Source organism: Vulpes lagopus, chromosome 6, assembly GCF_018345385.1.
Source record: "Vulpes lagopus strain Blue_001 chromosome 6, ASM1834538v1, whole genome shotgun sequence".
Taxonomy (NCBI): domain Eukaryota; kingdom Metazoa; phylum Chordata; class Mammalia; order Carnivora; family Canidae; genus Vulpes; species Vulpes lagopus.
In genome coordinates, this window is record NC_054829.1 from 131,825,354 (window position 1) to 131,886,301 (window position 60,948).

Sequence of the window (60,948 nt, forward strand, 5' to 3'; positions counted from 1 at the left end):
GACCTACTTTGCAGAGGGTTTTATCATGAATGGATGTTGTACTTGTCTGCATCTATTGAAAGGATCATATGGTTTTTATTCTTTCTCTTATTGATGTGACATATCATGCTGACTGTTTTGTGAATATTGAAAAACCCCTACATCCTGAGAATAAATCCCACTTAACTGTGGTGTATTTTTTTTAATGTATCTTTGGGTTTGATTGTGCTAATATTTTGTTGAGGATTTTTGCATTTATATTCATGAGAGATAATTGGCCTGTAGTTCTCTCTTTTTTGTGTGTGGTGTCTATCTGGTTTTGGAATTGGTGATACTGGCCTCATAGAACGATTTTGCAAGTTTTCCTTCCTCTTCTAGTTTTTAGAATTCTAAATTCAATTTTTACATTTTTTTTAATTTTATTTTTAAGTGATCTCTATACCCAACATAGAACTTGAACTCACAACCCTGAGATCCAGAGTTGGTCTACTGACTGAGCCAGCCAGGCACCCCTAGAATTTTAAATTTTAAAACATGACTAACGGTTGTGGTTAGAGTCAGAGATTTAAGAGCTGGACAAAAGCACTGTTCCTACCCTTACAATAAGAAGAAAAAACCGAATAAGCTTCAAATTAACAACTTTTCTTATACGTATCAGAGAACTAATATTGCAGGCAAATAACTAACTTAAAATGGAGAAAAAGAAAAAGGCTTACAGGAAGAAACAGGATTCAAGCATTTGCTTACTTGAGACAGATGCTGTGGAATCCCATAAAAGCTGGTAAGAAGATTAAACTAGAAATGTTTAAAGAATTGCTAAAGGCCAAGTGTGGGCTAGCATGAGAGTGCGAAGCCCCAGGGGGCTGCAGACATAGGATGCTTAATATCCTCCTGCAGATTTTTCCTCTGGGAACACCAGGTGCTCACAGGGAAGATCAGGGAAAATCCTAAGAAAATGTCCTGTAAGGTGCCAGCTGGGGAAGGAGAACAGCAGCCATTGTCCACTGCCCAAGTATCACCCTGATACATCTTTATGTTCTCGCCCCAAAACCCTTAATCTGCAGCAGGAAGAGGATCATGGTATAGACCGTGAGAGTATTGGTAGAAACTGACTCTAGCTAGAAGAGGAGAATAGGAGGGGAAAGAAGTTTCTTCACTGGGAGAGGGGCAAGAATAATTACTAGGCCAGCACTACAGCTGGAGAAGGGGCAGGAACACCTGAGACCCAGGTTTCCAGTGTCTGTCTAAGACCAAGGCTTCATGAGAACAAAAGAGGTCAACCCTTCCTCATCCACTACCACCATGCTAGTAAGAGTTGCAGTGTGTAACACAGCTGAGAGAGCTACAAGGTACAGACCTTCTCTGGGAATCAGCCTAAATGAATACCCCAAACTCTCATAGCAAAGGCCTAGCAAAAGGAAAATCTTGCTCCTCTCTGAGCACAAAAAATGTTGTTTTAGTATCTATTGTCATATACTGTATGTTCACCTTGCAACAAAAAAAAGTACACAGCATACAAAAGGGCAGGAAAAAACATAGTATGGAAAGATAAGGCAATCAATAGAACCAGAATCAGACATATGTTGAATTTATCAGACAAGGAATTTAAAATTACTATGATTCATATGTTAAAGATTCTAATGGGAAAAGTAAATAAGATGCACAGATAATTTTAGTAAAGAGATAGAAATGGTAAAAAAAAATCAAATGCAAAGCTAGAAATCAAAAACTCAGTAACAGAGATTAAGATTATCTTTGAGAGGCTCATTAGTAGACTTGACATAGTCAAGGAAAGAATCAATGAAGTTGAATATACATCAATAAAATGTACCCAAACTGAAACACAAGGAGAAAAAACTTGGAAAAAAATATAGACCAAGGTATCAGAGGTATGGGACAGTATCAGACAGTCTAACATATACATAATTTAGAATCTTGAAGGAAGAAAAAGAGAGAATGGACATAGAAAATATTCAAGAAATAATGGCTGAGAATTTTCTAAATTAGTAGCAAACACCAGACCTCAGACCCAAGAGGTTTAGAGAACCCCCAGAAAAATATGAAAACAAAACAAATAAAATAACCAAACAAAAACTCTAAGACATACCAAAAGACAAAGAAAATCTCGACAGAAGCCAGAAGGAAAAACACATTACCTACAGATGAATAAAGATAAGAATTACAGCAGACTTCTTGTAAGAAACTATAAAATAGTATGATATCTTCAATGTGATGAAGGAGGAAAAAAATGTCAATTCAGAATTCTACTTTCAGGAGAAATGTCCTAAAGTATAGAAACAATAAAGGCTTTGTGAGAGAAACAAAAATGTAAGGACCTACCGATAAGCAGCAGACCCACCTTATCAGAAATATTGAAAGCCATTCTTCAAGGTAGGAAAAAATGACATACATCAAAATATTAGATCTGCACCAAGAAATAAAGAGTATCAGAAATGGAATACATGAAGGGCTTACAAAATCATTTTTGTCTTATTTTAATTGCTCTAACAAATAACTATTTAAAGCAATAGTATTAACAAGTTGTATGTTTATAGCATATGTAAAAGTAAAATTATGAGAACAATGGCACGTGAAAGGGAGAGAAGAACTGGAAATAAACTGTTAGAGTTTTTGAACTACATGGGTATCAAGAGAGTATTATTTGAAGGTGGATTCAGATTTTGTAAAATTTTATTATATAGCCTAGGGCAATGATTAAAAAAGTTTTTAAAGGTTGAATTAAATCCAGAGAAAACAGAGAAGATAAAAAGAAATAAATAACAAGTGAAACAAAAAAACTGCCAGTAAGATGACAGAGTTTAATCCAATCATATCAATAATCATCTTTAATGTGAACAGTCTAAACACACAAGTTAAAAAGACAGAAATGATCAGAATTAAATAAAAAAAAACACCTGGATTCAACTTTTATGCAGTCTATGAGAGACCACTTTAAATAAAAAGGCTTATTTAGTTTAAAAATAAAAGGATGGAGAAAGATACATCACACAAACACTAACAAAGTATTTGCATTAGTTTTAGACAAAGCAGACTACACAAGGAATATTATCAGAGATAAAAGATGACATTACATTATGAAAAAGAAGTCAATTCTCCAAGAAAATATAATAATCTTGAATGTGTATGCACCCAACAACAAGCTTCAAAACACATGAGGCAAAATTAGGCAGACCTTAAATGAGAAATAGACAGATCTACAATTTTAGATGGAGACTTCAACACCTCTCAAAAATTGATAGAAGTAGGCAGAAAATCAGTAGAAAGAAAATCAGCAGAGCAACGCCATCAACTAACTTGTCCCACTTGACATTTATAGAGCACTAAATCCAACAGCAGCAAAATACAAATTCTTCTCAAGTGCACAGAGAATATTCTTAGCCATAAAAAAACTTTCACAATTTAAGAAAATGAAAAATATGAAGTATACTCTCAAACCTTATGGAATCGATAATAACAGATAATAATATCAAGATATCTGGTAAATATCCAAATATTTGGAAATTAAGCAATACATGTCTAAATAATGCATGGGCCAAAGATTAAGCCTTTAGGGAAATTTAAAGTATTTTGAACTAAAAGAAAATAAAAATATATCAAAAATTTGTAGGATGCAATTAAAGCATCTTTAAGTGGAAATTTATATGTAAATGCTTATATTAGAAAAGAGCAATAGAAAGATCTGAACTCAGCAACGTATTCTCCCATCTTAAGACATTAAAGGAAGCGAAATTAAGTCTAAAGCAAGCAGATGAAAAAAGGGAATACGAAAATAATATAGACCAGAGAACAATGAAATTGAACACAGAAAACCAAAAGCTGATTCTCTGATAAAGTCATAAAATCAGTAAGCCTCTGGTCCAGTTGCCCCTCAAAAAGAGAACGACAATTTACCAGTATCAGGAATGAACTGATCGCATAGGTATTAAAATATATAAGGGAATACTACAAACAAGTCCATGTTCATAAATTCATCAGCTTAGGTAAGATGGACCAATTCCTTGCAAGGCCCAAGATTCACTCAAGAATAAATACTTAAACCAAGTAGTCCCACATCTATTAAAGAAATTGAATTTGTAGTTTAAAACTTCCAAAAAGAAAACCCAAATGATTTCACTAGTGAAGTCTATAAAACATGTAAGAAAGAAATGATGATAATTATACACCATATCTTTCAGAATACAGAAGAGAAAGTAATATTTCCCAGTTCATTTTATGAAGTCAGCATTAGTTTAAGACCCAAACCAGAGTGTATATTGCAAGAAAACTATAAACCAAGATAGATCACAAATATAAAGTCAAAAAATTTCATCAAAATATTAGCAAACTGAATCTAGTGATATATATAAAAAAGATAATACATGACCAATTGAGACTTATCCCAGACTCTAGGAATACAATAATTACAAAGATACAAGGTTGGTTCAAATTTTAAAAAAAAATCAATATAATTTACCATGTTAGCAACCATATCTATCTATCTATCTATCTATCTATCTATCTATCTATCTATCTATCTCCATTCAGTAGAAGCAAAAACAAAATTTAACATCCATTCATGAAAAAACTCAACAAATTACGAATAGAAAGGAACTTTCTTAACCTTATATAGGAAATCTATTAAAAACCTTCAGCTAACACTATACTTAAGGGTAAAATAGTGAATGCTTTTCCTCCTAGTTTAGGAATAAGACAAGGAAACCGGGATCCCTGGGTGGCGCAGCGGTTTGGCGCCTGCCTTTGGCCCAGGGCGCGATCCTGGAGACCCGGGATCGAATCCCACGTCGGGCTCCCGGTGCATGGAGCCTGCTTCTCCCTCTGCCTGTGTCTCTGCCTCTCTCTCTCACTGTGTTCCTATCATAAATAAATAAAAATTAAAAAAAAAAAAAAAAGACAAGGAAACCATTCTCACTCTACCTATTCAACATCATACTGGAAGTTATAGCCAGTGAAATAAGCTAAGAAAAAGAAATAAAAGGCATATGGATTTAAAAGGAAAAAGATAAGATTGCCTTTATTTGAAGACAAGATGGTTGTCAATGTAGATAATTCCCAAAATCTAAAAAACACTCCTGAAACAAGTAAGTTTTAAAAGGTCAATACACAAAAGTCAATCATATTCCTGTCTTCTAGCAATGAATAATTAGAATGTGATATTAAGAAACGAGACCAATTACAATTGTAACAAAAAAGTTAAGTACCTAAGTATGCACTTAACAAAAGATGTAGAAAGGATGCTGAAAACTATACTGATGAAATATATTAAAGAAAATATATTGAGAAATATACAGTGTTCGGGGTTTGGAAGCATCAATATTATTAAGAGGTCATTTCTCCCCAAGTTGATCTTACAGATTCAATGCAAACTCAATAAAAGTCCCAGTAGGTTTTTTATAGATAATGACAAACCAATTCTACAATTTAGATGGAAAAGCAAAGGGCTTAGAATAGCCAAAACAACTCTGAAAAAGTGGGAGGACTCACTGACTAATGGATTGATGCATAGAACAATGGAACACAATAGAGAAATCACACATGGACCCAGAGAAATACAGACGACCGATTTTGCACAAAAGTGTCAGGGCAATGCAATGGACATACGAGAATCCTTTCAACAACTGATGCTGAAACAACTGGACATACATATAAAACACAAAACAGAATAAAACAAACAAAACCCCTCTACGTATATTTCACATCTTGAAGAAAATTTAACTAAAGATAGATCACATACCTGAATGTAAAACTGTAAATGAATACATAGCAGAAAGTTTGAATGACCTGGAGTTTGGCAATGAGTTTTTAGAAACAATTCTAAAAGCACAATCTACAAAACAAAAAACTGATGAATTGGACTTTATTGAAAACTGAAATCTTTTCTCTGCCAAAGATGAAAAGACAAGGCACGTTCTGGGAAAAAAATATTTACGAATCACATATCTGACAAAAACTTGCATCCAGAACTGATAACATCTTAAAACTCAACAATAGGAAAACAAACAGCCCATTTTTTAAATAGCAAAAGAGAAGAGCACATATTTCACCATGAAGATATTAATGGAAAATGAAAGATGCTCAACATCATTTGTTAGCAAGACAATGTAAATGAAACCATGTTGTGATAGCGCTGCAAACTTATTAGAATTTTTTTTAAGGTTTCATTCATTTATTCCTGAGAGACACAGAGAGAAGCAAAGACACAGAGGGAGAAGCAGGCTCCACGCAGGGAGCCCGATGTGGGACTCAATGCGGGACTCGATCCTAGGACTACAGGATTACGCCCTGAGCCAAAGGCAGATGCTCAACCGCTGAGCCACCCAGGTGTCCCTTTATTAGAATTGTTAAAGTGAAAAAAAACCCTGACAGTACCAAATTCTGGTAAAGAGGTAGAACAACAGGAACACTCATTCATTGCAGGTGAGAATGGAAAACAACAGTACAACCATATTGGAAGACAGTTTGGTTATTTCTCATCAAGTTAAGTATATACTTCCAACATGACCCAGAAATCCTACTACTAGATATTTCAATTCCAAATGAGTTGAAACACATTGGAATATTGATCACAACTTCATTCATAGTCATCCCAAACTGGAAACAACCAAGATATTCTTCAACAGGGCAATGGGTAAATTAACTTGATATCCATACAATGGATTATTACTCAGCAATAAAAACGAATGAGCCATTGATTCACACGCAATAACATGTTTGAATCTTAAATGAATTCTGTAGGTGAAAGAAATCAGACCCCAAAGGCTACATCTGATATGACCGTATCTTTATAAAATTTTGGAAAAGGCACATCTGCGGCGATAGAAAACAGGTCAGTGGTTGCCAGAGGTTGGGGGAACGGGGAGAGATCTTCTACAAGGGGGCCACACCAAGTAATGTTTATAGTGGTGAAATGCTCTATACGGTACTGGGGTGACAGATACATTTGTCAAACCCCATAAAACTGTGCGCCACAAAAAATGAATTTTACTGCATAACATTGAAAAAAAAATCAACCAAGATGTCAGGGAGATCCCAATAGGAAATACAGAAAAAAAATACAGAAAAAAAAACCTTATTTGCTGAATAGCAACCTTTAAAGAGTGTCAAAGAGTTTAAAAAAGAAAAAAACAACAAACAAAACCAAACACCAATAAATGTAGTATCATGACTTCAAAAAAAGTTGCCGTATGACCTTTTCACTCGGTCCACTGTGAGGAATGCTGTGTTAATGTAAACTCCAAAGAGCAAGGCCTGTGTTTGTCTCCCTCTGTAGGCCCCAGGGTTACAGTACAGAATTTCTCACACGGAGAATACACAAGACCCCCCCTTTTAAAAAGAAAAATTCCTCATCGGTTGTCCACTCATACTGTTGACATCTTTTATCATCTTGTTTTAAGAATATGTATAAACATCCAAATATGTGATTTTTATGCTTATGATTCTTAGGCAGCTATGAAACTGTAACAGCAAACTGTAACCCCAATAAAGCTCAATCTAGTCACAGTAAATTGGCGAAACCCAATCACTGCCCACAGTGTGGTTGGGTCTTTTGAGGTGCGCAGGCTGGACGACTGTAGAGACTACTCAATGTTCCTCCACTATTTTCTCTATTTTCTCTTCAGTTACACAAACCTCATTTTTTATTGCATACTTTAATGTCATATAAGATAGCCTAAAAGAGATTGGGACTCACTTCCCATGTTAACACAACCATAACTGCTACTAGACCCTGTTATAATGACTCTATTCCCATATGTACCTCGTCTGTGATAAATAAAATTCCATGTAAGTTACACTTGGTCCTTGTTGTCTGAGGAGCCTAAGTGTGAAGACATCACAGTGATGCAGGTGGACATAATCTGTCTGTGTTTGAGGAGAAAAGACTGTGTTGGCGATTATGGGGGGAGGGGGGAGGCTCAGCTATCTTTGTCAGAAGTCTTTGTCTGCTTTAGAAAATTCTGACAGGAGGAAGATGCAAACACCACTTTCAGGTGGGATTTCAAACTCTTGCACCACTACACTGATCTGTTTTGAACTATTTGGAATTCCCTAAGGTTACAATAATGCTTTTTTTTTCTTTTCTTTTTTTTTTCTTTTTTACAATAATGCTTTCTACTGTGCTTTCAAGACTGAAAAAAAAATCACTCGTAGATGGTGATAACTCAATAACATAGCGCATCAATTTAAATAGAAATCTACAAAAATTGTCTGACACCTGGTTCTGATTACCTGTGATTTGGAGAAATTCATGTCATAACAATGGATAGCCACGTGTGCGCTGGAGTAATTTTTGATGTATTTCATATGAAAAGTAAACATGCCTTTGAATTTTTACAATGATGCAGCCAGTTTTTGCTCAAGTCTGTAAGATAGGGAGCTGGGGGTTGGATGAGGGCTGTGTCAGAGGAGGACAATGATTGGCATATTTTCCTGTAGTGCTTTGCGTGATTCCTGGTTGGAGAGCCCAACAGACAGGACACTCAAAGATTTCCCTGCTCCCTTCCTTCCCTCGTGTGCCTCCAGCATCACGCTTGAGAAACAGCAGCAGGGAAACGGATGCACGTGTAGGTGATGGCACCACGTCCTGGCAGCCACACTTACCAGCTATGTTGTCCTTGGGCAAATCACCAGCCTCTCTGTGCTTTCATCACCTCATCAGTAAAGTAATGGTAATAGTGACGAGGTTCAAATGAGGAGATGTAGGTAATGTCTTGAGAGAAAAGCTTGATACCAGGACGTACTCCATAAACGTCAGCTACTATTACTGTCACACTTAACACACTGGGTTGGCATCACCCATTTCCTCCGATTCTGTGAGTTCTTAGAGGACAGGGACCACAGCTTCGTCCTCTCTGTATCCACAGGTCTGACCATACAACATCCCATTAAGGTGTTTGAACTGAAGACGGAGAATCGAATGGGAAAATCTCCGTGAGAGAGAGCAAAGAGATGGCAACCAAGCTAAAGGACGGAGATGAACAACTTCCGCTTTGGGGTGGAGGGTACTAAGACCTGTGTGCTACTTCAGAGTCAACCTCTGTACCCAACATAGTTTCATCTCGATGCATTTAACAAATTATTCCTCAAAGTGCCTTTGGGTAGGCTACTGTCAGAATTCTGCACCTAGAGTTTGTTTTCTCTGCTGCAAAATAGGCCTGAATGCTACAGAAGCAAACCAATTTTTTAAAGACCTTATTGTAAGGTGCTAGAAATGTTTTGGTCTCGATGTTGGATGTATATTACATATCTGTAATTTTCTATTTTGCAACTTAACTACATATATATATACACATATATATATTATATCTTAAAACAACACATATATATATACACACACATATATATATATTATACATATATATCTTAAATATATATATATTTATATATAAACACACACACACACATATATATATATTATATCTTAAAACAAACTTTTAAAAAGCCCATCGGTAGCAATCCCACCTGATACTTGTTTACAAGATCACCACTGCTACCCTGAGTGTCCTTCCCTTGGTACCTCGGAACCTACTGCTCCCAAAGGCATCCTGTGTATACACAGCATATAATCACGGGAAATCTCCTAGAACTCACTTTGAATAGACAAGCCCTCAGGGCTTCAATGCACCGGAGCTTTTTGTTACAAGAGCACCCAAAATTAACGTTCATGTCATCTATCCACCAGAGGGAGCCAGCACAGCCGGAATAATAACATACTGACCTTAGCAAACCACCAATCAAGCTTTTCAGACAAGGACTGCAGAGTTTCAATACATGCAAGTATGAATTTCTTAGTTCCTAGGAAAGCATGTGAAATTTTACTGAAGTCGGATTTCATTCATGGCTTTATTTCTCTCCTCAGATGTAGACATCTAATAATAAGAGGCAATTGACTCTGGAGGCACTAACGCTAATAGATGCCTATTGAGGATAAGGGTGTGTGAGTGTCAGGATAACTCATCTTTGAAAAACACGTTATGGATTATGAAGAATCTTCAGAAATGAGACATGAGTTTTGACAATTTTTCTTCTTAATACAGAAATTTATAGTTTGCGCCTCTTGGAGATGAAAAAGCAGTTTCCATTGCATTGATGTTGGGCTATCATTAGCATATATGCAAATTAGACCTGTGAGGTCCAGGGCATGGTTTTTCCAGCAGAGCATGGGATAGATTTCAGGGCCCACACACCCTACCAGACAGCTCTGTACTGGGACAGGTACATGGGCACATTTGCAGTCTCAGGTCTGGGCAATGGTGGCCCTAGGAGATGCTTTGATAAGGACAATGATATTTTCCTAAAATCATGTAAAATGCAGTTCCAAGACAAGTGGGCAACTGCCCCCTTCCAATCAAATGCTGACCTTGAGTTCTTGCTATAAAGGAATTCTGGATTCACTACTGAGCTATGGAAATGAACATTTTCCATCCTGTTCTCCTTGGCTGCAACCTGCCCTGCTGGACAGGTCTTGCTCATATTTTCCAATTTGTCTTTTTCTTTATAATTTCCATTTCCTGATCCCTCCTCATCTTCTTATTTTTGAAGCCATGAATTTTTCTCGTTGGTTGAAAATTTTTGTAGGAGGAAACTGAAACCAGGCATTCCCTTAAACATCTTATATGCGATCATTCCTCAGTCCTTAGCTTATTTGACCTGACAACAGCTCTTAACTCTGTTGATCACTCTATTCTTAGAGAACAGTCTCTCATTTGGCTTCCAGGACATAGCTCTTCGGCTTCTCCTCCTTCCACGCTGGCTGTTCTTTCTCAGCCCCTGCATGGATTACTCCTCATATTCCTGATTTCTAAGGGTTGACATTCACGAATCATTCTTTCCTCTGCTCTGTCTACACCAATGCCTAAGGGATCTTACCTGGCCTATGGTGTTACACACCATTCCTCATGAACAACTCCCAAGTTCCATCACCCCCAGCCTCTGCCCTGAACTTCACACTCCTATTCAGTTGCCTACTCAACATCTCTATCTGGATGTTTAAAGGCATCTTGAATTGACATGCCCCAAAGCAAACCCTTAATTTTCTCCCCTTACCATGTGCTTCTCTCACAGTCTTTCTTCCTGAACAAATGATACCTCCTTTTTTGCTTTTTTGGTTGCTTATGCTTGGAGTGATTCTTGGTTCATCTCTTTCTCTCACTCCCCACACCAGCAAATGCTGTTGGTTCCCAGTTTGAAATATGTCCAGCACTGGACTACTTTATTACCACCTCCACAGCTATTGCTCAGGTCTAAATCAGCACCACTTCTTGGCCTGGATTATCACAACAGTCTTCTAATTCACTTCCCTGGTTCTGCCCTTCTTCCTCTCCCCAACATTCTTTACTATGATCAGAGTGATTGTAAGTGAACTGAACAGCGATCGTGTCTCCTCTAGGTCATAATGTGTCCCACTTCAGAGAGTGAAACCCAAGAAACTTGAAGACTGTACATGGTCAATGAACCTTGGGTCACGGATCCCAAAGCTCTACATGGATAGCCCCCTGCTGTATTTTTGGTTATTGCTCAAGCGTCACTGTGCTTTGTGCACCTTCTTTGAATATGTCAAACCTGCTCCCACCTCCAGGTCTTGGTACTTGCTGGTCTGTCAGGAATGCTCTTCCTTCAGATGTTCCCTCAACTCTAGTATCTGCTCAAATATCATCTTAACAGATAGGTCTTCCCTAACACACTATATTAAATAATACCACACTCCTATCACTCTCTATCTCCCTTACCCTGCATTATTTTCTTTCCTAGCACTTCCTAACACCTCTCTTCATTGTATGGATATGTGTCTGGGTATATGTATTTGTACATACAAGCAGTATATACATTTGTATATGTATATGTGTGTGTGTTTGATCACTGTCTTCCCACCAAGAATATAAGCTCTATGATAGAAAGTATTTTGTTTCATTCATTGCTATATCTGCCAGTGCCTAGGAAAATGCTTAGCACATAGTAAGTGTTCAATAAATATTTGTTGAGGGTGCCTCGGTGGCTCAGTGGTTGTGCGTCTGCCTTTGTCTCAGGGTATGATCATGGGGTCCCGGGATCGAGTCCCGCATCTGGCCCCCTATATGGAGCCTGCTTCTCCTTCTGCCTATGTCTCTGCCTCTCTGTGTGTGTCTCATGAATGAATAAATAAAATCTTTAAAATAAATAAATAAACAATAAATAAATATTTATTGAATGAATGTTGAGTAAATCTAGGCAGTTTTTATTCTGACTAAAAGTTACATACAATATATAAAATAAAATGTGTTAAAATTTCCTTAAATTTTCCTGGGTTGCCCAAGCAGGATTGGGCATCACCAAAGGCATTTAAAGAGATGCAGTATTTACCCTTGAAGTACAATGAGGCCACATAACATTTGATGAATATTGGAGTGAAATCTGCCATCTTTATGCTCCATGAGTAGATCGTCTAAAGGTAATTGGGCAAAACAGAAGCTGTTAACTAACATTACTTGACCCTTTTTGGCCTTGTGTTGAATCACAAAGCATTATATTTATTACATGTTTGTTTCTTTTAACCACGTGCCATCAAATTCTATCACTAATCAGGATTTGCATACATGTTATACGCTCACCTAAAATGCATGTATTATGAATGTCATGGTACATTATTGCAGATGCTGAAGAATCCAGGCTGATGTCTTCTGAGGGAATATCCATCAGTGAAGTCAGGAATTGTTTCTATTTATCACTCGACCGCCAAAACCAGTTGTTATATGTAAAAATTTCTTGATGTGAGCTGTTAGCATATTCAAGTATGTTTGAAATTGAATATCTGATCTAAATGACATATATTTTAAATATACTTGTGAAAGCCAAAAGACAATCTCATTTAAAACAGGGTATAATTAACAAAAAGCTTCTATTAAAAAAAAAAAAAAGGCCCACACTAATAGCTAGTCTGATTTATAGTAGCCTAAAGAAAAAACACAAATCTAAAATCTCCTAATATTTCCTTTCTTATGTATTTTAGTGTTTGATCTTTATCTTTGAAATGAACATGTAGAGGTAAAAATACAGTATGAATCAGATAGGATATTTTAATGCTTATGCATTTTTTTAAACTTTATTTTTTTAATTTTTTTTAATTTATGATAGTCACACAGAGAGAGAGAGAGGCAGAGACACAGGCAGAGGGAGAAGCAGGCTCCATGCACCGGGAGCCTGACGTGGGATTTGATCCGGGTCTCCAGGATCGCGCCCCAGGCCAAAGGCAGGCGCCAAACCGCTGCGCCACCCAGGGATCCCTTAATGCTTATGCATTTTAAAGGCCACGCACCAGTGTGGTTGGAACATGGGCTTTAGACCTGGACTCCCTGGGTATGAATCCTGGCCCAGCTACTTCCTGACTGTGGGTCTTGGGCAAATGATCTTGTCCACACGTTTCTGCTTCCTTATAGGGTTGTTGTGAGGAATAATGAGATGCCTCCTGGTAAAACTCTTAGGCTGTCACTGAGTGTAATCACTCAATAAATTCTAGCTATTATTATCAACTATATATAATGAAAATAAAATTCTGCCTCACAAACCCCTTTGTAGCTAATGGGCTGAATTAATCCAATTTGCACTAATTTGTCAAAAATATCCAAATAGTCTCATGTGAAATTACTCCTAAAGAAAGAGAACCTTTTATACAGCAGAGGAATGCTTAGCACCTTCTTTAAAGATGCCAGTTTCTCTCCAGGAATCTGATTACATACACTTCAGATGGCATAATTGGTACTCAGGGCCCGGAGAGATGTTTCCCGAGTTATTGCTTTTAAAAAGCTCTGAGAAAGCCAATAGTAGGTACTAGCTTCTGATGTGCTTCATTATTAATATTGATATTTTGAGATTATGACAAAGGCAGTGAGAATCCTGATTAGTTAATGAATTCTCTTCATTTTATACTTTCTTTGGCTCTGTTACCCACCCCCCAAACCCATTAATGTGCATATACACATGCATTTATATCTCACACTCCCCACTTAAAAAAAAGAGAAGATGATTTGTTCCATACCCATATTTGCTTTAGTGTCTATCTTTTGAATCCTGTTTTAGGGTTGACTATTATAATAAAGATTTGTGCCCCTAACTTTTCTAGCCTTATCAATTTTGTGAGATGTGGCAGATATGATACAAGGTTTATTCTAACCCTATTAATTCTATGATAGATTGTAGACTAGTCTTCTGTTGAATTTGAAATTGTAAAGTATGTTATGATTTGGGGTACTTAACTCAGTTCTCTCATTCACATTATAGATGGACAAACCATGGATAATTTTTTTCCTAATTGGGTTTTCTCAATCTTTCTTTTTTTAAATTGAGGCAAGATTCATATAATAAGTAATTAACCATTATAAAGTATACAGTTCAGCAGCATTTAATGTGTTCCCAATATGGTTCAAGCACCACCTCTCTCTAGTTTCAAACTTTTCATCATCCCAGAAAAATACCCATACTCAAAGGCAGACGCTTAACCACTGAGCCACCCAGACATCCCCAAAATACCCATACTCATTAAATAATCACTCCACATTTCCTCCTTCCCCCATCCCACGTTTTCTGCCTCTATAGACTTTCCTATTCTGAATATATCACATAAAAGGAATCATATAAATATATTACTCTTTGTGTCTAGCTTCTTTTACTTAACATGTTTACAAGGTTCATTTAAGTCATAGCATGTATTAGCACTGTGATCCTGCTTTTTGATTAATAATATCTCATTGTGGGATCCCTGAGTGGCGCAGCAGTTTAGCACCTGCCTTTGGCCCAGGGCACGATCCTGGAGACCCGGGATCGAATCCCACGTCGGGCTCCTGGTGCATGGAGCCTGCTTCTCCCTCTGCCTGTGTCTCTGCCTCTCTCTCTCTCTGTGTGTGACTATTATAAATAAATAAAAATTAAAAAAATAATATCTCATTGTATTTGTATATCACAATATGTTTATCCATTCATCCACTGACAGACATTTGGGTTGTTTCCACCTTTTGGCTTCTATGTATAACGCTACTATAAGCATTCATATATATAACTTTCTGTGTGAACATATATTTTTGTAACTTTTGGGTATATACCACAGGAGTGGAATCTCTGGGTTATACGATAACTCTGTGTTTAGTTTTTTGAGGAACTGCCAAGATATTTTCCACTGTGGCTGCATCATTGTACATTCCCACCAGCAATGAATGAAAGTTCTTATTTCTCCATATCCTTGCCATTAGGTTCCAGTTTTGTTATTGTTGTTTTTATTAATGCCATCCTAGTAGGTGTGAGGTGGTATCTCACTGCGATTTTTTTAAAAAGATTTTTATTTATTTATTTATTCGTAGAGACAGAGAGAGAGAGAGGCAGGGACACAGGCAGAGGGAGAAGCAAGCTCCATGCAGAGAGCCCGATGTGGGACTCGATCCCAGGTCTCCGGGATCACGCCCTGGGCTGCAGGTGGCACCAAACCGCTGAGCCACTGGGGCTGCCCTCTCACTGTGGTTTTGATTTGCATTTTCTTAATGACCAATAAAATTTAACATATTTTCATGTGTTTATTTGCTATTTACATATCTTCTTTGGAGAAATATCTATTCATGTTCTTTGCTCATTTTAAAAATTAGGTTTTCTTTTTGTTGTTGAATCATAAGAGTTCTTTATATATTCTAGAAATTGAAGTCTTATCAAATATGCAATTTGTAAGTATTTTATCCCATTCTGTAGATAGCCTTCCCACATTCTGATAATGTCCTTTGATGTACATACTATTTACATTTTTATGAAGTCCAAGTTATTTTTAATTCATTGCTCATGTTTTTGCTGTCAAATCCAGGAGTACATTGCCAGATCCATGTCAATCCTCAAATTCATCTAAAATTCCAAGGGACCCCAAATAGTCAAAACATTATTTAAAAACAAAGTTGTTGGAGTACTCATACTTCCTGATTTCAAAGCTTACCACAAAGCCACAGTAATCAAAGCAGTGTAGTACTGACATAAGGATAGACATATAAACCAATGGAACAGAACTGAGATTCCAACACTAACCCCAAACATCTATGACCAATTGATTTTTAACAAGGATCTCAAAACCATCCAATGAGGGAAAAAATGTTCTCTTCAACAAATGGTGTTGGGACAACTAAATATCCAAATACAAAGAAGTGAAGCTGCATCCCTACCTTACTCCACATAGAAAAATGATACTGAAAATGGTTCAATGACTTAAATATGAGAGCCAAAACAATAAAACTATTAGGAGAAAACATAGGGGGAAATATTCACTATTGATAATTTCAGCCCATAGATAATTCTTTTTTTAAAAAAGATTTTATTTATTTATTCATGAGAGACACAAAGAGAGAGGCAGAGACACAGAGGGAGAAGCAGGCCCCATGCCGGGAGCCTGAAGTGAGACTCGATCCTGAGACCCCAGGATCGTGCCCTGAGCCAAAGGCAGACACCCAACCCCTGAGCCACTCAGGCGCCCCCAACCCATAGGTAATTCTGCACTCCAGTTAAAAGTGAACATTCCATCATAACTATTGCCCAAAGACGATGGAGATAGTAGCAATGCTGATGGACTTGAGTTTTATCTCTTTTCATTCCCCTGTCCATTAGGATAGATATTTCATAACAAATGACCTTTTTAAAAAAAAAAAAAAAGATAATCAGAAAGAAGGCAAAGAATCAAGAACATAGGCTAATTCGAGCAAAAAGCACAATTGGCCATGAATAATAAAAATAAAACCCAAATATGCAATTTAATCAAATGTGCCCTTTGATTTCTAAATTCTTTTGCCAGGTTAATTAATTCTTCTCTTTCATCCTCTGCCTAATAATTTTATTAGGAGTAGTTAATATAGAGGTTAAGAGCAAGTGCTTGCAGGAATGTCCTAGAAGACACAGGACTGCCCTTACAGTCAGCTTTGACTAGAGTATTCTTTGACAACCTTGTTGACACTTCCTTAATGTGAAAAATAAGCTAGGCCTTCCCTCCTGGTTTCTCCTCACTGGGTTAGTCTTGCATCATTGTCTGATGGCTCTCCCAGCCTTTCCTTTGCTCTTTCTCTATTTTTTCTCACTCTTTTAATCCCATGTAAGTGTCCAATTCTTAGAGGACTGGACACGGTCTGGCATTCAACGCTCTCTTAGATATGGCCTTACCCCATATTCATCCTTATCTCCTATGTCTTAGCTATGTACATCCTCCACTCTTGGTTCCCATATGTGCTTACTCTTTTCCCATCTCTGAGTCTTTGTCCATGTTCCTTCACTGAGAAAGTGCTTACCAGTGGCCATTTTTGCCTATTGGATTCCACTTGTCATTGATCATGCATCTCAAATGTCACTGCCTCTAGCCTTTCAAGATCTGCTAGCCAGACATACCCTTTCCCTTTTCTAAACCTCCAGAACTCTTGCCTTTGAGCTCTTTTATAAGCCTATTAACAGCAATAACCATCTGTTACTTTGAACCCTCCAAAGTCCCTAGCTTGTATAGGACAGGCACTCAATATTTATAGACTGTCATTAGAAAATTAGAGGGAATTCTATTCTGGCGAATTTAATTTTTAACATTTAGGATTTCCAACAGCTCACATCCATTTTGCTTGATATAGTAACAATGAACTCAGGTGAATAAAAAAAATCCTATGTATCAAAGCACTTAAGGTAGAACTTATTATGTAGTAACTCAATTTTGATATCTGCTTAAAATTCTTCATCAAACTTGCTGATTTATCCCCCCCCCCCCCGAAAGAGCGATGACATGACATTCTAAGATAGTTTTGGGTTTGTCTACATATCTGACTACGGATGAGATGACCAAGAAAAATAGTTATAAAAGAATGCTTCCTCCCCTAACAAAGGGCTACCGGCCTGAGGGCTGGCAAGGCTACCATCCTCTCCCTTGGACTCCTCCAGGATAGAGAAGGGAGATCTATCATTTTAATAAGCCTTCATAGGGTCAGGTACAAACACAGTAATATGAGAGGGCACTGATGAGCTCACTACATAGCGAATTTTACTTCCTCGCATACGTCTGATGATTTGTGGTCATTACTGTGGTTGACGTTTATCAAGTGAATGTTACTCACCCTTAATTCTTACAAAAGATTTATCATCATATAGGACAGGAAACTGAGGCTCTGTGACCGAGTCCTGCTGCTAGGTCACCGACCAAAATCCTTGACAAATTTATGGTTGGTGTCCCAAAAATATGCTAGCCACATAAAATTTAATCTCTTCCCCCAGCCTCATTCCAGCGCCTTTTGGGCAATGTTCCTGGGCAATTCAGCTCAAGCAAATTGTCACTGGACTGAAGGTAAGGTTTGGCCTTTGGTCAGGGTACAGCAGTAACGCTAGCTCAACAGCTCCAGGTAAAGGATTATAACTCTTTAACTTGAGTCTCTATTTCCGGGTTAGGACTGCGCTGTTCAGGTAAGAACCTCTCAGGTGGAAAGCAGGAAGAAAGGGGCTAGTGCAAGGATCAGATAAAAAAATGAGCATGGACGCTCACTTATTAATGATTTAACACGGGCGATCACATGGAGAACAGCCGTTTCCCCTGTCCTTATTTTTCTAACAGGCCAGAAAAGTGAACAAGATGGACGGGTCCAGCAAAGAGGAAGAGGAGGACAACACATTCACCAGCATTCCTCTTACAGATGACATAGGTAAGGAAGAGCTTGATGAATTCTGAAACATAAAATCCAGCTACTGCTCAGTTTTTAAAAAACATATAACTTATTATTTTTATTATAATGCTAAAACACGCTCATTATTGAAAACTTAAAAAAATATAGCTACCAAAATAAAACAAAAAATTTTCCTTTAAGAGCTATTTTTATTTTCCTTTTAAGTTAAGTGATTATTTGGAAAGTTTCTGTGGTTGTTTTACAACTTCTTTTGAAATAAATCAGCAAGCAAAAATATAAAATGTTTATTTCCTAAAAGCCCAGGAAATATAACCTTAAAGTTGTTAACCAAAACAACCTATGTTATCACCGTATTTTGTTGAATTACAATTTCTTCTCTATTTTGTAAAATAATTTGATCATCTCTGAAAAATAAGCTAGGATTTGCTGTGATTCACTAGTTTAAAATCAACTAGGATTTGCTGTGATTCACCGAAAAATGCCTTGATTTTAAGCAAGGGCAAAGTTTGGTGAATTCAACACGAGAGAAGCAAAAAAGGGGAGGATAGTGGTTCTAAAATGCTGATGGAGGGGATAAGTGTGGCTCATTCAACATCCCAGAGAAAACAGACAATGCTGAGTTGCACAATGTTAACTGGAAACACTTCAAACCCATAAGCACCCACATCTTGGGGTGTGTGTGTGTGTTGCTGGCATTGTTTTGTATCCAAGTTGCTTTAGCACAATCATAGTAAGAAGCCAGCAAGACAGAAGCTAAGCAATGGGGGTTACTGATTTTGATTAACAGAGAGCAGAGCATGAATATTTAACATCAATTGCTCTTTCATACAGCCACGCTTCTCCACTTTCTCCCTAAATGCTCAGATTCAAAAAGCCTCTTTCTAAAGTGCAGCCAGACAATTAGCACAAACCGCCAGCCAGCCAGCCGGAGCTAAGCTTCCCCTCCTGGCACCGCATAAACACGCTGGGGGCTTTGGAAATCAAAGAGGAGCGTTTTCAGCCTTTATGAGGAGAGGCAAGGTACAAGGTGCGCGGGCTGTTGAAGAAACGGGACACCGCTGGCCTTCACATGCTCCCGCCGGGGGTGCAGCAAATGACAGGCTGCAGAAGGCAGGGAAGGAAACAAAGACCAAGGGAAACCTGTCTCTTAGCTTCTAGAAGGCACGATGAGTGAGAAGGCTCTGCGTGGGGAGTGGGGAGCCGTCTATGCTGTGGGTGGGTGCAGTTCATACCGGGTGCTTGCCTGCTCTAATTTCACCGCAATCCACGATTCTTTCTAGATGGTAGCGTGGGCTGGGCCTGAAAGCAGGGACCGGGCTGTGGCAGGGAAATGAGACTTTGTGAAACGGTTCTTTCATCCAGCCCTCGGGCCGTCCAGGTCTCAGCTTCGGCCACCCCCATGCTGGCAGCGCAGACAAAGGCAGATGAGGGCAGGGTGTGGGGTGTGGGGGGTTGAAGTGTCCCGTCCTCTGCTGGCAAAGGTTTGGAGAGGGACCCTGGGGAGTTGCCTGCTGAGCCTGAGCGCCCTGGGGCAGGGTAAGCAGGACCACCAGGCTGGCCAAGAGTGGTGGCCGCAGGAGGGCAGGGCCGGTGTCTCCTTGCTCCCTCTTGCTGCTCCCCCGCCTTGGTTAGAGGAGGCCGCATCGTGGCGGGCAAAGGGCCTTAAGGGGTGGGATGGTCCAGCATGGTACCCAGCGGTGGGCTGAGCCATGAGTGCTCATCTGTGCTGCTTCACGGTTTCAAGATGTCAAATACAAATTGTTCATATGCTTGTGACAAAAATGCACTGAAGCACCGCGTTGTTTTTGGCTTCTGGAGATAATTTTATCAATTTGATGCGGTAACCCTGTGGTTTGCTTTTGTTAATAAGGGGTTCCTTGGTCTTTGATAAATAAAAACAGGGAAACAAATTATTCTGAAATAAATGCACCTGGTTTAGCAGACATCATTCAAATCGTGGAGTCTGTACAGGAGCAAAGCATTAGAAGGGTATTGCTTATATTAGGAAAAGTTTAATCCAATTTCTCAGTCTTCTTTCAATATATATTATGATATTTGTATTGCTACAGGCCACACACACACACACACACACACACACACACACAAAGAGGCCCAGAGAGGCCAGGTGACTTGCCCAAGGTGCACGCTGGCTAGCCTCATGTGCTATTTGAATGGAGCTACTAGCTGCTAGATAACGGAGCTTGTCATGCAGTGTCTTTGAGTATATAGTCAGGTCTCAGGTGCTCTGGTGCTGAGTCCCACCTTGGCTACTTTAGACAGTCACTGTCTCCTTTCAGTCCCTCCCCACCCCTTTCCCCTGTTTCTTTTCTAATCAGAGGAAGGCAAGAGAAAGGAGAAGAATATATTTGTGAACTCTGGGGAAAGGTTGGTTTGGGGAGAGCACTGAAGGCACTGAACTTTGGAGTTATTTAGGTAATCCTACTTCCCAAGTTAGTATAAAGCTCTGACAACTAGCGGGGTAGCAGTTACTCGAATCAGAAACCAGTCAAGGCTCCATAAATTCATTTGTAGGTTAGTCATATGGATTTCAGACCAAACGACTCCATAGAAAGGCAGTTATAAATGACAGGATTCTAGACCAGCTCCTATTGTCTAACCCCATAGTTCCCAGACTCTGTGCCAAGGTGTCTCAGGGCACCACAGCAAACCTATAGGGGTTCTATGGGGCACACCAACCTCTAGCAGACATTGTGAGCATGGCCCGCTAGAGACTGTTCACAATTTCACATGAGCTAGAGCTACATTTTTTCCAATGACCTCTCTTTCCATGCCGGGTTTACTGTAGTTGCTGTGATAAAAAGCAAGTTCTGTATAAAAATCAATGTAGATCAGTTAATGAGAGTGTCAGTTTGAGAAGGCTGGTGAAGTTTTACAGTGCCCAACAGGGGCATACATCCCATAAGTGAGTCATTGTGGTTAAGAATGACATAAAAAAATAAATTAAAAATTTCTTTTAGGTATAGTATTTTTTCAAACGGTTATTAAGTTTTAAGGACATAAATACTTAACGTGTTTGGACCTAAATACTTAATACATGGAACTTGTTTGGTATTTCTCTTGGCCTTGGAGCGCTGAGAAAAAAAAAATCACTTATACTCAAGGGCGTTGTGAACCAAGGTAGCTTGGGGATGTCTGGTCTAAGCTGTACTGTCTGTAGCTGGGCGGGCCTCCCTTCCGGGATGGAGGCTTACAACGCAGGACAGAGACACTTGATAGTCTCTCCCTCCCTTCCTTCCTCCCACCCTCCCTCCCTTGCTTCCTTCCTTCTCATGTTTCGGCTCCCCCGGATTTGATGCTATTACACTTCTCAGGTTCCCCTTCAACCTCTCTCATCCTTAAACAGGCTCCTTTGGGAATCTGTTTCCTCAAATGTTTCCCCAAACTTCTGCCCTTGACCTACTTTTCTTCTCTCTCTAGACACATTCCCTGGATGATCTCATCCATGCCTCCTAGTTCCATCCTCCCATCTAGGCCATATACCAGTGACAATACAATACAGGTTGCAAATTCAAACGTCTTTAGGGCCAGGCAATGATTCATGGTATATCATCATTTATTTCAATTTCTTTAAAAAGCTATTGAAATTTCTATTCTTTTTTCAGTTTATTGGCTTTCTCATTGTGCATCTTTTTTTTTTCTTTTAATGTGGTAAGAACACTTAATATGAAATACACCCTCTTAACAGGTTTATAAGTGCACAATACAGTATTGTTAACTATGGGCACAACATTATACATCAGACCTCTAGACTTACTCATCTTACATAACTGACATTCTAAACCCGCTGATTAGCAGCTGCTCCTTCTCCCTTCTCCCCAGCCACCCCTGCAACCACCATTCTATTCTTTGCTTCTATGAGTCTATCTTAGATGCCTCATATAAATGGAATCATACAGTATTTCAGTCACAGAAGGACTGGCTTATTTCACTTAGTATAACGTCCACATGGTTCATTCATGCTCTGGCATATTGCGGGATTTCTTTCTTTTTAAAGGCTGAATAATATTCCACTGCATATGTATACACATTTTCTGTTTATCCATTCATCTGCTGATGCACATTTAAGCTGTTTCCACATCTTGACTCTTGTGAATAATGCAGCAATGAATGTGAGAGTGCTCCTATCTCTTCAAGGTCCTGATTTCAATTCTTTTGGATAAATATCCAGAAGTACAGTGGCTGGGTCATATGGTATTTTTGTTTTTAACTTTTTAAAAGTAATCTCTATGCCCAGTGGGCATAGGCCCTGAGATCAAGAGCTGCGTGCTTTACTGAGGCAGACAGTTGCACCTATTTTTAACTTTTTGAGGAAACTCCATACTGCTTTCCACAGCAGCTGTACAATTTTACTTTCCCACCAATAGAGTAAAAGGGTACCAATTTCTTCACATCCCCACCAACACTTGTCTTTTTTTTTTAAATAATAGCTGTCTAATCATTACAGTTTTGATTTGCATTCCCCTGATGATTAGTCACATTGAGCATCTTTTTACACATCTGTTGGCCATCTCTACACCTTTTTTGATGAAATGTCTGTTCAAGCCCTTTGCCCATTTTTCATTGGGTTATTATTGTGTTTGGTTATTGAGTGTGGGAATTCCTTATATATTTTGGAAGTTCACTCTTTATCAGATCTATAATTTGCCAATATCTTCTCCCATTCTGTAGGTTGCCTTTTTATTCTATTGTTTACTGTGCAGGAGGTTTTTAATTTGATGTAGTCTCATTTGTCTATTTTTTGCTTTTGTTGTCTGTGCTTTTGGTGCCATATCCACAAAATTACTGCCACAGTCGATATCATGAAGCTTCTTCCCTATACCTTCTTCTATAAGTTTTACAGCTTCTGGTCTTACATTTAAGTCTTCAATCCATTTTGAGTTGATACACCATTGCAAATGGTGTAATGTAAGGGATAAATTTTATTCTTTTACATGTGGAAATTTAGTTTTCCCAACACCATTTATCGAAAAGACTATCTTTTCTCCATTGTATATTCCTGGCACCCCTGTTAAAGATCAGAGGGCAATATATGCATGGCTTTATTTCTGGGCTCTCTATTCTGTTCCATTGGTTTATATGTCTGTCTTTGTGCGAGTACCATACTGTTTTAATTACTATAACTTTGTAATACATTTTTACTACACTGAAATCAGGAAGTACCATGCCTCTAGCTTCATTCTTTTTATTTTCTCTAAGACTGTTTTGGCTATGTGGGGTCTTTTGTGGTTTCATAAAAATTTTAGAATTATTTTTTTCTATCTTTGTAAAAAATGCCTTTGGAATCTTGATAGGGATTGCACTGAATCTGTGGGTTGCTTTGGGTAGTATGGACATTTTAACTGTTGACAACTACAAAACGCTGATGAAAGAAATTAAGGATGTAAACAAATGGAAAGTCATCATGCATCTTCTAAATAAAGCAGATACTGTTCATAATAAAATTTGTTTCATAATGGTATCTCAACTGTAATTCTTTCAAGAAAGACATGCTTTCTCTGCATATCAAACATGTAAGAATATTCTTCATTCCTTATCACTATTTATCTTGAAACACATAGTCGTCTTAGACTAGATTTCATTTATTACTTTTGATTGAGATAAAAGAAGAAGAAAAGTTTACTTTGCTCTTAACTCTACTGTAAGAAAGGCAACAGAACAATTGTGCTGGGAAAATGGTAACCAGTGCTGAGCCTCAGGGCCAGGAGTCCAGGCAGGTGAAGGCTCAGGCTCCCTAGAGAGCACATGGCCTGCCCAAAATGCAGAGCTGTTTCCCACTTCTAGCTGACTGTTGCCATGAAAGAAAAAGAATGCAAAGAAGCAGAATTTTCAAGAGACATTGGACATAAAGATTTGTGTGTGTGCAATTTCCTTATTTTTCTATGATTTTTACCTAATTCTAATTTTAGAAACGATATCACAGAGGTCCAAACAAAACACTTCTGCAGGACAGATGTGACCACAGTAAAACTATTTTCAGACATCTGCTCTTGAATCTTTATTCCTTATATTAATTGTCTTTAGCTCTCTTCTGAGTTTGTTTCATAATCCAACTGCTTGCTAGGCAACTAGATATGTCCCACGTGTCAAAGGAACTTATCTTTGCCTACCCTGACCCCTAAATCTGCTCCCATTTCTGATTCACAATTTTAATGAATGGTCCCATTATCCACCTAGTTCCTTAAGCTGGAAATTCATATGTCATCATTCCATTCTCATCGCTCACAATCCAGTCAATCACTTATTCCTGTTCACTTGACCTTGAAACTGTTTCTCAAATAAATCTGGCTTTCTCTCTCTATCCCTGCCACCACTTCCCTCAACAAGGCCTTCATTATCTCCCACATAAACCACAGCATCAACCTCCCAACTGTTCTTCCTATTTCAATTCTTAGTATCCCTTCAAATCAATCCTCCACATTGACCATATCACTCCCTCTCCCTGCAGAGAACAATCAATGTGTTGCATCCCCTGCTGGACGAAGTCCAAGACTCTTAGCATGGCATTTAAAGTTTCCCTCTGCGTGGCTCTAGCTTTCTCTTCAGTGCCATTTCCTGCCACGTGGTTTGGGCTCAGTAGGAAATCATGTGCCACTCACACTCTATTTCATGCCCCTGGACTTTGTTTTTGCTGTTCCCTTTGCCTGGAATAATATCACTCATCCTCCCTTTGCCTAGCTAATTCCTATTCATCCTTTAAGAACCCGCTGAGGCATTGCCTCTTCCAGGAAGCCTTCTTTGACCTTCCCAGGCTGAGTTAGGTTTCCTTTCTCCTTCTTGAGAACCCCAAGCTTACCTCTACCTATATTTTTCCACAGCATATTGTACTTGATGTATATGTGTCCTCTCCAATAGAATGTGAGCTGCTACACGACACAGCCTGGGTTTTTAAATGTCTGTGCTTCCAGAACCTCGCAGTGTCTGGTATAAAATAGACAATACGGGAATCCCTGGGTGGCTCAGCGGTTTGGCACCTGCCTTCGGCCCAGGGCATAATCCTGGAGTCCCGGGATCGAGTCCCACGTCGGGCTCCCTGCATGGAGCCTGCTTCTCCCCCTACCTGTGTCTCTGCCTCTCTCTCTGTGTGTCTTTCATGAATAAATAAATAAAATCTTAAAAAAATAAAATAAAATAGACAATACATTTTTGCCAAAGAATTCTGAGTCTGTGTGTATACTGGGGTGAGGGCCAGTTGGGCAGGCCAGTCCCTAGCTGAAAATCATCTCCTAGGGTCAGCTCTCCTAAGTTATTTATACTTTTTAGAGCTTATTTCCTATCTTCCTTCATGGATCAGTGTAGTGGTGCTTTCAAAAAGCCATTTCTTGAGCACCTACTATATGACCTGCCGGGTAGAAGACAGGACCTGGCTGCTTGAACAATTAGCTCAGGGTGGTGTAGTGGGAAGGGCTAGAACTTTGGGGTCAGAAATGCCTGGATCTGAATCTGTGACACTCTAAGCAAGTTATTTAACATCCCTGAGCCTCAGTTTCCTCAGTTCAAAGTGACCGTAAGAATATGTCTCAGAATCGTTTTGAAGATTAAAGAATAAAGGAAGCTTCTTGAACTAGCCTGGCCTACAGTAAGTGCGCAGTACATTTTAGTTCGTCCTCTGTCCCCTTCAAGGAGCTCACACAAAAGTTTCTTTAAAGGCTCCAAGATTTGGCCACATCGGTTGTCATGGTAACGGCAGCATCCTGTGGACGCTGCTCTGTGAGCCAGGACTGCCTGTTGACATCCTCCTGATAAGGAGGCTTATGGAAGAGGGAGGAGGTGGATGTGAATGAACTGTAAACAGGAGCATGAGGGGTTTTTTCCTGATAAAAATAATACAGCTCCTCTGTTTCCTCTTCGTCCTGGCCCTCGTGTCTTCCTCCACTGTTCTTCCCGTCACTGCTCTCCGTGATGCTTCGGCCTCCTTCCTGACTCTGCTCTCCAAAACCTCTCCTGAATAATATTCAAAGCTGCTTCTGCGTCTGCTTTTGGCATCAGCCAATTAGCCCTCATTGTAAGGTTGTAATAAGCCTCCCAGAGAAGTGGCACAATTGTTGTGTGCTTTTATTCGGTGCTGCTTCCTACCACTATATGGAAAATGTAACAATACCCTCCTCATGCCCGGCTGAAAGCAGCCTGGGTTTGAAAAGCTTTCACAAGGCCATCTGCCATCCCCTCAGCCAAGCAGAAGATCAGACACGAGGCCCTGCATTAGTTAGCACTCCAAGTAAAAGGTATCAAGGGCCTGTATTCCTTTTCATCTCACCCTCCATTATAATACAGCTAAAGAAGGAAACAGACTTGTGGCTATCCAGCTGGGAGACACACTGAGCCATAGCAGGAGTGCTGTCCCTGAAAAGGGAGCCGGCCTCTCTTTTCTGATGGTGAATGGAGCCGGTGTTTGCAGCTAGCACCAGGCTCCTGAGTGTCTGCTGCGCTGATGGTGATGGCTTTGCCAGTTACACTGGACCTCTTGGGAGGATAGTGTGTGGATGAGAGTCCAGGAGCAGAGAAATCATTGAATAAGTACCCAAGGATGTGGCAAGGGTCTGCATGTGTGCCGGTCAGGAAGAGGGAAGCTTTCCCTACGTCATCTCTGCTTACCCTCTCCAATAAGTTAGGCCATGAATATTAATTGAAAAGATTATTCAGACATCTTCAGGGATGTCAAAAAAAATAAAAGATCATCTCTAGCACGGTGGAAATGATTTTGTAAAAGAATTGAACAAGTGTATTTGCTGCACCGGCAATGGCAGAAAGTTTCAGCAAATCTTAATTGGCATGTGGGATCCATATAAGTATAGATAATGACACTGGTTGAGCGAAATATCTGTTCCTGTAAGCTGAAGATAATATGGACGGTGGCATTAGGAATACCTCCTCTGGCCCAGCAAAATGCCTTAGAGACTTAGTATAAGAGATTCGATGAAAAAAAAAAAGGAGATTAACTCTGCTTCTCAGTAGCTTCTGAGAGTGGCATGGCTCTGGGGTCACTAATGTATTGCTAGAAATTGTAAGTGCTCTGTCCGTGAAAAATCTTCAATCAGAGGAAATCCACTTAACTGAAATAAATTATCTAGCATAATGCAAAAACTAGTTTTAATAAACAAGCTTAAGAAATAGAGCGTTAGGACAGTATCTAAATGTTTTCAGGAATCTTGAGCGTTCTCTCATTTTCTCATCAAAGGATAAGCATTAATATTTTGACTCTTCCTTTAAAAGACAAAACCACCCATCAGTTGCTTTGCATCAGCAATGTGGTTTTTTCTTCTTCGTTAGATTAACATCAAAAAAAAAAGGCAAGAAATCCTTCATAATTGTGCTAATTTTCTTTCTAAAGACAAATCTGCAGGTGATCTAAAAAAAAAAAAAATCAGGAGTGAATTGTATTTACCTGAGCTCATGATCCAGTGAGATGCTGACTTTTCCCTGGTCTTTCTCCCACGGAGAAGGGGGCGAGGTAGCTGGTTTCCAACACTGGGACCTTTCTTTCACCAAGGCTCCAGTTGGGTTGGATCAGCTTTGGACATACTTCTTCTCACAGGTCTCCTGCCTGCCTGCCTTGTTCAGAATTTGAGGGTCATGGCCTGGTTGCCTCAAAGACCCTTGGAGTTTCCTCAAGCAATTCTTTGAATGCTCAAAGAGATGTGAAGTGTATAGAGAGGGAGGATAACTCTAAAAAACTAGGACAAACCATATGAATCAGCTTCCATTGAACTCCTCCACCCTAGGAATAAAAATTTTCAATAATCCAAAAGCGATAAGTGGACCCTACTGGAAATAACACGTCCGTCCGTCACAGAACCGGAGTTACTGTGAAAATTGTTCTAGAAAGACGTTTTTGCTTGCACAGACAGACATCAGCATTCACTTTCAATCCCCGACATTGGGGAGGGAAGGGACTCAGTGGCAGCCCACATGAATGGTTCGGGAGAACAGTGAACCTCCCGTGCTTTCTTTCTCTCCCAGTGACCTGGGTCTTCCCTCCACCAGCCTTCCTGGGTTGCACGTGGCCAACAACCGCTTCTTTTCAGCCCTCGCTGGCTTTCTTCCCCATTTAATCATTGTTCCCTTGTTTCTCCACACACACATGTCATTGTCAGCTTAATGACTTTGGCTCAGAGTACTTGGCTGTGCACATGCGTGGTTCTCCCATGGCTGGTAGCATGATGTTAGTAAAAGCTGTTTGAAAAAGCTTGCATTTTAAAACACAGTCTTCTTTTTTTATCCCTCCTGAGAATCTTTACTATCTTTTCCCCGTGGACAAAAGACTGCTATTATTTGTTCGTCCATGTGAAATTCTGCTTTCATTTTCCTTCTTAATGGAGAGGTTAGTGGGCTTTTCTAAGGTCATGATAACTCTTTAGAAAGCTTCGTTTATAAAAATATTCAGAAGATTTTTCAATAGTTTCTTATCTTTTTTTAATTTTAGAATTTTAAACAGCTTGAGCTATGTGCTATTATAGTGTTCCTCAACTTACACAGCGGAATCCTGCCCTTTCCGCTCTAAAATGGTTTAAAAAAACAGAATTTCTGTAAATAAAATGTAATTGATGTATTATTTGAGAGACTCAGTCACAGTTCGCAGTGACTGTTGGCCCCTAAACACTAGATTTCTCAACCAAGGTCTCTCTGTTACATACTGTGATCCCCAAGCACAGAAGTGCCCAGGGAAAGCCTCTATTTCAAGGGATTTCTCAAAGAATAGTTTTTTGCAGACTGTGTATTAACATAAATAGTAGCTCCTTTATTGGCCCATTTTGTAAGCTGGGACATTATCCTTTTTCCACAGAATGTAATCATTTGACTGTGAAAGAATTAGGCAAATTCATAGCTAACTGATCACTTTTCATAAGCAAACTGCATATGTAATATTTCTGTCATGTTCCAACAATTACATCTTTTAAGGGTTCTGTTTTATTTTTTTAACTTTTTCTTTTTTTGGGGGGGGCGGATACAGTAAAACCAAAGCACGTGTCAGAGAAAGAGGATTAATCAGCTGTCACTCTAGTTTTTCTATAGGTTCTCAATTCTGGTGATGCTTAGAAAATTAGTTGGTTACTTAAGAAATCCTAGTTAGCTCTTTAGATACTTGGTACCATCTAAAAAATAACCCACCATTCCCTACAACTCAAGAGAGTTACAAAATTAAATACCTGAAGTAAGCCCACATTTTACGAACTAGTCATGTATCTCCTAGATCAACAATGATAACAAATATCTGTTAAGAGCTGAACACGCACCAGTTACTATGCCAAGAACTCCGCATTCGTTATCTCATTCAATCCTCAAAAATACCATGTGATCAATATTATCCCTACTTTTCAAATTGAAAAGTGGGGCTCAGAAAGGGTTAACAACTTGTACAAAGCAGAGCTGGCATTCCAGCCCAGGTCTCAGGGACTTCAACGCCTTTGTCAAATGACAACGTTATCTATCTGGATAGAAGTTACTAGATAGAGAGCATAACCACATCATACTGACCTAGGTGGAAGCAATAAGGTGCCCATGCTGCAGCTATTGAATAATGAAATGTGGTCCCCTAGTTATATTATGAGGTCAGTGTTTCAAAAATGTAATCATAGAATCAGAGGGCAAGAAGAGCCCCAGAGGCTCTCTGACAATATTGGAGTATGTGTAGACAAGAAAGGGAGAATATAAAATTGTATCTATGTTGTGATTACAGCCATGTAAAGGTAATTTATATATATGGACTAGGATGGGAAGAGAACTCAGAAAAACATATTTATTAGCGAGAAGGGATTATAGGTTATTATTACATTTTCATGTTATATTTATGCAATAATTTCTTCTTTAACAATAAGATTATCTTGAAGAGTTTTCCTAGTGTATGGAAGTAAGATATTAATCCTAACATTGAGTGCTCATCTTGAGAGGCATGTGAAGTTACCAATGCTAGGATTAGGGGCATCTATCAAAACATCACTAACTGACTTTTGCATTTTTAGTGATGTGCACAGAAAGCTGTCTTAGAAAAATAACATGCAGAGAGTGGCAAACTTAAGTGGAGGCCACACAGGGCATACGACACACACAGGTACATAAGAGCAGGGGAGATAAGATATAAATTATAAGTGCCACCCTTCAGCACAGTCATATCTTATTTTGATTTTCTATATTGAAACAATCTCAACTACAGAAAATTTGCAAGTACCCTAAAATGGATTCTTTTCTCCTAAATTATTTGAGAGTCAGTTGCCAACCCAGTGCTCGGCCGCCCTTGGATGCCTTAGCGTGTGCTTCTTATGAACAGAAGCTCTCTCCTTCATTATCACAACACAGAGAACAAAAACAGGAAAATGACATTTGTACATTACTGCCACCCAATCTTCAAAGAGAATCTGTGTCACCAGTTGCCTTGATAACATCCGTTACAGCAAAAGTATCCAGGACAGAATCATGAATTGCATTCAGTCATCATGTCGCGTTAGTCTCCTTCGGTCTGGAACAACCTCAACCTTTACTTGACTCTCATGACCTCGATATTTTTAAAGATTATAGGGCGGTTATTTTGTAAAATATTCCTCGAGATCAATAAGTTTGGCAAGAATACTGCAGAAGTGATGCTGTGTCCTTCTCACTGCATCCTATCAGGTGGTACATAATTTCACACTTTTATAAGTGAGGTTAACTTTGATCCTTTGATTATGGTGGTATCTTACTCCTTTGTCTGTTAGTAATCAATTAGTATTTTGGGGTGAGATATTTTTGAGACTATGAAAATATCCCATTTCATATCAAACTATCTATCTATCTATCTATCTATCTATCTATCTATCCATCCATCATCTATTTATATCAAAGTAAACTCATGGTTTCCTAATTTACTGCATGGGTTACAATCCTCAGTATATGCTTAGAGAAGGAAAAGAGGAAGAGCTACATAGTATTTTGAAATCTTTTATATGTAGTATGTGTGTATGTGTGTATGTATGTATGTATGTATTCCTGAGAGACAGAGAGAGGCAGAGACACAGGCAGAGGCAGAAGCAGACTCCCCCACAGGGAGCCTGGAACCCCGGGATCACGCCCTGAACTGAAGGCAGACGCTCAACGGCCCAGCCACCCAGGCGTCCCTATATGTAGTATTTAAGTCAAGTACACATATATTCTATTCCTACCACCCTGGGCTATTAAAATTCTCACTTATATTCACTTTATTGCTTCTCTGTATGTTGAGACTATGAAATACTTCAGTATTTCCTTTCACATCAAAGTATTTATTTATTTATATGAAAATAGACTCAATGTCCTAATTTATTGAGTGGGTTATAATTCTTAGTATATGAAAAGAGAGACAGGGAAGGGTGGCCAGCAAGCAAAAACTGAATACTCCTTTATTTATTCATCCATTTAACAAATACTCAATAGAGCCTATGATGTACCAGGCACTCAATTTGGGCTGTAACTTCAGTGCATCTGGTTTGAGCTCCAAGCTGCACTCTTGCTGAAGTGAATGGCCACGGGGTATAGACAGCACTTGTTCCTATTATCATGTGTCTGGGATCCCCAAAGGTGTCAGCCTTAACTCCTTTAAGTGAACCTTTATTTCTCTCAGGAGATGGGATCATTATAAACCAAACACTGGTATTTCATATGGATCTCAAATTCAGGACTCGGGTTAGGATTATGGTTTTAACCTCCACGTATCAGATATAACATCCTTACAAAGTGTCACAAAGAGATACAGACCAAAGCTAGCCGTCTTTGTCATTTCATTACACGACTTTTCATAATCTTCTTTCGACATTTGTTTTAAGAAAAACACTTCATCACATTTGGTCTCATTTTCAACAGTAATAAAAATCAATTTGTAGTAGCCTCTTTTTCTAAAAAATAGTTTTTTAATTTATTCATTAGAGAGAGAGAGAGAGAGAGAGAGAAAGAAAGAGAGATTGAGAGCCTGAGCAGAGGGGAGGTTCAGAGGGAAAAGGAGAAGCAGACGCCCCGCTGAGCAGGGGATCTGGGGCAGGCAGGACACCAGGATTATGACCCGAGCCGAAGGCCGACGCCTAGTCAACTAAGTCACCCAGGCACCCCCATAGTAGCATCTTAAATTCATTATACCACATATCTTCTCTTTTTTTTCCCTTTTTCCTCATTCCCTCCACAATTCTTCTTATCCACTCTGTTCTTTGTCTTTACCTTGTTTTTTATCCTTTCTTGATTGTGCTCTGTGGCCTCGTTTCTTCCTTCCACACCTTGTTCTATCCTCCATCCCATCTTCTTTCTCTCCCATCCAAGAGGTGCTAGGTCCTCCTTTTATTTTCCATCTTGATCTCATGAGCTGACCTTTGCACTTTTTGTTCCTCTCATTCTGACATTGGCTACACTCCCTATTGGTTGTTGGCTTAAGGGTTTGGAGATGACACAACACTTCCCTAATCTGAGTTGAATAATTCTTTTTGAAAAGTTTTAGTTTTATTACTTTAAGTACAAGGAAAGGAAGTCTGTGGCTCAGGTAAATTTAGCCGTAAGCACTTATAATTTGCAATAGTTAATAATCATTGCTGCTAAGTCTTGAACTGCTCATAGGCAAACACTGCCACTAAGGTTTGTTTGTTTTCTCTTGTTTGTTAGTCTTGTGTGGAGTGAAAATGCCTTTTCTTTAGGCAGAACTGAGTAAGGATTAGTCCCCAAACTCTGCAGTTGAGGTCTCTGGAATCAAATCCTGGCTCAGCTAGCAGTGGTAACTCGGGGCAAATTCTTCAAGCTCTCTAACTTCGGCTTCTTCATCCAGAGCACAGAGACAGCAAGTGTGTATCTCATAAAACATTTTGTAAGAACTAAATAAGATGGTTCTTGTGAAAGTGTGTGGCACCTAGCAAAAGCTGAATGAATGTGATCTATTATTATAGATGACACTAGATGGTACAATGTTCTTATATGTTTTTTTATAAAAAGAAAATCTATTTAGAAATATAGTAAAAAAAATATGTGTGATATATCATGGAAATTCCCTTAAATTAATATTCCTAAGTAAACTATTTTTGAAGCACTCAAAATTCTCACTCCCAATATGCAAAAAATAAGCTTAAAATACGAACTTTGTATTGTAATGAGCTAAAATCCACCCACATTCTTTATAGTTTTACCTGAAAGAACAGTTATTTTTCTTTTTCTGTCACCACCTCAGTCCTAACAATCCCCTTCAGAAAATTCCATTAAGTTAAAATATTTAAAGATATAGGGATACCTGTTTGGCTTAGTCGGCTTAGCATATGGTTGCAGGGTTGTGAGTTCAAGCCCCACACTAGGTGTAGAGATTACTTAAAAGTAAAATCTTTAAAAAACTAAAGATATGGAAGCTGAATGACTTGTGGTTGGGAGGCTATAGAAATCTTGCTCCATCAGGTTGGTGAATGACCTCTAAAGGAGTTTGCAAATGTTCTGGTCAATGCCCAGGACTCCCCAGTGAAATGTCATTATGAGGTAAACCCTTCCCAACCTCAGCAGATTACAAGGCAGAGGAAGGGGTACCAACCCCAAGACATGGTTGGGGGTGCAGAGAGGGAAAGCACTCAGCACTTCAGGCAAGACCTGCAGAGCCCTGTAAGCTCTGGGCTGTCTACATAGTGGTACAGTGTGACCAACCAACAAGGCCGAGATTCTGGAGTCATCATTTTATGAAGGCAAAGTTCCCGATGGAAGAGAAAAATCTTTCCAAGAAAGTTCTTTACAGAGAAAACAAACAGAAAAGCAAAACAAAGCAAAACAATTAAATTCAATCAGCTGGGGGCATAAATGGTCTGAGAGCTAGGAAATTACTTAGTAAAGGTAGAACTTTGGAAGCAGTATTTTCCTGGTCAAAGTTACACAGTTTTGAGGTTATCTTCTAGACCAGCGAAGGACAAGAGTGAATAGGCTAAGTAAACGTTTCACAGTTTTCCAAAGGAAATCTTCTGCTAAATAATTACAGCCTTTCTTAACCGGGAAATGAACCAGGGAACACAGAAAAGGATTTGTGACTACTTTTTCAACACTCCCAAGGATGGCACATAACTAGTACCTTTCTAGATGCAAGGAGACCATTTATTTCCTACAGTGGGTAACTTAGGAGGGCTTAATTCTCTCTCAGAACCTTAGGTTAAAACGCACGGGAGGCACTGGAGGCTAACCCATCCACAGGGTAGAGTTGCAACAAAGTACTATCATTTTTCTAGAACCCGAGGCTAAAAACCATAGTCCTCTTTGACCCTTCCCTCACCATTATTTGTTGATTTAATCGTTAACACATCCTGCTTTTACTTTTTTTATTTTTTAAAGATTTTATCTATTTATTCATGATAGACATAGAGAGAGTGAGGCAGAGACACAGGCAGAGGGAGAAGCAGGCTCCATGCAGGGAGCCCGATGTGGGACTGGATTCCGGGACCCCAGGATCACGCCCTGGGCCAAAGGCAGGTGCCCAACCGCTGAGCCACCCAGGGATCCCCACTGCTTTTACTTTCTTTAAAATGGTTTTTGGTAATGTTTCCTCTTCGCCATTTCTACTGCCTCTACCTCTCACCCTGAATTACTACAACAGTCTAATACAGTCAGATGACTTAGCATCTAGGATGTCAGCATCTTAGTTTGCTCATGTGCAAAATAAACAGAATCGTAGTATCCATCTCACAGGATTATGGTGAGGATTGAATGGTTCTTTTCAGTGCTCAATTCAGCACCTTACAAATAGGTAGAAGTCAATAAATGTTTGCTATTATTATTATGTACTCTTCCTGCTAAGGTCTCTCCCTACCAAATCCCTCCTGCCTACTACATCTATACAAATCTTTCTAGAAAGCATGTCACTTACCACCTTAGGAATCTATTTTATCAAATTCCTGCTTGGTTTTCCATACCCTCTTCAGCTGAATCATTCATTCACTATTTCTTTTTTTGAAATGTTTCTATTTATTTGAGAGAGAGAAAGAGATAGCGACAGAGACAGTAAAAGAGCAGGAGCAGAACAGGGAAGAGAGGAGGAAGCAGGCTCCCTGCCGAGCAGGGAGCCGGATCCCAGGACCCTGAGACTCTGATCTGAGCCAGAGGCAGCTGCTTAATGTAATGAACCACCCAGGTGCCCCTCATTTACTCTTTCATCTATTACTTCTCTTTGGTTCAAACTCTTGATATCCCCCTTATTTCCTACTATTTCTAAGCACATATCATTCAACCATTAATTTGATATGTTATACTGGATCCCCATTATGGGGCAGGTAGAAATTAAGGCAAAAGCACTAACTCTCAGGAAATTTACAGTTGGAAGAATAAAAGATATACCAGCCAAAAAATGTCTTCATATGCCCCCAACATGTCCTATGTGTTCCTAACCCAGCCCAACAGCTCTCTCTTCTCTTCAAAATTCTATCATGCTGGGAATCCCTGGGTGGCTCAGCAGTTTAGCGCCTGACTTTGGCCCAGGGCGCAATCCTGAAGTCCTGGGATCGAGTCCCACATCGGGCTCCCTGCATGGAGCCTGCTTCTCCCTCTGCCTGTGTCTCCACCTCTCTCTCAATGTGTCTATCATGAATAAATAAATAAATCTTTTAAAAAAAATTCTATCATGCTTAGTACCATCCTATTTTACACTGATTCTATCTAACGTGGGTTCTATGTATCATAACAAATAGATAATAAACTCTGAGAGACTTCTATATTCTCTTAAGTGATTAACATTAGGAGCTCAAAATATACTTTTCAATTGACAATGACTTATTTTCATAGGACTTCATAGATTTTTATAGGATATGGAACACATGTCCTCCTTTTGATCCATATTTTCAAAATTTACATATTTAAAATCTGAAGTCTAATGAAGGGAGGAGAATTTAAATTTCCATCAATTAGAATATTCATTTGGACCAAGAGTTCTTTGATTTATTATGGCTGTTATTACTGCCTGCTAATAGATCAACTGTGATTCCATGAGTATTTGAGAAGCACGTGTCACTTTGCCTTGTTCATCTGGTATTTTTTATAGGACCCGAAAAAATTCCTAAATAAACTCTTTGTTCTGATTATCACTGCTGTGTAACATACCCAAAAACTTAGTGTTGTAAAGCAACATTCACTTTATTTTGCTCACTATTTTTGTGTTTCAGAGATTCAGAAGGGCCTAGCTGGTTAGTTCTCCCGTGGGAGTCTCTCATGTTCCTGAGGTCAGATGTTAGAATGGGGGGGGGGGGGGGCGTTTTCTAAAGTTTGAAAAGATCCTTAGACTGATCAGACTTTTAGTCCCACCTCTGCAGTAAGACTTCAGGCAAGTCACTTCATTTCCCTGGGATTAATTTTTGGCACATGGTGAAATAAAACCAATACATCCCTCTGAGAATTCGTATAGCTCAAAAGTTCTGTGATTCTATGAAACGCAAAAGTAATATTTGGGTATGAACAGATACAAATCACTGTGCATAATTAAGGTTATTTTACAAGTAGAAAATGTTACTAAATGAAGGGAAAACAGGATTGATAAGTAATCTAGTTTCATTCTTCTGCATGTGGATGTCCAATTTTCCCAGCACCATTTATTGAAGAGACTGTCTTTCTTCCAATGGATAGTCTTTCCTCCTTTATCGAATATTAGATGACCGTACATTTCAGGGTCCACTTCTGGGTTCTCTATTCTGTTCCATTGATCTATGTGTCTGTTTTTGTGCCAGGACCACACTGTCTTGATGACCACAGCTTTGTAGTACAACCTGAAATCTGGCATTGGGATGCCCCCAGCTATGGTTTTCTTTTTTAAAATTCCCCTGGCTATTCGGGGTCTTTTCTGATTCCACACAAATCTTAAGATGATTTGTTCTAACTCTCTGAAGAAAGTCCATGGTATTTTGATAGGGATTGCATTAAACGTGTAAATTGCCCTGGGGAACATTGACATTTTCACAATATTAATTCTGCCAATCCATGAGCATGGAATATTTTTCCATCTCTTTGTGTCTTCCTCAATTTCTTTCAGAAGTATTCTGTAGTTTTTAGGGTATAGATCCTTTACCTCTTTGGTTAGGTTTATTCCTAGGTATCTTATGCTTTTGGGTGCAATTGTATGGGATTGACTCCTTAATTTCTCTTTCTTCGGTCTCAGTGTATAGAAATGCCATTGATTTCTGGGCATTGATTTTGTATCCTGCCATGCTACCAAATTGCTGTATGAGTTCTAGCAATCTTGGGGTGGAGGCTTTTGGGTTTTCTAGATAACGAAGTAAAATTTTCTGTTGAAGTAGAAACTTATCTTGAATCAATTTTGCCACTAGAGGTCACTAATGTACCATCTCCAAGCAAATACAGGCAATCAGGTCACTAGCGGTCTCTATGGATGGCACCCAAATGACATTCCTGGTGTCTTTAGGTTTATTCTGAATATCTCCTGACAGTTGTCAGAGACATATGTTGCGATGAGGTCACAATCGTTGGATCAACTGGTGCCCTCAAGGAATTTAAGGTATCGGATATCAGAGGTTTTGGATACAGTTTCGTTTTTGGTTTTTTGTTTTTTGTTTTTTGTTTTTGATACAGTTAGTTCTTATAGACCACGATGCTGGGCAAATTTCCCTCAGCTATTTTTATTTCATCTTTCCAACAGACCTTTAGGAGAAGCACTATAATTCCCATTCCTGTGGATGGCCACTTGTGGCACAAGAAGAGTCAGTGGCTTTTATGAGGTGATGCTTGGAGTAGATTATACACCTTTTACATAAAATCCAAAACTGAACCACAGAGATACTTGCAAGAAATGCTAAAATGCTGAGTTGGGTTGTGGCTGGTGATGCTTGTTAGACAAAAATATTAAAATTCATTTCAACAGAAAACTCTTTGGATGGGAGAAACAATGCTCTAAGTGAAATTAATGCTTTGAAACATAAAGATCCAGAGAGATCGCCGCTGAAGGGCACTTCTGTTAGAGGGATGAACTCCAGAACACCGCTGATGGCCATATCAGTTTTCTCCCAAAAGGAAATCTACATATTTTCTTATAATTCACTTCCTGTTGTATATAGAGAAACTAAAATCCACAATTCTATCATCAATGATGAGTCACAGGGCATTCTGGGCTCTTTCCATAATTGGAGGACCTGTTTCTTACACAGTTTTAGGGGGTTCTGAACTGATTTAAATTGGTTGTCACCAGACTTTAGACCGAACACAGAAGCTGCTTCTGAGCAGGGACACAAGCAAAACCGTCAACCCTTAGCAGCAAGGCTTGCTCCTGTTTTCTGCCTTCACTAGAAAAGAAGAAAAGAGGAGCCTGGACATGTCTCTGCTTCAAACCAAGGACATTTTTACCTGCTTTTGCTGTGATGAATATTACTATCCTGAAAATTATTCATTTTAAGCATTATTTTCAAATCCTTCCTTCCAACTGTTGCAAAGTGTGGTGAAACAGTCAAAAAGAAGGGTTGGACTCTAAAATAACTATAAAACATGACTTGATTTATTTTAAAAACACTCCTGTAATTGTGCCATTGACTTTCCTACTGGTGCTTCTTCCATCCCGGCTACTGTAGTTCTCTTCTATTTTGACTTATAGACATCCCACTATCACTTTATGAGACATTTTGTAGTATTTCCCTGAAATAATTGTATAAGGAAGGAGGAAGAAAAATGGGGAGTTTGTCACAGAACTAAAGATTATTCAAGTTAGAAGTCTTGGGGGGAGAGGCAGTCCATAATGAGCCCTGAGTGACAATACATGCTGGTATGTCAAGAGCACAAGGTCTTTACCTAGACCATTTCTTGGGTGTGTTTGTAGAGAGCAACTGTTTTTTTTTTTTTTTAAAGAGATTTTATTTGTTTATTCATGAGAGACACACAGAGAGAGGCAGAGACACAGGCAGAGGGAGAAGCAGGCTCCCTACGGGGAGTAGATGTGAGACCCGATCCCAGGACCCCGGGATCACGCCCTGAGCTGAAGGCAGATGCTCCACCACTAAGCCACCCAGGTGGCCCTGCAGAAGCAACGTTAAGGGTTGAGGTCATGCCTCTCCCTGGTTAAAGAGCAAGCTTGCTTCCACTAGCTGCAAAGTGACAGATTCCTGGGCTCAGCGTTCCTCCCCCTGCCGTAACCCACTGCGCGTGTAAGCACCTATCTGGGCCCTCAGCCTCTCTACTGCAGGACTTGGGGACATAGAAAACAGAAGCACATTGGCATGAAGCTCGTGCTACTGGGGAGCTATGCATAATAGAGTCCTTGGACTCTGACCAGGCATCTCCTTCCTCCTTCCAGCATTCACCAGTACATAACAAGCTAACTTGTTACCTGATAAGTAGTGTAAAATCCTAAAGCCTGACAGAGGAGCTCTCCCAAGTTCGTTATTTTTAGTGTAAGCAGTTACTAGAAGAACAAAAAAACGAGGAGGATTATGCTTGAATACTGGGAGAAAATCCATCAGCACTCTGGCATTTTAGAGCATTGCTAGCAACTCACTTGCATTCTTATACAAAACATCACTTTCACTATTATCCTGACTCCTGTGCCCTTCAAAGAAGCACTGTGTCCTATTAAACAAAATCCCCTTTATGCTCCCAGAGCCCAATGGTTAGTGTTGATTTTAAAGCAGATTGTTTCATAAAGATTTGGCGGAACATGCGACCAGCCGAAATGATTGATAATGGTAGATTTCTGTACAGAGAACCACAGAAACCGAAAATCATAGAAGCTGGAATGGAGTGACCCCAAAATAAATCACTGGAGAAAGCTTTCAGAACTTATGGAAGGCTTGTTACTAAGGGCTCAATGGTCAGACACAATCAAACCATCACAGATTGACTCTTAAATATGGGCACTGTCTGCTATCGCTCGCTTTATCGTTACTTGATAAATTCAGTGGTATTTTATGTGGTATTAGAGAAGCAGAACGAACTTTCTTACAATCCCTCATTTGAGTCTATAGTAAAGTGACTCATCCCCCACAGACAGTCAATTTCAAATATTTGGATATTCTATAGTATCTAGCTCATAATGAAGACTGAAATAAACTTTTCAACTGGTTAATATATGAAGAACTGAACGGATGAATATAGGTTGAGCCAGAGCTGGAACCCAGGCTTCTTCTTCAAGCCAATGCTTGTTGTAATGCTGGTAGATCAGGTTTTCCAAGCCAGTCATTTGCATCACACTTTTTTGCCACATTAAATTAACCACTCAAATGACATCTTTTTTTCTTAATTTATTTTTAAGTAGGCTCCACACCCAGCGTGGAGCCCAATACAGGATTTGTACTCACAACGCTGAGATCAAGGCCTGAGCTGAGATCACGGCCTTAGCTGATTGAGCCACCCAGACACCCCATAATTAACATAATTTTTTAACCTGGCTTTGTTCTAGGCAATGACATGTGTAAGTTGAGGGTTGGTTGTATTATTCATATTTTTCAATTACAATAAAGGATGTAACAATTTTTAAAAGCTAATCTTGTACAGCCAGAGATATAAGCACCCATCTTTAGGAAAATGATTAAACATTACTTCGTGAAGAGAAAAATAAGCATCAAGACTGTATAATCATTCCCAATTACTTTCACTCTTGCCATAAAGTTCAAAGCTTGATTCCATGAAGACCTTGAAGTCCTTCTGAATTCTCATTTGAGAAGCTCTAAAAATAACACTGGTAATTTCTTACTTTTTCTCTATTAAACTAATGAATGAAAATAACTGATCAAAAAGGCCAACTATTGGTTATTATCAAGAAGTTACAAGCTTGAGAAAATTACATGAACAAGGTAATTGACCAAATAGCAGTATGGTATACTATTTTTTTTTAAAGATTTTATTTATTCATGAGAGACACACACAGAGAGAGAGGCAGAGACATAGGTAGAAGGAGAAGCAGGGCGAAGGCTCCCCTATGGGAGCCTAATGTGGAATTTGATACCAGGACCCCAGGATCACCACCTAAGCCAAAGGCAGACGCTCAGCCACTGAGTCACCCAGGTGCTCCTAAAAAAAGATTTTATTTATTTATTTGAGAGAGACAGAGGGAGAGAAGAGGAGCAGAGGGACAAGCGGACTCCGCACTGAACACAGAGCCTGATGTGGCGCTGGATCCCATGACCCTGAGATCATGACCTGATCCATGAGCCACCTAGGTGCCCCAGTATGGTATACTATTAAGTCTAGTTTTGCAAACAATTTTCAATAAGTACAGTGTATTCTCTACTCACCAAATTTAGGACAGCATTCATTCTCCAATGAATTCAATAACCTTTCAAGGGAAAAAAAATAAGTAAAAAGGAAAATGTGAGTTCTTATTTAGGAATGAGATGAAACACATTTTGCAAATTAATGAGCTTAAAGTATCAGGGAACACACCTGGTTACACTTGAAAGTTATCAAAATGCCTCCATTTAGCATATTTCACTTTAAAATACCCACAGCATGTTTAGAACTCTTTAATTACTTAAGACAAGTTAGAAGTTTCATGTTCATGATGAGACTATGCCAGTCTGGAACATCAAAATGATCTTGAAGTTCTCTATTTATCATTTCTTCCTCACATAATACATTGCTTTGCAACAATAGTTTTCATTTTGGAGTTCTCCATTCTCTATGAGGAGTATTTTAATTTAATTTAGATGGTTTATGATATTAATATATGCATATCCCAGATAACAAATATTTATAATCAAATATTTCTGTGCAGTTTAAGTAGTTTCTATTTGTATGTGTATGTTTGCCTCATTCAGAAGAAGGGAACTTTTACTGCTATTTTTAAACAGTTTTTTAATTGAAGAATATAATGCAAATATGGAACACTGTATAAAAATAAATGTATAACTTCATGAATGTTCACGTCCTATTTTGCTAAAATTTCAACTCCCTTTTTATACCCACTTGGGTGTACTGTTCTTTTTGGTCACATTTTTGTTATTTCAAGGATTTTCTTTTTCTATATTTAAGGGCAGATCTTCATTATCAGCAACACTGTCCTATCAAACTTGGAACAGTCTCTGATATGTTGCTCTCTAACTTTATGGTTATCTTTGCTATGTTACATTTCTTGAAATAGTTTGTGTAAAGCCTTCCTTTAAAGTCTAAATTATTTTACAAGATATAAGTTTGGCTACAGAATCTTTAAAAAAGGTTCTGAATACTCTAAAATAATTACATTCTACTTAATGGCAGTCCTTTTCATGCATCTTTTTGGATGGCTTTAGCATCCAAAATAAACGACAGGTTTTTTTTTTGTCTGTTTTTAAAAATATGTATTTTAAGTGTCTTATCTACAGATTTCTTTCCATTCTTTTTCCTCCAGTGTAATTTTGTTGTTGTTTTTTTTATTGTTTTTGTTTTCCAGAGCCACATTTTGCTAACTTTGTCTAGGTGGTAGATTTAACATCTCTCTGTCCTCTGTATTTCCTGTTAAATTGCCACTTTATGGGCTTGATCAGGTCAGGTTGCAATTTTTGTTTTGTAGTTGGCAAGACTATTTCATAGGTGGTGGTACATTCTTCTTCCATTAGGAAATAAATGCTGTTTAGTAGGTTCTCTCTGTGATGTTAGTGATGTTGGTGCTCTAGATCAGTGTTGCTCAATAGTCTTTTTCATTATACTCCACCCCCCAGAGTCTTTGAGACATTTTCCTCATCACGCCCTCCCCTTGTGAAATTGTCTTTTGTGAAATTTGGAAAATCATTTTTTCTTCAAGTATTTTTCAGAGAGTATTCTCCTTTCCTTTTGGGCCTCTGGTGACACAAAAAGGCATCTCTTTTGTTGTCTCTCATTCCTGAGGTTCGTTGGTTGGTTGTTCCCATCATTTCTCCCTGTTAATTTCTACTGAGGTTTCCTCAAGTTCACCAACTCTCTCCTCTTTCATCTTCACCCTACCACTGATCCTTGCAGTTTTACAGTTCAGTTACCTTATTTTTCAGTTATAAAGTTTCCTTCTGGTTCTTATTTGTACTTTCTATTATGTTGCTTATACTCTTAATTATAACTTCTGTTTCAGGATTTTTAATGATTGCTCATCCAAGTATTTTTTAAAAGCTGCCTAAAATCTTTTCTGGATAGTTCCAACATTTGTGCCATCTTAGTATTGGCATCTGTTGATTATGAAACTCATGTGAATTAGATTTTCATGGTTCATGAGCTGAATAATTATGGATCCAATCATAATCATTACATTATGAGACCCTGGGTCTGGTTTAAGTCCTATGGAGAATGTTAATATTTTTGTTTTGTGGGAATTTGAGTTGGTTAAGTAAAGGCTGCAAGTTCTAACCTACACCGTCTTTGGAACATGGTTTCAAAATCACTTCAATTTGGAAAGTCTTTGCAGTGCTTTATTTTTATTTAATTCTAGTGATCCTAATAACAATTCAATAAAGTAGGTTTTATGATACATACTTTACAGATAAAAAAGGTATGTTTGGATTCAAGCTACCTTTTCATCAGGTCATACAGCTGTCATCAGCTGTATGACATTGGACAAGACACTCTTTAAGCCGTAATTTCCCTATCTGCAAAATGGGATTGACAATACCTGCATCATTGGATTGTTTGAAGACTGAGTAAAATAACTCATGTATCATATTTAGCATACTTCAAACTCTAAAGAAATCATGGGTAAAATGATGAAAAAAATCATTTTTTTTCTCATAAAAAAATTAAGTTTCACTGAGGAAAATTAATATAGAATCAAATACAATTTAAGTTACAGAAAATTACTTTTGACAGTTGTATATACTGTATAACCACTTTACCAATAAAAATATTATAGAACATTTCCACTACAACAGAAGGTAGTACCCTCATGCCCCTCTGTAGTGAACTCTCTGTCCTCAACCCCAAGCAACCACTGATCCAACTATCACAATAGATAAGTTTTGTCTGCTCTAGAATTTTATATAAATAAAATCATAAAGTCTGTACATTTTCCTGTCTATCTTCAGTCAGAATATACTTCAGATTCATTCATATTGGTAGTTTGTTACTTTTTACTGCCAACTAGCATTCCATTATTTTACTCAAATATTTTTTTATTACTGATTGAAAGAGTTCTTAAATATTCTAAATCCAAGTCCTTTTTTAGATAACATATTATGAATATTTTCCCCAGTGTATAAATTGTCTTTTAATTTTCTCAATGGTGCCTTTCAAAGATCCTATGTGTTTGTTTTTTAATTTTTATAAAGTTCAATTAATTATTTTTTATAGGCTTTTTTTTTTTTTTTGGTGACCTTTCTCAAAAAATGTTGCCAACACCAAAGGGATGAAGATTTTTTTCCTTTGGCTATTTTCTAGAATTCTAGCTTTTATGTTTCAGTTTATGATCCAATTTGAATGAACACTTTTGTGTATGCCATAAGGTAGGGGTTGAGGTTCAGTCTTTCTCCATACTGATAGGCAATTGTTCCAGGACCATTTATTGAAAAAAAGTATATCCTTTCTCATGAAAATACCTTGGTACCACTGTGAAAATCAATTGACCATATTAGGTGTGGGTTTATTCCCAGATTCTATTGTTTCATTTATCTTTGTGTCTATAACAATTTTCCATTTATTTTATTGCCTTAGCTTTATAATAAGACTTGAAATAGGGGGGTATAAGTCCTCTAACTTTGTGGTTCTGTTCCCAAAGTGTTATTCTGGATCATTTGTTTTTCCATATGAATTTTAGAATCAGCTTTAGGCCATAATCTGTGAGAAAAATGAAACTCATGAAGCCAGGCTCTTGTCTAGGAGCAATTGTTGGATTTGACTTCCTGAAGGACTTTTGTGTCTATGTTCAGTTTCATATCTTTTAATGTCTTTGTCTGGTTTTGGAATCAAAGTAACAGTATTCTTATAAAATGAGTTGGAATGTGTTCTTTCCTATTTTATTTTCTTGAGTTTGTATAGAATTTAAATAATTACTTAATTTCCCAATATTTTACAAATATCTTTGTTATTAATTTCTAATTTAATTCCCTTGTGGGCAGAGAAAACATTTTCTATGATTTCACCATTTTAAATTTGTTGAGGTTTGTTTCATGACAGAGAATATGATCCATTTTCTTGAATATTCCATGTACATTTGAAAACAAAGGTATGTTCTAAGTATTGGGTAGAATTTTCTATAAATGTCAATTAGGTCATATTGGTTGATAGGATCTTCTATATCAACAGTTCCCAAATTTGCCTGCACTCTGTTGAAATCACCTTTGTATCTTCCAAAAATATTAATGCCTGTATTCCACCCCTAGAGATTGTGATTTAATGAGTTTGGGGTTTGGCCTGTTATTTAGAAGTCTTAAGAGATTCCCAGGTGATTCTAATGTGCAAGCCAAGCTTGGGACCTGAGGTCTGTATCCTTAATAAGGAGTGATGAACTTTCCAAATGCACTGTGGGCTAGTCTCTTTTATTTTTTTTTAAAGATTTTATTTATTGATTCATGAGAGACACACAGAGAGAGGCAGAGACATAGGCAGAGGGAGAAGCAGGCTCCCTGAGGTTTCTTATTTCAGTTATCAGTTTTTGCTTCAGTACTACTTTATAGCACTATTAGGATTTTGAATCTTCTTAAATGAACTGATGCCATTATCTGGTTTTAATATGAATTTCCCTGATTACTAGTGAAGTACACATTTAAAAAAATCTTTCTGGTTATTCAATACTCGTCTTCTGTGAGTTGCTTATTTGTGTTATATGAATAAGGTTTTATTTAAACTGTCAGAATTCTTTATATTTTCAGAGCTTAACTATATTCTCCCAGTCTGTGGTTTTTCACTTGATTAAAATTGTCTTCCCTTCTGCTTAGAAAACTTATATCTCTTCTGTTTATAAAACAATCAAAATTTAATCTTTTTGGATAACAAATGATACTGTTTTGTCTGGTTTAACAACTTCTCCCTTATGATTATGTCATAAATACATCTGTTTTCTAAAAGTTTAGAGGGTTTTTGTTCCACATTTACTTCATTTGGAATTGAGTTTTATTTGTGGTGGGGTCAGAATCCAATTTCATTTTTTATATGGATAGTCTAACTAGAACCACCATATTTTGTCTTTTTCTTTTTTTTAAGATTTTATTTATTTATTCATGAGAGACACAGAAAGAAAGGCAGACACACAGGCAGAGGGAGATGCAGGTTCCCTGTAGGGACCCCGATGTGGGACTCGATCCCAGGACCTGAGCCAAAGGCGAATGCTCAACCACTAAGCCACCCAGATGCCCCTAATTTGTCTTGTCTATAGCCAATTAACAAAGTTATTGTACCAGGGCACCTGGGTGGCTCAGTTGGTTAAGGCCTGACTCTTGATTTCAACTCAGGTCATGTACTGAAGGTTGTGGGATCAAGCCCCATGCTGGGCTCAGCACTAGGCATGGAGTCTGCTTGGGATTCTCTCCCTCTCTGTTTCTTTCCCACAGCAACAACAAAGTTATTGTACCATTTATAGTTTCAACGGTCATGAATAGTCCTTCCCCACAATCTCACCAACACTTATTTCTTTTTTTTTAAATAATAAATTTAATTTATATTGGTGTTCAACTTGCCAACATACAGAATAACACCCAGTGCTCATCCCGTTAAGTGGCGTGCCCGTCACCCATCCACCCCCACTGCCCTCCTTCCCTTCCACCACCCCTAGTTCGTTTCCCAGTTAGGAGTCTTATGTTCTGTCTCCCTTTCTGATATTTCCTACCCATTTCTTCTCCCTTCCCTTATATTCCCTTTCACTATTATTTATATTCCCCAAATGAATGAGAACATATAATGTTTGTCTTTCTCCGATTGACTCATTTCACTCAGCATAATACCCTCCTCCAGTTCCATCCACGTTGAAGCAAATGGTGGGTATTTGTCATTTCTAATGGCTGACCAACACTTATTTCTTATCAGACACCCTTACTGCATACCAACTTCCAGGTACAGGTATTCTCTGAATTATTTTTGTTTCTTCTTGTGTAATTACCACATTTTAAAAAGTTGCTTTTAAAATAGAAGTTACCAAAAAAATAAATAAATAAATAAAATAGAAGTTACCATAAGATCCAGTAATTCTGCTTCTGGATATATACCCAAAAGAATCGAAAACAGGGTCTCAAAGAGCTATTTGCACAGCTCATGTTCACAGTAGCATTCACAATAGCTAAAAGTCAGAAGCAACCCAAGTGTCCACCAACAGATGAATGAATAAACAAAATGTGATATATACATACAATGGAATGTTATTCAGCCTTAAAAAAAAAAAAAAGGAAATGGGCAGCCTGGGTGGCTCAGCGGTTTAGCACCGCCTTCAGCCCAGGGTGTGACCCTGGGGTCCCGGGATCAGGTCTCGCAGGGTCCCGGGATCAGGTCTCGCATGGGGTTCCCTGCATGGAGCCTGCTTCTCCCTCTGCCTGTGTCTCTGCCTCTCTCTCTCTCTCTCTCTCTGCCTCTCTCATCAATAAATAAATAAAATTTTTTTTTTAAAAAAAAAAAAAGGAAGGAAGGAAATTCAGACACATGCTGCAGTGTGGATTACCTTCAGGATGTCACACTAAGTGAAGTCAGTCACCAAAAGATAAATACTGTAGGAAATTCCACATACATATGGTACCTAACGTAATCATATCTGTAGAAACAAAGAATGGCAGTTGCCAGGTCCTGGGGAGAGAGATAAATGAGGAGCTGTTTTTTAATGGGTATAGACTCTCAGTTTTGCAAGATGAAAAGTGTCATGGAGATTGGTTGCATGGCAATGCAAATATATTGAACCGTACACTTTAAAATAGTTAAGATGGTAAATGTTTTACGTTATATATATTTTATTCTACTTTTTAGAAAGCCTTCTCTAGCAACAACGACAAAAGAAGTCCCTTTTAATAGTTCTTAGTCTTTGGTACTCTGCAGTTTGATCAGGAACTCTTTAAACCTGCTCAAGAATAAGTGCATCTTGAATCTGAGCGTTCAAATATTCCACAATCCTGAAAAACTATCAGTTATTATTCTTCGAGAACAGCTCACAGCCATTCTCTCTAGTTTCCCTTTCTGACACTACTGGATAGACACTGGACCTTTCTTTTTTTTTTTTTTTTTAGTTTTATTTATTTATGATAGTCACAGAGAGAGAGAGAGAGGCAGAGACACAGGCAGAGGGACAAGCAGGCTCCATGCACCGGGAGCCTGACGTGGGATTCGATCCCGGGTCTCCAGGATCGCGCCCTGGGCCAAAGGCAGGCGCCAAACCGCTGCGCCACCCAGGGATCCCTGGACCTTTCTTTTTAATTCTCCATTTATTTAGGTCCTGTGTTGCATTCTAGTATAGTTTCTCAAGTTACGTGTCAGAGTTCCCGCCAAAAGTCTAGTTCTCAAATACTGAATGGAAGATTTATATGTGTGTGTGTGTGTGTGTGTGTGTGTGTGTGTGTGTGTTTTCTTCCACCCTAATTCTTGCAGACATCAGAGTGGTGACGGTGGACGCTTTTGAAGGAATAACAAAGTCTGAGCAGATTCACATCATTAGTGTAAAAACCAGCTACCACAACTCCATTAGAAAGCCCCACAGTGACTTGTCCTCCGTCACTTAGTGAATCTGCTCCAGCAGCTGTTCCGTCACTTGGGTTTGCTGCCGTGTTTTTATATGAGATCAGCAGTTAGTTTCATTACTATAAATATTCCAGTTTTCTGGCACAAACCTTTGTGTTCTGACAAACCCTGACACACTTACAGCTCTTAACTTTTTAACGAGAATGGCTTTATGGTTGACTTTAATAAGAAATAGTTGAAAAAGAGGAAAATAAGTTTAAGTGGAATTGTACTTTACCAGATGTGAAGCAAAAATATCTAGATGCATTTTCATTCTTAATAAAAGAAAGTTGAACTAAAAAAAAAAGAAGAAATATATATTGGATTAAGGATATATTATAGTATATTTAATAATATATAATAATATAATATATATTAATATATATTGGATTAAGGATATATTGGATTAAGTATATATATTATGGATTAAGGCAGTAGGTCACCAAATGGAAACAGAATTGAAAAATCAAGAAACAGGGAGACATAGGCTCTTGTCCACAACTCAGGAGAACGTGCTGAAGCCAAAATGATACAGTATTACTATCCTGCACTCGACAAATATGAAACACAAGCAGGAGGCTGCTTCCTGTCAAGTGCTAGGCATCAATGAACACCACCAAGCCGGATTACATGACATCCCAAAGCCTGGCCGCAGCATCTCACGCGGCGTTTACGGCCTTGAGCCAGACCTTTATTCCTAAGCTTCCGTTCCCGTTACGTGGGCAGCCGTGAGAATCAAAATGAGATAAGGTGGGCGAAAGAGCTACACACCGAAGTCCTGTTAGGATATTTTCTCAATCCTAAAGCATTATTGGGGCGGCCCCGGGAGGGCTCAGCGGTTTAGCGCCGCCTTCAGCCCAGGGCGTGACCCCGGGGTCCTGGAATCGAATCCTGCGTCGGGCTCCCTGCAGGGAGCCTGCTTGTCCCTCCACCTGTCTCTCTATCTCATGAATAAATAAATAAAATCTTTTTTTTTTTTAAAAAAAAAGGTCAACTGCACTATGGTCCTAATAATAATCGCTTGGAAAGGAGGTGAAGGGCAACAATGCACTAGGGGTGTACTTAGGGACTTTGCGATTTGGGAAGTTAAAAAATAGGGAAAAAGTGTGCTTTTAGAATTGGGGTAGCACGGTCCTGTACCGGCTCTCTTTACTGTGTCCGCAAGTGCCTTTTTCTTCAATTCGCATGATTCCCCTCCCCCTCAGCGCTCGGTTTTACCAACCTCCCTCCGAACAGCGGCCAGAGCCCTCCGCGCTGGGTCTCTAACCCGCGTCTCGCGGCTCCCACGGGCCCGGCTGTCTCACGCCCAGCTGCGCTCCTGCACTGTCATTGGCTGCCGCTCCCCCGGCCCCGCCCACAGCAGCGTCCCTCCTGATTGGACGCCCACGTCCTTTTGTTAGGGCGGGAGGCGGATCCTCGGGCTTTGACAAAGGACGATTGGGGCGTCGTGCCGCTAGTGCGCAGGCGTGCCTTCTCGAGTGGGGATTGGTGGGCGACGGGGCGGGACGGGGCGGGACGGGGCGGGGCTCCGGTTTCGGCGCATGCTCTGTAGGCTCAGGGGGCGGAGCTGCCGGCGCCAGTTGGTCCAGGCGTCGGGGCCTGAGCGGTCCTCCCGGTTCCCTCCGGCTCCCGGCGCCTCCGACGGCAGGTGAGCGCCTGGCCCCAGGCGAGTGGAAGCGCGAGGGCGGGGAGCGCGGGGTGGGCTGGACGCGGCCCGGCGCCCGGGGCCCCGGGAGCAGCGGCCGAGGGCCTGGGCATGGGGGATGCTGAGGCCTGCCTCCCTGCAGCCCCCTGCGCAGCCGCCTCCCCATCCTCCCATTCTGGGCCGGGGGTGCCTTCGGGGAGGGGCTGCCCGCGTCCCCGAGGCGGGCCTTCCGCGCCTTCTCCCGCCTCCTCCCGCGCTGCACCGGGCCTGCGGAGGGGCGTCTGGGCGGGATGGACGTGTCGGTGGCTGCTCTGCCGGGAGCCGGGCAGGTGGGAGGAGCGGGCGCCCCGGGGCGGGGTGGGCGCTGGACGGAGCCCCCAGCTTAGGTTCCACCGGGGCTTCCCCCAAGGGTCCCGCCCAGCAAGTTTTGGGGAGTTAACGGTTGGAAAAGGAGACAAGAGGCTGCGTCTCTGAAAGGCTGGACTTCAGTTATACAATGTATCCATTCCACTCCTATGACGTAAGCATGTTAGGGACCTGCTGCGCCGCGGTCCCGGCAGCGTGGGCCTGGCCCCCCCAGCGCCCAGAGCTGTGCCCGTCCTCGGGGGTTGAACCCACCACGATCCTCGCCGTGCTCTGGGGATCTGGCCGCCCCCCACCCGCCCCCCTGTTCCAGTCCTCACTAGCCCCGGGCCATGAAACTGGATTCATCCAACCACAGCAATTGAGAACTTGAACAGGCCTGCACGGACACACCCACGTCGGAAGTTGCTGCAGCTGAGGATGGGATGAAATTCACCTTCAAGTCGCTTAGTGAAACATCAAGGGAATTTAACGTCAAAGATGGCGGGGAAAAAATAATTTGGCGATTTTTAGATGAGGGCTGCATTTGCATCATACAACGGGAAAACAAAACCCAGGGACTTCACAGACTTCATGGTTAGACCCGCCTGCAGCATCTTGGTAGAAACCATTGGCTGTGAAGCCTAAGGCAGGTGCATAGCCCCTCTGAGGGGCGGTATCCACAAATATAAATTACAGTGCCCTTCTGCTGATTTGATGAGTTAGTAGTATCCGTGAAGCATTTAGCATATTAATGAACAATGGCATTATTTTAGTCGCCTTACTCGTTCACCAGTAAGTGGGTGACGTGAAAATCAGTTTTATTTTATTTTTTTTTAAAGATTTTATTTATTTATGATAGTCATAGAGAGAGAGAGAGAGAGTGAGAGGCAGAGACACAGGCAGAGGGAGAAGCAGGCTCCATGCAGGGAGCCCGACGTGGGATTCGATCCCGAGTCTCCAGGATCGCGCCCGGGGCCAAAGGCAGGCGCTAAACCCGCTGCGCCACCCAGGGATCCTGAAAATCAGTTTTAGATGCAGAAAAGTTGGTTGGTTGAGGTTGGATGGATGTCAGGAAACAGTCTCAAAATCTTAGGTGTGGTGGTGCGGTGGGAAAACTAGCCTGGGTAGTCCTGGCCTGGCCGGTGACTACTTCTGTGACTTTGGGTAAACCATTGCGATCTTGGGCCTCAGTTTGTTTATTTGTAAGGTGGGCAGCTAAATCAGACGATTTTTGTGGCCTGAGTTAGAGCCAAAAGGAAGAGAAGATACCAGCTAACCTTACTGAATACCTTCTACCCATGAGGTACCATTGCAAGCACGTTCTATAGATCAGCTCATTGAATTCTTGCAACGAAACTATGAGGTACATACTCTTACCCTCGTTTTACAGATGAGGAAACTGAGGCCGAGGTGTTAACCTTGCTCAGGGTTCCAGAGCTTATAAACAGCAGAGCTAGGATTTAAATCCAGGTAATATACATTTGGTCCTTAATTATTGTGTTTTGAACCTGCTTCTTAACAGTGGTACTATTCAGGGTACTAGAAGGGAAGGTAAAGGTTTATTTTTTTATTTTTTTAAAGATTTTATTTATTTACTCATAAACAGAGGGGAGAGAGAGAGAGAGAGGCAGAGACACAGGCAGAGGGAGAAGCAGGCTCCATGCAGGGAGCCCGACATGGGACTTGATCTTGGGTCTCCAGGATCACGCCCTGGGCTGAAGGCAGTGCTAAACCACTGAGCCATATGGGCTGCTGGTAAAGGTTTATTTTGATAAAACAGTAGTCTTTGGTCACAGGTGTGTTAGCATGGAAAATGGGTCCATCCTGATGTTTTTCACACTTCCTAACCCTTGTTCTCTCCGTACCTTTTGCTTCCTGGACTTAAATTATCAGAGTAATTCTAGATTTTCTCCTGCTGACCAAGGCTAGATGAAGATAGGCCCCAAGACTTACTGTGATTTTTGAGGAAGGTTTGAGATCCAACCTAGGCTTAGGTCAGAATTGACAGAGCGACGGCCATATCCATTTCCAGCTTTATGATAAAGAGGTCAGCCTTAATATCCCACACTCAGTGTTCTCACACTTGAGAGACTTTGGTCTGGATTTTCTTTTCACATCAGCTTTGCATTTATGTCCAGGAACAGAAGGAATTGAAAATGAACTCATCATTTTAATTAAGTAGGCTCCATGCTGAGCGTCAAGTCAGGCCCCTGAGATCAAGACCCGAGCTGAGATCAAGAGTTGGACACTTAACTGACTGAGCCACTCAGGGACTCCAAAAGTGAACTCTTAAAAGCAAATTTCACATGAAATTGGATTGATACAATAGCAACTATAGACTGAAAAAAGGATTTTATAGCTGAAAAACTCCATCTGGTATCAAGTGCATCTTATGACATAGTACTGTACTACTGTAGGCATTGTGAGGTTTGAGGATCTTATTTTAAAAGAAAATAAAATCTGTGACTAAAATACTTTGATATAAAGAGCTCAATGAACCTTCTGATCTTATATATAAATAAATCAGTTTATTAGTCTAAATTTTTTGGAAGACCTTGAATATAGACAATAATAGCATTTTGAGACCAGCCTGTTTAACCGTATCGGAATAAGAGAAAATTGCTACTCATCTTTTTGTTGTTGTACAGAAGCAGCTGGCTATGCTCTTGTCTGCTTTATTAGAGAGTCATGAAATACCCTTTGCCCAGGGCAGCCACATAGTGTTGGGCAGATTGTGCACTGTACAATCCTTAGGGTGCAATCTTACACAGGCTGTGATGTGAATAGTATTCTCTTGGGTTGTGTTGTGTATCCTGTAGCACTGTTCTTGTGCCAGCCAGGCTTTTGTACCCTTGTTTCCACCCCCGTCTTCAGTGTGTATTTCTAAGCTTCATTTTTCTTCTAATAAGCCCCTTCTCCATTTTTCGGCCTTTTTTTCTTTCACTTTTTCAGATGAAATCAGACTATTGATAAACCATACAAAGATTTTCTATGGTTTGGGTTACACGTGGCCATATTTCAGAAACTGGCTTCATTATGACACTGATCAGTTTGGAACACTTTGCTTTTGTAGAAGACTTTTGGGTTTCAGTGTTAGACTGAAACATAGGCTAAAGAAGTACACCATATCCATATACTAAACCTGATTTCAAAGTCAGTTGCTTTGATCGTATGATTGCTTTGGCTTGTGTATAGCTTTTCTCAGCTGTCGTGAAAATTTTGTTTTAGCTTGTATTCTTAAAAGCACTAAATATTAGAAATTTGAAGCACTTTTTGTACATTATTTAGCAGGCGAAATAGCCAAGCTTTTGCTTTTGGCTGTTGCCCATGTCATCCATCCCAGACCTGTGTTAGCCGGGTCAGTGGTTGGTAGGAAAAGTGCTTTATGTATACACTGGAATATTCCTCAGCCATTAGAAATGACAAATACCCACCATTTGCTTCAACGTGGATGGAACTGGAGGGTATTATGCTGAGTGAAGTAAGTCAGTCGTAGAAGGACAAACATTGTATGGTCTCATTCATTTGGGGAATATAAATAATAGTGAAAGGGAATATAAGGGAAGGGAGAAGAAATGTGTGGGAAATATCAGAAAGGGAGACAGAACGTAAAGACTCCTGACTCTGGGAAACGAACTAGGGGTGATGGAAGGGGAGGAGGGCGGGGGGTGGGGGTGAATGGGTGACGGGAACTGAGGGGGGCACTTGACGGGATGAGCACTGGGTGTTATTCTGTATGTTGGCAAATTGAACACCAATAAAAATAAATTTATTAAAAAGAAAAGTGCTCTTTGCTCTGGCAAGTGCCAAATAAAGTTTTCACTGCTAACACTCTTCCTCTTCAATTATAAAGAGATATGTTGTTGATTGAATGGAGAGGGATAATTTTTGACTGTGGTCTCCAAATATAGTAAATTGAATAATCTGAAGAATTTTTGAAAAGATCTTTAGTAATCAGTCTACTTGGGTTTGTAGATATACTAATATATATTACATATTAATATATGTTTATTACAATATGTAATATATATGTAATTATATACTTTTTAAAGATTTTATTTATTTATTCATGAGAGACAGAGAGAGGCAGAGACACAGGCAGAGGGAGAAGCAGGCTCCATGCAGGGAGCCCGGTATTAATCTTTTTCACGTGGTTTTCTCAGGTTTTTTGTACTTCAGAGAAAGTTCACACATATATGTGATACAATATGTACACATTGTATATATTACATCTGCATTATACATATGTAATATGTACATAATATGTAATATACATATAAACTTTCTCTGAAGTACAAAGAAGCTGAGAATTAAACCCATGTGAAAACAGTGTGAGGAAGAGCGGCTCTAATGCTAGATAAATAGAAAGATTCTAGAAGACTCAGAGTAGATGTATTAAACATTGTCAATTTTATACCATTTGTAGCTAGTTCCTTAATAATGCCATGTAAAGGATGTTTAATGTCTTGCTTCTTTAGACCAACAAGTGATCTCTTATTTCAAAGGGAGTTTATACATTCGTACACTAAACATTTTATCTCCGTGTTCATGCCAGTGTCTGAAGTGTCCATTTTATTAACTGTGAGAGAATATTCAATACACTGATAACTCTTGTGATTCGAGTTCTAAAATGTATATATCCTTGTTCAGAATGTCTGGGTTCCACCAGTTAGCATATAGAAGCTAAGAACGCCTTGGTATAGTCGGTGCTCCGTAAGTAATTTGTAGAAAGAGTAACAATATTAACAGGTCTAAATTGCTTCAGTGAGTAGATTAGATTGCTTTACCAAATCTGTCTGGTTTACTTAAATAAAATGTTGAGCACACTGACTATGAAATGAATGTTAGCTATAGAGCAGAACGTGTTTCGCAGGAATTTTATTGCCTTAGTATTTTGGAAACTTTTTTTCTTCCTTTTTTTTTTTTTTTTTTTGAGAGATTGTACCTATACGTGAGGGAGAAGGAGAGGTAGAGAGAGTCTTAACCAGACTCTGTGCTAAGTGTGGAGCCTGACATCAGGCTCGATCTCACCACCCTGAGATCATGACCTGTGCCAAAATCAAGAGTTGGATGTTTACCAACTTAGCCAACCAGGTGCCCCAATATTTTGGAAGCTTTTATAGAAACAATAAAATGTTCATATTTATATTCTTATTCACATCCCAATTAACTAGGAAGTAACAAGTTGATATTTTTCATTTATCCCATATTAGTGTTTCAGATAACTCGTATTTTTCTCTTGAACTTTATCAATTAAAAAGTATTAAGCAGTATATGTAAAGTAAAATTTTAATAATGAAAAATATTTTTAAAGAGACTGGTCTTCATCCCTGTCATCATCCTTAACATAAGAGCGGTTTTAATTTTGCTGCTATTTGTATTTATGTGTACTTTACATAATTTACCTCAGTAAATACACAATTTTGTAAACATTCTTCCGTGTTATTATAGTCATCATAATTATTTTTAGTAGCCACTTGAAACTACAGTAATTAACCAGACTCTGAATGGACAGTCCATGTTGTTTCCAATTTAGTGGGTTGTAAATAAAGTTGAAGATTTTATGTATCTAATTTTTTTCCTTCTTTGTGATTTTCCTTAGGCTAAATTTCCAAGAGCAAAATTGCTTAGTAAAAAATATTTAAATGTTTTTATGAATCTAGTTTACTATACTGCTTTCAGAGAAGATACATATTTAAAATTTGTGTCTAATATTTTATTTGTTCCATAACTTTGCTAGCATTGATCATTATTTCCATTTAAAACTTTTAATAAATGTACAGTGATATTTTATTGCTGTATATGTGTCTTTCTAACTCTCTCTTATTGCAGACCATTCATCAAGGATTTTGTATCCAAGGCCCAAAAGCTTGTTACCCGAGATGATGAATGCCGACATGGATGGTATGTTCTTTATTTTCCTTTTTTGTGTATTCCTGGTTTTGCGGATGCTTTTGGCTTAATTAAGCAATGGGAAGAACAGAGAAGCAATATTTAGAAAGCTTGAATTTGACTAATATACTTATTTATATCTTACCTAGTTCTAGAAAGGATTGGTATTGGCAAAACAATTTATCTTCCACCTTGGTGTCCTTATCTGCCTTGTGGGCATCTAACTTATTCCTTTGTTGGGCTCTTAAGTCAAGTAAGATAATGAATGCAAAATATTTTGCATATCTTTAAGTGCTACATGACACAAATGGTACCTAATGTTAATAGTAAATCTGAACCTTTGTACTGCAGCAGTTGATGCTGAAAATCAGGTGGAACTGGAGGAAAAAACACGACTTATTAACCAAGTGTTGGAACTGCAACACACACTTGAAGGTTAGTTTCCATTTTGTAGTTTTCTTGAATATCTAATTAGCTGAAATTGTAAGCATTTATTTTGCTAAATTTTGTTAGTGTGCCCCCAGTTTTTAAAAATATAAAACTTCAAGTCTATATCAATAGTTTCTTTCCCTCCTGCCTGCAGCTTTGGCTAATGATTGTAAAGAACAGATGTGCTTCAATAAAAAGTCAAATAGTGTTCTTATGCATCCTCTGGGTTTAATGTAATGCTGTTTATTACATGAGTCTCTCTTAAGCCCCTGCACTGTGTTATTACTGAGTCCACTTTAATAAAGCTTATACTGGGACGCCTGGGTGGCTCAGCGGTTGAGCGTCCTGCCATCAGTTCAGGGTGTGATCCCAGGGTCTGGGATCGAGTCCCACATTGGGCTCCCTGCATGGACCTGCTTCTCCCTCTGCCTATGCCTCTGCCTCTCTCTCTGTGTCCCTCATGAATAAATAAAATCTTTAAAAAAGAAAAAGCTTATACTAAAGTTTTTACTTTAAAGGAGTATGTTAGCTTCAGAGATTAAAAGTGAATTGAGTTTTTTTCATTTCCTAAATGTTTTGCACAAAATACTACCACTGAAACATCTGGGTTTTAATAAAATTAAGAGGTTGTGGAGTTTTATAGCAGAGTGAGCAGATCATGTCATTTCACTGGCTTCCCATTTCACAGTTAATAAAAGCCAGGTTATTCTCTGGAAGTCCGTTACCTCCTTTCAGAGTCAGTCATGTCACACTCTCCGCCTCATACATCCTACCTCAGACACGGATCTCCTTACTATTCTTTCAGCAAGCTTCTACTCAGGGTCTTAGTGGTTGCTGTTCTCTGAATGTCTTTCCCTTAGGTGTTTGCATTCTATGTGGCTCATTCCCTCACTTCCTTTGGATTTCTGGTCAGTTCCTTTACCAAAATAGCTATAGCTATTGCTGACTATACTGTATAATAGAGCAACTTCCCTTTTGCTTCGTCTGATTTTTATCCTTTTTTTTCTCCTGACCCCTACTTGGTTGGTGCTCCCTAGATGCACCGTGCCTTCATGCACATTAGAATGTAAGCTCTGTGAGGGCAAGGGCTTTTGTTACTACTGCCTCTAGAACCGTGCCTGGCTCCTAGAGGGTCCGCAGTACTTAGCTGTTCAGTGAATGAATGGAGGTAATGTTTTACTTGATCATTAAAGAGCTGTGTCTTTTGAATTTCTTGCTAATGAAAAATACAAAATGTTCAATTGCTTGGAAACTTTCTATATCCAGTGTTTAATTCGAGTTGTGTGTTTGCCTACCACATTTTCTAAAGCATTTCTAACAAAGATGCAGTTTTTTTTCTATGTTGGTAAGACATGAATCAAAATTCACATTTTAAAAACCAAGTCTGTATAGAAATCACAATTTTAAGAAATAACTACTCAACATAGATGCTATTTACCAAGAATAACATTTAGCCTAATGTGAAATCTCTTTTTAAGAATTTTGGTCATTGATTTGCACTGTTTACTTTGTTTGCCTTAATTTCTAAAGTTGCTTGAATTTAAAAACAAAATTTGAAGATTGTTTTCTTTTAAGAATGAATCTTTATTTTATAATATGAAGTCATTGCCATCATTTTATTGATAATGGGCTTTTTTTTTGTTTTTAAATACAGACCTCTCCGCAAGAGTAGATGCGGTTAAGGAAGAAAATCTGAAGCTAAAATCAGAAAACCAAGTTCTTGGACAATATATAGAAAACCTCATGTCCGCTTCTAGTGTTTTTCAAACAACTGACACAAAAAGCAAAAGAAAGTAAGGGATTGACATCCCTTCTATTTCATGGAATTGCTGCTGATCTTTTTTTCTTTAAAACTTGGATAGATTTAAAAAGTTATAGTACTTTTGTTTGTGGCTTAATTGAATATTTATGAAGATGTCAGATATAGGCAAAATTAAGAGCATAACAGAAGACTTCCATGAGTTTGTGTATAATATGTTAGTCTATGAAAATGTGCAAATGTATTGTAGAGACTTTATAATTAGAAATGCATATATTTATGAAACTTGAAAATGAATGTTTTATCAAATTTGATTTATAGGTTTAGCACTATCTTTTATTATAAGCATAAGAGATACAAGAACCACCGTGTTGTGAAAAGTGACCAAAATCATGTACTGAACGCACAGCTTTATGTACCCTGCCCACCATGTTGTGCCTCTTTTCCATTTGCTTCTTCCTTCTCATTTCCCTTCCTCTAAGGAAAAAATTGGTTTCACATTTGTAAAGGTAATAGTTAATCATCTGTGAGAGTAACCTGAGCTTGAATTGTTGAAACTTAACTAAAATAAGATACTTTCTCAGTTAGGGTTTGTCATAGTAATAGGATTGTTGATTTTTCTTTCATCAGTTGAAAACAGAGGCTATAAGTACGAAGACTTTTCTTTGCAACTGAATTATCAAATTGGGAAGGTTTGGTTAAAAACTTAACTTTTGCACAAAATAACCCCACTTGGTATCTGAAAAAATGAGCTCTGGTTATACGTTTGGAATAGAGTATTTTGAGAAAAACATTAATAGGATGGGAAGATACTTGGCAAACAGTAGTAACCAACTCCAAATGTTTTTACTCCAGATTTGTGTGATCTCTGGCATAGACTAGGTATTTTGGGTGATACACACACACACACACACACACACACACACACACACACACACAAGAAGGTAGATTAAATGTGAATAACCTTATGTCAGCCACATGTAGAAGAGAACAGTTACAGAGTTTAGTCTTAACATTTATTTGTAGCACCCAGCAGATCAACTTTTGCAAAATCCCTTTAGAAGAGTGTTTTGGTATCAGAATCATGAATAATAAAATGGAGTTTTACATGTATACTAATTGATATTTTTTCAGTATTTTAATCTCACTACTTATCCCAGAATTTTCTGTAAACCTAACTGCTTGGTTTGCAGAGTTTTAGTCACCCTTTGACAGTTTGTAAGAATTTAGTTTGTAGATTCCATTTGGTAAGAAATTAGTATCGGAAGTAATGTTAAAATATTAACTAGGTAAAGACGTCCACTAATATAGTTTTGGTTGTTAGATTTGGGCTACTTTTAATCATGGAATAATATGTTTGTATTGGTGTAAGATTCAATGAATGACTTTAGCTGTAGGAATATAATAGTTACACTGCAAATATTTTGCATCCCTTTTGTGACCTAATTTACAAACATTTAAAACTGTGTTGCAGTTTTGCTTTGCTGTTTAATAAAAAGCTGTTTCAGAGATTGTGTGTGTGTTAATACAGTAACTGCGGCGTATATAATGGTGTAGTGGTGTATCTGGGGTGGTTCAAAGCCACAGGGGGAGTAGCAGATCTTATTTAAATACCAGTTACTGTATGTGTAGGGAAATATTAAATGTTACAGGGTATTTTACATAAATTTTAAAATAATTCAGAAAAAGATCCAAGATTGCCAGGGGAAAGGTGGTTGTAATTTTTAGATTAGGCTAAGCTC

The 60,948-nt window shown here is 39.0% G+C and overlaps 1 protein-coding gene and 1 long non-coding RNA gene across 3 annotated transcripts; one reads left to right on the top strand and one right to left on the bottom strand.

Moving 5' to 3' along the window:
• Positions 1-18,397: 18,397 nt before the first annotated feature.
• Positions 18,398-60,715, top strand: SCOC (short coiled-coil protein). 2 transcript variants are annotated; one of them, XM_041759434.1, is made up of 5 exons: positions 18,398-18,414; positions 18,563-18,650; positions 56,959-57,030; positions 57,370-57,453; positions 59,102-60,715. In XM_041759434.1, the coding sequence occupies exons 2-5, from the start codon at positions 18,581-18,583 to the stop codon at positions 59,242-59,244; spliced, it is 369 nt and encodes a 122-aa protein (XP_041615368.1). In that variant the 5' UTR covers positions 18,398-18,414; positions 18,563-18,580; the 3' UTR covers positions 59,245-60,715. The 2 variants fall into 2 exon arrangements, with proteins under 2 accessions (XP_041615368.1, XP_041615369.1); XM_041759435.1 differs by lacking the exons at positions 18,398-18,414; positions 18,563-18,650 and adding an exon at positions 50,703-50,802.
• LOC121493518 lies at positions 41,534-50,430 on the bottom strand. Its single transcript, XR_005988499.1, has 4 exons — positions 50,359-50,430; positions 49,375-49,431; positions 41,810-41,850; positions 41,534-41,585 (listed from the first exon to the last, which is right to left on the bottom strand). It is a non-coding gene; the product is annotated as an uncharacterized LOC121493518 (long non-coding RNA).
• Positions 60,716-60,948: the final 233 nt, after the last annotated feature.

What these genes read in the sequence shown, in the direction of transcription:
- SCOC (XM_041759434.1), top strand. Translation starts at nt 18,581, where the DNA reads ATGGACGGGTCCAGCAAAGAGGAAGAGGAGGACAACACATTCACCAGC. An exon ending in TCCTCTTACAGATGACATAG is followed by an intron (nt 18,651 to 56,958) that starts GTAAGGAAGAGC and finishes CTCTTATTGCAG; the next exon opens with ACCATTCATCAAGGATTTTG. An exon ending in GATGAATGCCGACATGGATG is followed by an intron (nt 57,031 to 57,369) that starts GTATGTTCTTTA and finishes TTTGTACTGCAG; the next exon opens with CAGTTGATGCTGAAAATCAG.